Source organism: Eptatretus burgeri, chromosome 11 (assembly GCF_056783735.1).
Source record: "Eptatretus burgeri isolate ZD-2024b chromosome 11, Ebu_testis_v1, whole genome shotgun sequence".
NCBI lineage: Eukaryota > Metazoa > Chordata > Myxini > Myxiniformes > Myxinidae > Eptatretus > Eptatretus burgeri.
Window position 1 is genome coordinate 84,427,132 of NC_140971.1, and position 64,636 is coordinate 84,491,767.

At 42.1% G+C, this 64,636-nt stretch overlaps 2 long non-coding RNA genes across 2 annotated transcripts; one reads left to right on the forward strand and one right to left on the reverse strand.

Moving 5' to 3' along the window:
* Nucleotides 1-2,872: 2,872 nt before the first annotated feature.
* LOC147017512 (uncharacterized) lies at nucleotides 2,873-46,366 on the forward strand. The gene is made up of 3 exons (XR_015049539.1): nucleotides 2,873-2,995; nucleotides 23,926-24,068; nucleotides 45,315-46,366. It is a non-coding gene; the product is annotated as an uncharacterized LOC147017512 (long non-coding RNA).
* LOC147017513 (uncharacterized) lies at nucleotides 20,963-46,479 on the reverse strand. The gene is made up of 3 exons (XR_015049538.1): nucleotides 46,360-46,479; nucleotides 23,038-23,161; nucleotides 20,963-22,594 (listed from the first exon to the last, which is right to left on the reverse strand). It is a non-coding gene; the product is annotated as an uncharacterized LOC147017513 (long non-coding RNA).
* Between the last annotated feature and the right edge of the window lie 18,157 nt (nucleotides 46,480-64,636).

Sequence of the window (64,636 nt, forward strand, 5' to 3'; positions counted from 1 at the left end):
TTTTCTCAACCTTCCTTCAAAATCCGACATTTTTCCATCGAGATCTTCCAATTTATTTCACATGGTTGGCGTTTTCTATTCAACCGATTGATTTTTCTCATTAAATTTGATTTCCCACTCATCTTTGCTTCATTTGATCTGTGCCCTGAACTGCTCCCCAAAAACTTCATTCTTTTTATTCTTTTCGTCCTTTATATGTTCTAATACCCCAATTTTAGCTTCCAAATCATCTTTCTTGTTATTCATTTTTGCATCAGTTTCATTACTTTTCCTTCTAAGCGTGCTCCGTGTGCATCGATTCTTGTTAGTTTTATCTAACTTTTGATTTGGAATTCACTCTCTAGTTTGTAATATGCCCTGCGTTGACGTCAGCCCGCCTCCTGACTCACCCACTCGGAACCTGTAGGATTGGGAGGCAAAGCAACATCAGGAGTAGGGGAGATTCTTATCTTATGCTCCTCCCTTCAAGACCCCGCCCCACTCACCTCCAAGCGCGAGTTCTGTGCCCTCTGCCATTTCATGGACTCCCGCCATCTGTCCATTGTTCTCGCATGGCCAAAGATTTGAACATTTTAATTTTAAATTTCATATGCCAGTTGTGTTTTTTGTGCTCAAATTTTAATTTTATTTTCCCTTGGGGAAATTAAATGGGTTTGTATCCCATGAAATGACAATTAAAAAGAAGATTAAAATCCGGATCCGGATACGATAATTTTTTTAAATTTTTCAAGTGCTTCTTCACCATTGAGAGACAGGGCCAAAAACAATATATAGAATGATATTTCAAAAAGTTGTGAATGAGTTATGACAAAACTTGGTGGATGTGTTCGGTAGGTGACAAGAACAAGCAGGTTAGATTTTGGTTCAGTTCCGGATCAAGATCCAGCCTATCAGTGAGATACAAAACGTAAACTGTGAAGCTTGGCAGAGGTATGTATTCCGTCGAGGTCGAATGCTGGTCTAGTTTTCCCTGTTATTGCGTTCAATATTACAGGGTCACTCAAAAACAATGACTAATTTCAAAATATATCAATTAATACTGCATACTTTCTGAAAATTCTTTATCTTTTCTCTCTTTTGAGGTTGTGACATATATGATGTTGAATTAATGTTAAATTAGCGACTGATAATGTGCCATGCAATCAAATAGTCAATTGTAATTGTGCCAATGAACACCTTTTTTTCCGGCTCTTCTTCCAGAAATCGTATTTGTTGTTTTTTTTTTTTTGGCCCACCATGTAAAACTACGATTCCCCAAGGATCGCCCAATAAAATCGAACCTGGTGGTGTTCATGCAGGAATGCAGGAAAATGGGAAATGCTTCTTATAATTATAAGGGTGTTTATTTACAAGGTACAGTGTTTGGGAAAAAGGATAGACAAGAATAAATGGTGCAGATCTGGTGGTCAAAAGACACAGATAGGAATGAAAGAAAGATGCAATCTTATCTACAGTAAAGATAAATAAGGCCTTATCCACTAATGGCACCAAAAAATACCCAATTCAATCAATGAAGGGCGAACAGGTGAGGACTTTAGGCTGGCTGGATGGGAAAATGTCTGTCTGTCTGCTTGTTTGTCTGTGAGCTGTCTGTCTGTCTGTCTGTCTGTCTGTCTGCTCCATGTGCATCGATTCAGGAATGTTCAATTTGCAAGTCAACACCAAGCTGTTTGTGGCTGTAGAATGATGAGGGTCGTGATTGGTGTGGCACTAAGAGGGCAGTCAAGGAGAGGGAAGGATCTATCAAACATTTCTTCTTCAGACAGTGATAAAAGCAAATAGAGAAAGCATGTAAGCAGGGGATAAATGGGGCCTCTGAGGAAGCCATTCAAATGAATGGGGAAAAGGGAAAAACTTTCTGTCTCAAGGTCCAAAAAGCCCAAAATAGGAGACTGATTTCCTCCCCTCCCATACAAATGAATGGAAAAAACTCTCTGACTCAAGCACCAAAAGCCCAAAATAGGAGACTCATTTTCTCCCCCTCCCGTACAAGCAAATGTAAAATTGAGACACTGATTAAAGCACTTCTTCCGTTTCATATTTTCTTTCCATTCAAAGAGCGAACCAATGAATATTTGTGCATGTTCTACTTTGGGGAATAAATTAATTTTCCTATTACATTCATCACCATCAAGTATATTCACAAAGATTACTTTGGATCTTAGTTCTTGGTTTAAATGTCTTTGTTGAGCAGAAATGAAATGATAAACTTCTCTTCATGTTCTTGTCTGACCACCTCCTGAGCCACATATCATTTTGAGATTGTAGTGGATTGTTTTTCCATTGTTCAATTGACAACCATCAAAGTTTTCAGTCCATTCAAGGATAGTAATTTTTTTTCTTTACATCCTCCAACTTATTTGTAATTAAATTTATATTTTGGTCCTACTCATGTACATTATGCCTGGTGTTGGCTTAATGGTTAAGGTAGTGGGCTTGGGATCCTCGGGTCCTGAGTTCAAATCCCGCTCAGCTGTTGAATTAACACCAGGTGGGGTTGACTCTGCCTGTCATCCTTCCGAGGTCGGCAAAATGAGTGCCAGCATGCTGGTATACTGTGTCGGAGTGGCGACCCGTCCAGGATTGTTCCCAATAGCCAAGGAGACTGCTTCGGCGGCACCAACGCTCTGCACAGAGTATGGTCCTAATGGATGGATGTACATTAAAATTATAGAGAGTCGATAAAATTGTTTTGTAGCACTGATATGTTCGCAAAATACTTTCCACACATCCTGTAAGCTGTAAAACAGTGCAGCTGAAAAACAGGAAGCTGTCTGAAACTGAAAAACAGCTGCCCCCCATTGTGTTCAAGCCCGGGAAAATTTCCAAGATTACGTAATCACACTTCCTCTAAGAGCTTTAAAAGTTACCTCTCGGTCGAAAATTTCTGTCTGATGGGTTTTTTTTTTCATTTTTTCTCATCTTGATGCAATGGTAAATGAACAGACATGGAGAATCTTTCTTCTGACGAAGAAAATAACGCTTCACAATGTTGGTAAGTGTGTGTGTGTGTGTGTGTGTGTGTGTGTGTGTGTGTGTGTGTGTGTGTGTGTGTGTGTGTGTGTTGTAAAGTCCGGTTTCCTCTGAGAATGACGGTGAAGCAATTGATTATTAATTAAATCATGATATGACAAACATATATTTTTTTCTGACAGGTTGTCCCCAATAAGAACATCATTGATCACTGATTTGGAACAGGAGGCATTTGCATATCACGATGAGTTGCAAAAAATGAATGATTTCCTTCAAGATAATCAATGGTTCAGAAGGGAATTGAATAACATTTTTGTTGGTTAGCAAGAAGTTCTATCACGCCCTACGATCCCGAATGATTCGAGTCAAGGGTGAGAAATCATCCCTCGATGTGTTTTTATGTCTTTATCTCTGCCCGTGTGTGTGTGTGTGTGTGTGTGTGTGTGTGTGTGTGTGTGCGCGCGTGCGCACGCATGTGCGTACATGTACATGTGTGTGTACATGTGTATGCATGTGTATAAATGTGTGTGTATGTATGTGTGCATATGCATGTGTGTGTGTGCACATGTGCTTGTGTGTGTGTGTGCGCACATGTGTGTGTATGTGTGTGTGCATATGAATGTGTGTCTGTGCGTATATGTGTGCATACATGTGTGTGTATATGTGTGTGTAAATGTGTGTGCATGTGTGCATACGTGTGTGTGTGTGTGTGTGTGTGTGTGTGTGTGTGTGTGTGTGTGTGTGTGTGTGTGTGTGTGTGTGTGTGTGTGTGTGTGTGTGTTGTAAAGTCCGGTTTCCTCTGAGAATGACGGTGAAGCAATTGATTATTAATTAAATCATGATATGACAAATATATTTTTTTTCTGACAGGTTGTCCCCAATAAGAACATCATTGATCACTGATTTGGAACAGGAGGCATTTGCATATCACGATGAGTTGCAAAAAATGAATGATTTCCTTCAAGATAATCAATGGTTCAGAAGGGAATTGAATAACATTTTTGTTGGTTAGCAAGAAGTTCTATCACGCCCTACGATCCCGAATGATTCGAGTCAAGGGTGAGAAATCATCCCTCGATGTGTTTTTATGTCTTTATCTCTGCCCGTGTGTGTGTGTGTGTGTGCGTGTGTGCGTGCGTGCGTGCGTGCGCACGCATGTGTGTACATGTACATGTGTGTACATGTGTATGCGTGTGTGTAAATGTGTGTGTGTGTGTGTGCACATGTGCTTGTGTGTGTGTGTGCGCACATGTGTGTGTATGTGTGTGTGCATATGAATGTGTGTCTGTGCGTATATGTGTGCATACATGTGTGTGTGTATATGTGTGTGTAAATGTGTGTGCATGTGTACATACGTGTGTGTGTGTGTGTGTGTGTGTGTGTGTGTGTGTGTGTGTGTGTGTGTGTGTGTGTGTGTGTGTGTGTGTGTGTGTGTGTGTGTGTGTGTGTGTGTGTGTGTGTGTGTGTGTGTGTATATACGTCTCTGTCTCTGTCCTTGACTCATTATTTTATTTTTATTTTTTTAAGTTCAAACACACAACTTAATCTTCTGGAGGAATCTGACACAACACTCTATCTTCGAGAGGTAAATGTTTTTAAATTATTATAGTTATTTATTTATTATTTTATTAATATCACTATATAATCATCTTTATATGCTCTAATGGGGTTCCTCTTGTTATAAACAGAATATGATGTCCGAGTTTTTTAAATCACAAGACATCTGAAGCAGACTGCTGGAAAAGATCGTCCATTCTCACAACTGAATATTTACCCAAAGAAAAATGCTTAATATTTTCAATCTTGATTAATTATATTTGCTTTGCTTTCAATTATTTAATTCTTAATTATAAAAAAGAATAATGGAAGTGCAAAGCAGGAGGGGGGGGGGTTGGGTTGGGGGGTAGGTGCGCTCCCCCAACGACCCACCACACCCCTTTCATCCCACCCCCTCCCCTCCCTGTGTGTGTGGGGAAGGATGGGATTTCAGATTTTTTTTTTCATTTCAGATTTTTATTCCTGATAAAAAAATTGGTATATCTCCCCCACATTTGTGTTTTGGGAATTCACTCTTTTGTGAGCCACACACCGAACATGTACCTTTTTGTATAATCCTATTATTTTTACTTTTAACATACGAGATATTTTTACTCTTGGTTTTCTTTTTACATTTTAGACAATAACTCATTTATTTGAGAAAAATTCCTACAGAGTGCGAAAACCTTTTTAGTTTCCAACATGCACATTTGAATCATAATTTTTAAAACATAAAGAAGCCTTAGAAATGTCTTCACTCTCTCTTCCATGTATTAAAGAAAAAAATGACGTCTTTCGTTCGTTTGTACATGAGAGGGGAGCGTTTCTTGGGTTTTTCTGTCAAGCAATAAATTCAATGGTTTTCACATATATAACACATTAGTTTCACAAATTTCCATTGAAATACTCGGGTATTTCCATCAAATGTCGCCATTTCCGTCTAGGTCACGCATTGCCATCTACCGGATGGCCGTCATTGGCTCACTTGAGGCACGTGTGAGGGGGGGGGGCACTGGGGACATTTCAAACTCGGTGCAATTGTATACAGCGCACACGCTGTAAAAATGTAAAACTTTAAATAAAGGCAATCACTGCAAGGAAAACGATGTTAATAGTCTTGACGCAAATATTTCTAATAAACTTGTCAATGCTTTGTTTTCCTCCTCGGTGCGTTGAGATTTATTTATTTTCTGTAATACCCCCAATCTTTTTCTAATCTCACTGGTTTCCATATGTTTATATTTATTTATTCTCTCTCTTTCCTCCCTCCCCTCCTTCTCTCTCTTCTCCCTTGCCTCCCTCTCTCTCTTCTCCCTTGCCTCCTTCTCTCTCTTCTCCTTTTCCTCCTCTCTCTTCTCCTTCTCCTCCTTTGTCTCAGTTTCTTCAACTCCTTCCTCATCCCTTACTATCATTGAATCACTTCCACTCCAAAGAATATCATATATATATTCATCAGGATTTCTTGTTATTCCTGTATCCAAAATAAAATTTTTTTACAACAGGAAACCAATAAAATTTCTTCTGAATTTCGAAAAGACCCTTGCGTTTTCTTAACTTTAAATTTTTTTCATTATTTAACATTTTAATTAAATCCAAAGTTGTTGGTTTATTAACATCAGTATAAAGCCAATCTTTTATTGAAAATACCTCATTCTTATGTTGTAGAACATATTTATTAAAATACCGAATACCCTTTTCTTGAAGGTATGCTTGGACACAGAAATGATAATTTTCTTTAAGCCTTCTTGCTGTCATTCATGTATTAGAAATTTATGACAAATTAATATAATGACAGGAAATACCTCCCCATCTTCCCATACTTAAACCATTTTGTATTTCCTTCCTTATTATATATAATCCTGTTCTTTGTGTTTTCATGATAGAAACTATGGCAAAGCCATTATTGATTTTACCCTTAATAAATTATTTAATTTGTCGTTTGCAAATCGTGCTTCCACAAAACTCATTCTTGGCACCAAGTGGATAATATTCTTCCTTATGAGACCGATTTAATTGTTCCAGGTCTTCCAGGTTAATTCTAAATGACCAATTACACCCTAAATCATTCATATCATACCCCCATTGTTCTATTCTCATACAAACGATACGCCCTTCTTTATAAAATTAAATTTTAATTGGAACTGTGAATTCTGTATGACCTGGAGATAAAATCAACACTTCTGTATCTTTGGAATACACAGCCGTTTTATTTAAGGATATATATTGTGATAAATCAATTAATCTCACCAAGTCATTTCCGTCAGTCGGGCTTGGATAATTTATTAATTTATAAGCATTTTTCATATTAATATTTTTTGCTATACTATATTTCTGCCATTCAGCCTGTGCCTTTGTGTAATAATTTTATAAATCCATATCCAGTTGTTGGGATACACAACAGATACAACCATCTAAAGCAACATAAGTCATTTATATTAGATTAAAAATAATGTCATCAAAAAATTTATTTTTGTTGAGTTGAAATAACACATATAGACATAATTGACCACAACACTTGGAATTTAATTCTTGGACTTTAAATGTTTGATAAACACCATTCTGAAAGAATTTTATGACTTCAACAGTTGGTGGAAGACTAAAACTATCAAAATAATATTTGTATTGACAATTAATATTTTCAAATAATATTTCTTACAATATTTGATAAGTTCTATATTTGATGTTGTATTCTTTCCAAATTCTTTAAACCACTCATCAATGCTCATTTATTTATTGGAAAGATATAATCCATTACCTGTTTAAGTTAATTTTACACCTGCTTGTGCGATAGAAGAAAGCATATCTCCAACTAACAATCTCACTTTGTCAGGCAGACCTTCAAGTTTTTCAGCAAAATCTACAATTACACAACTTCCACGAAATAATTTGTTTCTCCAATTCTTTGTTATGTCTTTCCAAATCTTTTTGAGCCTGGAGTTGAGCCTTCCTTTCGTTGGCAGTTTTCACCGCTGCTGAAATACCACCCATCAATGCGCCAGCCGCATTCAAACCAGAAAATAAAGAAATTAGAAATGGGAGAAATCCTCCATTCGTCTCTCTCTTATTGAATATATTCAATCTGTTAAATATATATTTATTCAACATTGGTTTTGACATTTTAATTTTAAGTGAGCCAGTGTCATTCAAGATTTTAACCTGTTCTCTTGTGAGCAAAACATCAATTCTTACTGCTCCTTTTCTCTGAATTGTATCAACGTTAATCAAACAAGGCTTTTAATTTTGAACACAAGATGATAGTTTATGAAGATTCATTTGATTAACATATACCCCAGTTGGCACTTTACTACTCATTTATTTATCAAAAAAATTATGTGAGACTAATCATAACACCATTATCTGTATAAATCTGTAATTCTGTTTCTTCCAAAAGCAAACAATATGTATCAGCTTCTTCACTCTCTCCTCTTTCAATGTATAGGGAAGTATCTACTTGATTATACTTTATAGTTTGCTTTTGAGCACTCAGGTCAATCGCATAGATTGTATACAGACTTTTAAATGCTGTCATATCCAAAATGGGTTCCTTATTTCCATTGCTTTCACAAACCTTTTGGTAAGACTTGTATGCTTCAGCATAATCATTTTTTCCCCAATTAATTTCCAATCTATCTCATGGATAAAATGTTCCATCTAGAGAAACACGAAGTTGTTTCACCTTCACATTATCACTCAATGCATTCTTCTTATCAGTAGCATTATCACCATCTGTTTTTTTTTTAAAGAAGCCACATATCGTGGCTTTCCTTCCAGAACACCCAAATTCCACGTGTAAGTGGTTTGGTTCAGTTTAACATGTTGACATCTTCTTTTAAGGTATGATACATTGAGTGGCTTCTTTGAGTTAAGTCTTCTATTCAACAAATCTTTTGTTTTAAGATGAGGAGTATATTCACTAATATACCAACTAATTTCATCAATGACAAATGGATTCTGAGCAGCAAAAGCATTAACCACACCAAAAAGCAATGTATTTTCATTATCATTCCTTTGCAGTTGAAATCTAATTTAAAGAACACACAGAACTTTATCATGATCACCAAATCCAAATATACCTTTAAGAGGAACTGCCACAGTAAAACCATTGTCTGCTTTTGTATCATCATTATACATTCCTTTCATTTGACTATATCCAGGGTCTGTGTTTGTTCCTGTTGACATATCAGGAATAAAACCTTCGACAGCCCCCTTTCCCATTCTATCACTAAATGAATATAGTGGAAATTTCATCATTTCAGATGTAGCAGAGACATAATCATCCGCTTCAACTTCTTGTGTTCCAATATACAAAGAAACACTATCAAACATTTTCCAGAATAAATCATTTATGAGTGTAGAGTTTGTGTTTGTCGCAGCCTTAGTGAATGTAAATTTACACAACAAGAAACTTTTGCCTAGTTTCAAATAAGTTTATAACAAACTTATTCAAATAAGTTTGTTGATTATTTATTTCAAAACTTTTTTGTTCTATTTGCATTCCAGTCTGTTCCAGTTATTGCATTTACCTTGAAGTAGTCTTCTTTCTTCGTCGAGTTTGAGATGACAATGCTATCATCCAAATCATAGATACTATCAAGTGCTTCCATACTTGTATTTATTGAGGAAAAAAGATGTTTTTTTTTTTGTTTGTTTGTTTTTTTTTGTATACCTTGGTCGAGGCTCGTATGAGAGCTAACACACAACTCACAGCAAGGAGGCATGAGACAAGAGGGGCGGGAGTGGAAGGGACAAAACAGTGGGGAACAGACACATTAGGTGAACTGTGGAAGGGAGAGGGATGGGGATGGGACGGGGAACATGGCGAAGAGAAGATGGACATTTCAGGGACTTTCAGGAAGGAAAGTAGGAGAAATGAAGGAAGTGGGCTTGGGTGGATTATCGGGGGTAGAAAAGATCGAGGATTTGGATGGGGGAAGATAAGAGGTGGTGGTGAACAGCTGTTTTGAAAGCCTGGAGGAAAGAATGGGAAAGAATAGAGTGAGGAAGTTTATTCCAAAGGCGGGAAAAAAGAGGAATGAAAGAGTGAAGATGAGCAGTGATTCGTGATTTTGGTAGTTTTACCAGAAGGGGTTGTTGGCGGACCTTGAGCGCCCTGTGGAAATGTGGTGGGGACAAATCGCAGAGAGAGCAGGGGGGCAAGGCTGGAGAGGAGTCGGTAGAAGACAGAAAGACCACCGACCAACCTGCGGTGATTGAGTGAGAGGCCCAAAGACTCAGCTTCATTGCGGGAGATGCCGATGATCTTAAATGCCTTGGTTTCGACAGCGTGAAGCCGAGAAAGGTGGGAGGCAGGAGCACCAGCCCAGAGGGGAGAGCAGTACTCCATCAGGCTACGGACAAAAGCTTTGTAAGTGGTCAGGAGCTCAAGAGGGCCGAGGAAGGACTTAGCACGACGGAGGATTCCCAGTCGGCGACTGGCTTTTGAGGCGAGGTTGGAAATGTGACTTTCCCAGGAAAGGTCATGGCAGATAGTGAGACCTAGAAGCTTGAAAGAAAAGACTTCTTCCAGAGGATTGTTGAGAAAGTGGATGGGGGTTTTGTAAACGGTCCTTTCGAAGAGACATAGTGAGAGTGTGAGATTTGTCTGGATTGAAAGACATGTTCCACGTGTTGGACCAGTTTGTGATTTTATCCAGATCTGCAGTGAGTGAAGAAGCTGCTGCTTGCCGGTCTGAGGGATGACAGATGGTACGGCAGAGGGTGGAGTCGTCGGCAAAGAGAAATAGAGGATTTTCCAGAGAGTCCGAGAGATCATTGATGAAAACCAGAAAAAGAACAGGGCCCAGAACGCTACCTTGAGGAACTCCAGCCTGCACAGGAAGAGGGGATGAAAGAACTCCATTTAGGGCCACACGTTGACTGCGACAGGAGAGGAAGTCTGCGAGCCATGAGTGGAGATGGCCTTGAATACCATGGGAAGAGAGTTTGGTGAGTAGGGCAGGGTGCCAGACCGTGTCAAAAGCACGTGATATGTCCAGGGATACGGCTCGGATTTCCTGTCTGGCATTGAGGACCTCCATCCATTGATGGGAGAGCAGAAGCAGCATATCCAGGGTAGAGTGACCTGGTCTGAAACCAAATTGATGATTGGAAATCAAGCCATTGGAGAAGAGGAAGGATTTCATATCTGAGGCGATGATGGATTCCATCACCTTGCTGATGATTGGGAGAAGGCTGATTGGTCTGTAGTTATAGGGATCTGTTTTTGCACCTTTTTATGCAGGGCAGTGATGTTAGCAGATTTCCAAGCAGATGGCAGATGACCTTGGGCAAATGAGAGGGTGAATAGAACAGAGAGAGGGTGAGCAAGAGCAGAAGAGCAGGCTTTGAGGACACGTGGGCTGATGCCGTCTGGACCGGTTGCAGAATCTGACTCGAGGTTTGAAAGCAAGCTCTCCACCTTGTCAGGAGAAAAGGATACAGAGTCCAGGGACAGTTGGGTGCGACTGGGTAAAGTGGGTAGAGATAGTGATGGGTTTAGGACACAAGATTTAGCTGCAAACACCGAGTTTAGACATTCAGCTTTATCACGTGTGGAATCAGCAGTGCGGCCATTTGAGGTAAGGGAGGGGATGGAGGGGGAACATACACCAGAAACAGATTTGATTAAACGCCACCAGGATTTTGAGGAGGGAGAGAGGTTTGAGAGTTCAGACTTGAGATGAGAAAGATGTTGTTTTCTGGCTCTCCTGAGGGTAGATACACACTTGTTCCGAGCTTTGTGGAAAGAACTGAGATTGCCCTCAGTTGGGTTTGCTTTCCATGAGGCAAAGGCAAGTTGTTTCAGGACAACTGCCTCGCCACAAGCTTCAGTAAACCAAGGGCGGGAGGAAGGGTAAGACAACTGAACACGAGAGGGGATAAATCTGTGCATGAGGGAGAGCAAGTTTCTTTGAAAGAATTCCCAGGATGAGTTGATGTTTGAGAAAGTAGTGATAGGAGACCAGTCTGTAAGTTTGATGGCTGCTCGGAGACCCTGCCAGTCGGCTTGAGTGAAATGCCAGACTCGACGGCGGTGAGGTGGTTCTCTGATAACAGCCAGAGAGATGTCCACTTTAACAAGGACGTGGTCAGAAGAACCAATTGGAGCGAAGGAAGAGCAGCAGATATTGTCAGGGAAATTTGTCAAAATCAGATCCAGAAGAGATGGAGTACCATTGGTTGAGATCCGGGTCGGGAAGTTGACCGATTGAGTCAGTCCCAATGAGTCGCAGAAAGCTTTTGCTGAGGTGCCATGGCAGGTGAGAGAGGTACCCACACCTAGCCAACTGGCGTGATGACAATTGAAGTCACCACATAAGAGGAAGAGAGAGTTTGGATGAGAAGATAGAAGATGGTCCATGTTTTCGGATAGTGAGATGTAGATGGAGTCATCACTGTTCGGTGGACGGTACAGTACACATATAAACATGAGGTGGGAGTGGAGGGGAAGCCGAAGCCAGAGGTATTCCTGGGGGTGTGGGGGAGTGAGAGCAGTGCATGGAGAGTGAGGAATAGAGTCTTTGATGAAGAGAGCAACACCTCCACCAGGACGAGGCTCAGGTCTGTCATACCGTAAGAGGGAGTAGCCAGGGAGAGATACTTGGGAGTCAGACATGTCTTGGGAGAGGAAAGTTTCTGTTAGGCAGATAATGTCTGGTTTGTCAGTGGCAACCTGTATGGAAAGATCTGAAAGGTTTGAGCGAAGGCCCCGGATATTTGAGGTCCACACTTTTGAAACCCTGACCCAAGTATTTGAATTCTTTTCTGTCGTTCTTGGGGAGACAACTGAGTTTTGCCTTTCTTAATTTATTTTATTGCTTGTAATTTATGAGATTCCTTTTGGGCATCTTTTACACTCTTTATAGCAGCCGCTACATTTCCCACAGCAGAAGCAGTTCAACCAATTAGGTCTTTATGTTTCAGAATAGTTGAACCTTTACCCATTAGAGTATCAATTATCCCATCGCCTTTTTTTCTAAATTGATGTCCGACACCCCTTTGTCTCTTAGGTTTATAGTATCCTCGACCAAGATACATACCTTCATCCTTGTAGTATGGGGAAAGGAACATCCCATCCCTTGTAATTATTTTATATTTTCCCAACTCATGTTTCCTCACAATAACCATCGTATTTATTTATTGGAAAACTTCACGTTGGTGAATTATGATGGATATAATTTCTCCATTAAAATAAATCATGCGATTATCTTGGTCAGTTATCCTAAAATTTACTCTGTATATGGTTTTTCCAAACCAGATTTTTGGGTTTCATATTGAATTTATAACCAATTGGGGTTGAGTATGCACTGAATGAAAATATTGTATTTGTTGTTATTCCATCATTATAAGCGCCATCAATCAATTCACAATGAATTAATACCGAATTTATGCCTGAGGATATTTGAATGACATTATCACTGTAAAACGTCCCATTAGTTTCAATCTTTTTTGAGGTGAAACCCAATAACTCTCGAAGTGAATTATCAATTGTGAAATCAACCTTGTAGTTATTTTTAAGTTTAATCGTTCATTTTGAAGTATGTTTTTGAATATCTGTAACAATATTTTTTGGTTCATCACCCTGTTCTTTCATAAGAAGAGCAATTTTGGAAGATATTTGAGAAATCTCATTTTCTCCGGGTGAAACTGTTATCATTTTGTATCCACTTCCCGGATTATAACTAAACTTGTCATTTATCTCGGTAATATTAGAGAAGGTATTATAAGTTTCCATGGACAATAAAGACCTCATATTCTTTTGTTGTGTCAAGTTGTAGTGGGTATGGGAATGAAGATGTCTGGTCGCTTGTTGTGAAATTAAAACTAAGGATTGTGCTTCTCATCTTATTTAATATGAGATAAAATGTCTTTGTATTGACATTTATTAATTATTCTCATGTTCATCAACTGGTCTAAAATGGTTGATGCTTCATTGAAACAATTATTTCCAGCCTTCTTACTACCTAACAGCAATAACAGTCTATTACCTAATTGTGATGGGTCATTTGGAAGAAAAGTAACACCTGAACCAAGGATACTTAAAGCGTGAATAATGTGTTTCTCCTTCTCATTCTTCCTACTTTTACCAGATCGACTAACCCTATAATTTAGAGAGTCCAGCAGATCAATATATACTCTATCATAATTGTTTTTCATATCCAATGGTTTATCAAAATACTTTGATTCATCCCTCACAGTTGAATCTTGTCTTCCATCTTTTGTGAGAAGAAACATTAATCTGGGGGTAAATTTAACAGGGAGTTGAGCAGAACTCAAGAACCTTAATTCATCATTAAATATCAATACCTTTTCTTGAACAAGATGAAATATTGCTGGTTGTTCTGTTGGAATGAGTCCTGCTATGGTTTTTTAATCTGCTGAATATTCATTGTTTTGAAGAGCATGTACAAAATAATCAGGGGGTTGATTAATCTCTTCCATTTGTTGAAATAATCCTTCATCATCATATTCTAATTCTCCTATATGCTCTAATTCTTCCTCCATCATTTGACTGAAATATTTTAACATTTTAAGTTTTTTTGGAGTATATTCTATTGTGGGAACTGTGGAAGCATCTATAATTTTTTCGTGGGAAGTTTGTAAAAGTGGTTTCAAAAATTTCTCTTATTTTCTTTCAAATGCTTCTTCACCCATTAGTTTCTGTCTGCATTTCTTCTTTTTGTCTTCCTGTTGTTTGACAACTTTTGAAACCAACTCTTGATGCTCCTTTAATCTTCTTGCTCTTTCTTTCGCATCCATTTATTTATTGGAAAATATCATTCACTGAATTATACAGGTCAACAGGGAAATTTTCCTTTTCTTCATCATTAAAGTAGATGTGTTCAAATAAATCCTTTTCTTTAAATATTTGATCAAATTCTTTATTAACATTAATACGAGTTGTAATTTCTTCTTCACTAATACTTGTATCTCTGCTTTTCATACTTTGCGTTGAGTTTCTTCATCAACATCAAAACCGAATGATAAAATCTTAACCCCATTACCACTCAGATGTTTCATAATTTGTCGCATTTCTTCTGGATTAATATCTAATATCCTAAGACCACCAGATTTTAGTTTCTTTAACTCACTCTTACAATGTGAATATTTTGTTGCACCAAGATAAACCTCCTCAAATATTTGGCATTCATTCCTCAAGCGCATATGTTCATCTACTAAAATATAGTAATAAGCTTCACCTTCTACTTCTCCAGGTCTTATTGCTCTTGTTGTTGATACAATAAAAATTACATGGTGCTTTTTAAGCAAATTAAAAATATTCTCATTTGTACTGTGCAAGAACCTTGATTTATGAAAGTTTTTTCCAGAAGCAGATTTACCCACAATATTTATAATAATAGTTGTCATTTATATATGTAATTGTTTATAACATAAAAAATATATCCCTTTATATCTCATCTTGTGTCACAACAATATATTGATATTTTTCAGTCATGTGCTTCATATAATCCCCAAATTCCTTTTTACGACATAACGTAGAACAATTGTCTCTCCAAAAATTGTTTATTTCTATTGAATTTAACTTGAATAAAATAAAAGTATTAGCATTGTTTCTTCTTCAGCGACGAGGAAGTTGAAAGTATGATTGGCTAAGATAAATACAATTACAAGAAGAATGTCTCCCTCTTGTGTAGTAGCTATCCATTACTGTTTGGTTTCTCTCATTAACACAATCATCAAAGATAATGAGGTTCTTTTTTGATTTATCCAAATCTTGGGGAGAAGGTATGCCATCCGTATTATCACTAAGAATACAAGTTATCGGCTTTGATTTCTTTTTATATCTCTGTGTATCACAAAATAATTGTATTATATCTTTAATGTTGTCATCATTTAGTTTGTTTTGAAATTTAAATAAACAAATTATATCTTCTTTTTGAAGATCAGCATTAAAACCTTGTAAGAGTCATTGATACTCAGGTTGAAAACTTGACTTTGTAAAAAATATTAAATTATCATAATATAAAAAGTTTGGGAGTAAGGAGCATCTTTAAAAGTAAGCAGGTTTTTCCACATCTGCTGAAACCAACTATGAGACATCTTAATGAATTTGGGAGATTTTTCTGGTTGTTAAATGTTATCTTATTTTCCCAAATGGGTAAAAAATCATTCATTTCTATATTTGAAAACAGGTTATTTAAGTTATTATTGGCTTTTTTAGAAACTCTATATTTTATCCTAAGTTCGGGTTTAATTTGAAGATAATCCATTATTTTGTTTATACAATATCTTGTGTTGATATTTCACTGAAAATGGCAATCGTGAATAATATAAAACAACAATCCTTTGAACATTTCTTGAATACATTCACTTTCTTCAATTGTAAGGAAAGATGTGTTATCACCCTCATACTTCACATTCATTTCTCTAATCAATCTTGTAAAGTAATTCATTTTTGGTGTAAATCTCAAAGAATTATATTCCTTTTTATGTTTTTTATTACCATTAATTTGAAGATAATCACAGAATATACATTGTTTATAGGCTTTTGACTCTGTGTTTAATCCCACTCTATCACATGCAGGACAATTCCCAATTTGTCATATGGAGAATCAGGGAATTCAAGGGGCTCAATATCTAGTATACTATTCATATTTATAAAGTAAAATTTTACTTCAAATCAAATTATTCTTCGGATTCATATTCGGTACTTTCATTGGTGCTTTCACAATCATCTGTAAAACTACTTTCATAACTATCGTTTCAACAAAAACTCTCGGTATCATAATTGTCATTTGAACACAAACTCTCGGTATCATAACTGTCATCACTCTCATAATCTTCAAAATCTTCAGTTGAATAATGACTCATATTTAATTAGGAGAAAAAAACATTACCATCTATATCTATATACTTTTTTCATTAACAGATTCAACTTCTACATTTTTTATATTAAAGGTAATTTTATAATGATCCTGAACTACTATTGAACGAAATGTCATTTCACCTGATATTTTAACATCCTTTATTTCATTAGGATTTACATCTTTAGGGTTGTTGAAAAAAATACAATTTTCTCCTTGCATATTACAGATCGTCTTATCTTTTCTTTCTGAAGCTTCATCCATAAGGTTTTTCTTTTTTGATACTTTTTCTTCTTTCATTGCTTTTTCTAGTTTTGAATATATTGCCAGAAGGAGAGGAGAAACCTTTGTTCGAGCTACTTTCATTGATGTTCTTCCTGATATACTAAAAGCCCTTCCACTGAAGGAAATTGAAGAACTCATATTATTCACCATAATTGTTTTATCCAATAGTTATTATATTTATCTTTATTCAATTTTACATCCTCGACATATTTCTCAGTATCTTTTACAAATGAAGCGATTTATTGAAACTTGTCTTTTGTGTCTTGATACATTGTATTTATTAAGTGAAAAAAGTTGGAGGATAAAATGGTTTTAAGCACAGATTCAACTGAAAATTAAATGAAAATTTCATCAAGAAAATGTTATTTTAAGCAAAGTTTAGTTTTATAAATATGGTGAATATAATGTACTGCGATGTTTGTAATCATGAATATAAATGTTATATAAGAAACACCTTCAATTAAACAAACACACATTCAATCTTTTTAGACAAATATCTCCACTTCACCAAGAAACAAAACATTGCGATACATGTGATAATGATATTCTTTAAAAAAAAATTATAATAAACACCTTCAATCACGCAAACACAAAAAAATGAAGAAAAGGAAGGTGCCACTAAATTCTCCATTGAAAACACTGATGGGGCATTTAAAGGACATATAAAAATTATATTGTTTCGCTTTCAAGACCCTGGACCATCTTCAATCATGGAAGCTGTTGATGTGGTTAAACAAAGTATTGAGACTATAATTAAAAACACATTCAGTGAAATGAAAACTTGTAAGTTTTATATGGGAGTAAAATTGAATATGGTAAGACAAGGTGATGAAACTACTTCCTATATGAGGACAAACCCTCACTTTATCTCATCATTTCAAGATTTTGTAAGATGTGATGTTTACAATGAACTCCAGAGACAAGAACAAGATGTTGATAACACTGTAGTAGGTAGTGGATTTGCTATTATAAAAATAATCTTTTTAGATATACACATCTTAAAAGCAGATCCTCTTCAAGCTTCTTCTTATATTGATTTACCAGAAGAGATAAAACTTAAGAAAGTGGATGATAATATTCAAAACAAAGATAATAAATGTTTTCTATGGCCTGTTCTTGCTCACCTACATCCTCCACAATGGAATCCTGGAAGGGTTGAACATTATAAGAAATACGAGAATACATTACATGTTAAAGATTTTAAGTTTCCGATGTCATTGAGAGATATTCCTAAATTTGAGAAAATTAATAATCTATCTGTTAAAGTATATGGATTAACGGATACAAACAAAATTCAGAAATTAAAAATTTCAAACAACTATAAAAATGATGAAACACACATTGACCTTCTCTACTTTACTTCAAAGGAAAAATCACATTATGCTTTCATCAAAAATTTATCAAGATTAACCAAATCACAATTATATAAGAGAAAATGTAAAACGTATCCTTGAAAGAGATGTCTCAACTCCTTTCACACAAAAGAACGATTAAATCAACATTCGAAATATTGTAGTAATCATAAATCAACTATAATCAATTTACCAAAAGCAGGTTCAAACATATCATTCAAAGATTTTAACAAATCTATAAAACATCCATTTGTGATATATTCTGATTTTGAAAGTATCCTTGAAAAGATAGATACTGTTTCTCCAAATACAAATAAATCGTACACAAATAAATATCAAAAACATACTCCTTGTGGTTTCTGTTATTATATCAAAGTCATCTGTTGGTGATTAATACAAAATCATCTGTTGGTGATTAATAGAAAGACCACCGACCAACCTGCGGTGATTGAGTGAGAGGCCCAAAGACTCAGCTTCATCGCGGGAGATGCCGATGATCCTAAATGCCCTGGTTTCGACAGCGTGAAGCCGAGAAAGGTGGGAGACAGGCGCACCAGCCCAGAGGGGAGAGCAGTACTCCATCAGGCTCCGGACAAATGCTTTGTAAGTGGTCAGGAGCTCAAGAGGGCCGAGGAAGGACTTTGCACGACGGAGGATTCCCAGTCGGCGACTGGCTTTTGAGGCGAGGTTAGAATTGAAGAGGAATTGAAGGAAATTGAATTGAAGGAATTGAAGGAAAAATTGCTGTCTTATTATATTGCTTTCTTCAAAGCATATCTCTTATTGAAGAGATATGCGACAGCAAATAACAAATATCTTCCTCATTATAATAAGAATGAGGACAACTCTTACCCGATGTATTATGATGCTAACAATTTGTATGGGTGGGCTATGACTCAATCTTTACCTTATGGAAAACTTAAATGGGTTAAAGAAAAACATTATGAAAAAGTTTTGCAAGACATTGTTGTCTCCTCTCAAAAATAATTGGATGAAGCTGAAGGTGGATACTATTTTGAGGTTGATTTAAAATATCCAGAAGAACTTGATCACAAACATAAAGACCTACCTTATGCCCCTGATAAAGAAAGTCCAAGAAAAGAATGGTTTAAGTGATTACCAACAGTCATTCAATATAAAAGGTAAATCTCCAGAAAAAAACTACTTACTACATTAAATGACAAAGAAAGTTATGTTTTGCATCAAAGGAACTTGAGATAATATTCATCTGCTTGGTTGAGAGCGAGTAAAATTCATCGGATTTTGAAATTTAAACAAAGTCATTGGTTGAAGAAATATATTGATTTGAATACAAAAAGGATAACAGAAGCAAAAACAGATTTTGAGAAGGACTTTTATAAATTAATGAATAATGCTGTATTTGGAAAGACTGGAAAATGTAAGGAATCGACAAAACAACACTTGCTACATCTTGGAAACTTGCTACAGGCTTCAAAGTTAATTAATAGACCAAGTTTTGAACGAGCAGAGGTGTTTTCAGAGAACTTTTGTGCTATTCATTTGATAAAAGAGAGTATTGAAATGGATAAACCTATTTATATAGGAACATCAATTCTTGACTTGTCAAAGTCGTTAATGTATGACTTACTATAATAATTTTAAATCAAAGTACAAGGATAATGTGTCATTGATATATATATATATATATATGGATACAGATAGTTTTATATTAGAAATTAAGACAAGTGATGTATTTGAGGATATGATTGATAATATTGATATATATGATACAAGTAAATTATAAGTCAGGTGATGTGTTGTTTTCATCAAAGAATAAAAAGGTTATTGGTAAGTTTAAAGATGAATTGGGTGGGAAGGTCATGAGTGAATTTATAGGATTGAGATCAAAGTCTTATGCTTTTATGTATATTGATAATAATAACATTGAAAGGTGTAATAAGAAGCTAAAGGGAATAAAGAAAAATATAATCAAGGAAACAATAAACTCTAAACATTATTACAAATGTTTAATCTTAAAGAAGGAAGAGTACAGAAAAATTAATACAATAAGAAGTTATAAACATAAATTATATACAGAAGAGATAAATAAGAAAGCATTCGGAGCTTTTGATGATAAAAGATATATTTTACAGAATGGAATCAATAGTCTCCCTTATGGTTATAAAGTATGTGTTAAGATATTGGGTTGGGAATTTTAACAGCCTACCGCCATCTTCTTACCGATTTATAAATGATAGAACCAAGCAATGACCAAACCAAAGAGTGGAGATGTAATCAGCCTTGGTATTTAAATGGAAAACATAAAGAATGTGAGAAATATCAAGTAAGTCTTATTGAAGAAATAACCGTGGTAAAAGTATATAAAACAAATAAGCGGATAAATCTAATTACAAATAAGTTGGAGGATGTAAAGAAAAAAATATATCCTTGAATGGACTGAAAACTTTGATGGTTGTCAATTGAACAATGGAAAAACAATCTACTACAATCTCAAAATGATATGTGGCTCAGGAGGTGGTCAGACAAGAACATGAAGAGAAGTTTATCATTTCATTTCTGCTCAACAAAGACATTTAAACCAAGAACTAAGTTCCAAAGTAATCTTTGTGAATATACTTGATGGTGATGAATGTAATAGGAAAATTAATTTATTCCCCAAAGTAGAACATGGACGAATATTCATTGATTCGCTCTTTGAATGGAATGAAAATATGAAAGGAAAGAAGTGCTTTATTCAGTCAGTCTCAATTTTACATTTGCTTGTATGGGAGGGGGAGAAAATGAGTCTCCTATTTTGAGCTTTTGGGGCTTGAGTCAGTCTCAATTTTACATTTGCTTGTATGGGAGGGGGAGAAAATGAGTCTCCTATTTTGGGCTTTTGGGGCTTGAGTCAGAGAGTTTTTTTCCATTCATTTGTATGGGAGGGGAGGAAATCAGTCTCCTATTTTGGGCTTTTTGGACCTTGAGACAGAAAGTTTTTCCCTTTTCCCCATTCATTTGAATGGCTGCCTCAGAAGCCCCATTTATCCTTGACTCATGTATGCATGCACGACAGTTTTTACCATCCTTCTCGAGACACCCACAGCTGGTCTAACTTTGGCCACTCCATAGGACCGGGCAACACCCTCCCCAGCATCTGCTCCGCCCTATCTGGGACTTCCCTGCAGCACACAAGGCCACTTATCCCAAGGTCCTTTGCGATCCATCAGCAGAACTGCGATTCCTGTTTTGAACATTTTGAAAATGTTCATAAAGTCATGAAAACTGCAGTATAGCCATATTTTCAGCCTTTGTTGCTACAAGTCCTCATATGGCCTCACCCGTACACAAGGTCTGACATTATACAACATTACTCTCCGCTGTTCTAAGTTTACGATCACCGCTTTCATAGAACCAGATGACTTACTTTTGACAAATATCCTGTTACAAAGGGGATCTAAGCGACATGATTCACATGGTCCATACTAAACTGTTAATGTGACCTATCTATGGATTTCACCTCCAACCCCCCCCCCTCCCCACACCCTCCCCCCTTACCATCCACATTACACAACTTATATTATGTGCTAGTAATATGCACCGAAAATAAAGGAAATATGCAGGAAACAGTTTGTGAGTTTTTGTATGTTAAATAATCATAAATTATTGGAGTAATCAACACCAGTTACATGAATACGAATTACAAGTAAGCACAATAAAAGTTGTGAATTGCTGAATATGTGAAATTAGTTTTCATCATGAACTTGTTCCCTTGTTTGAAAGTCTATGAGTGAATTCTGAATGACACCAAGGAAGTAACTTTCAACAGGACAGCGTGTGAAGATCCAAACTTCGTGTGAAGAAGGGCACTGTGTGATGAAGAAAAGAGCAGAAAATCTGAAGATCTCCTAAAATGGTATGAGGTACATTTTGCAACGCCTGAAAGAAACTGGCTTGGTACAAGACAGGAAAAGGCCAGGAGGACCCAGAAGAACCTCCCTAAAGCAAGACAAGCATTTGAAGTTGCTCAGATTATGTGATTGAAGAAAATCAAGTCAGCAGCTGACGAATGAAATGAGAGCAGGCCTGATCATTAACATCTCATCCAGCACTGTGTGCAGAAGGCTGATTGCAGCAGGTTTCTCTGGCAGAGTTACAGCAAAGAAACTAGTGCTGAAACCACAGATTTGAAAAGACTTCGATTTGCAAGTCAACACCAAGATTGTGTAACTGAACAATGGAATCAGGTACTCTAGTCTGACAAATTGAAGTTTTAACTTCTTGGATCTAAGAGACGCCACTTCAGATGCCAAAAACCTGGAGAACGATCTGGCACACAATGTTTGCAGCCTACTGTTAAACACGAGGGAAGCTCAGTGACTGTTTGGGTTGTATCTCAGCTTTTGGTGGAGGAAAACTTGTTAAAATCAATGGGACGCAAACAAAAGAGATGTACAAGCAGATACTGCAGCACTGCACAGCACCCAGTAGAAATCATTTAATCCGAGAAGGATTCATTTCCAACAAGATAATGATCCAATACACACTTCCAATATAGTAAAACAGTATTCGGAGAACAATGTGACAGATGATGTGCTCCAAGTGTTGGAATGGCCACCGCAAGTTCCGGACATGAGTCTGAACAAGGCCATACGGGATTACCTGGAAACAGAGAGGAAGAGGAACTCCACTAGCCTTAGAGAACTGTGGAATGTACTACATACAGGTGCTTCAGTCATATACATGAGGCATGGGTAAAAGAGTGATGGCACTCAAGGAGTATTAACTGGAACTATAAAATGACACTGTTATTGTTACTTGCTGAAACAGTTTGTTTCAAGTGCATTTATAAAGGCTATTAATTTACAATTATTAACACATATGAGTGTTACCACCAATAAATTGAGCAATTTACCAGTCTGGGAGGTCGGTGGTTCAAACTGCGGCAGAGTCATAGCAAAGACTTTTGTGCATGCTGCTTCCTTGCTTATATATGCAAAGGTTGGCCAAGCAGACTTTTCTCACAACACATTTACGACATTAATTGGAAGTTATGAACTGGTATGGAGGGATTGTCGAACTCTGTGGCCCACACGCCGACATACCCTCCGTGTTTTGTGCAGTCGTGTCTGTGCATATTTCACAGATGATCTTGTCCCAAACAATGCCTGATGGTGAATGCGAAGTTGACATTCCTCATCTGTTTAGTATTCCGGAATGGTGCAAACGCTGTAACAAAGCAGGGCATTATTGATTTATTTTTCACAGCTGAGTGGGTTCTTTCAAAACTATATGAAAAAAGAGACAGGCATAAATCCACTCACAATCAGATACTTTGCATTATGCATGCTTCAATGGTAATGAAACCATCTGAAATTTAATACACACAGAGTAATTAATCAAAAAGGTTCCTTTTTTTCTTCTTCTGTTTTTTACTATTCTGTGTTCTATTTGTCTGGCAGAAAGGTTATCTGAGATTGGGAAATGACAGTCTGCTTTGCAGCTGAAAAGAAAACTTGTTTCCTAAAAGCTGCTGTGTGCATTGAATTGTTTGTTTACAGACACACAAGGAAAGCACATAATCTGCACAAACTTTCCTTACTCAGTTTGGAAATATCTACCTCTTGAAATCCATAAATCACACACAAAAACACTCAGACGCACGCACGCGTGCACACACAGGCACACACACAAACACACACACACACTGGTTATTTTTCCTCTGATGCAAATTTGAAACAACCAAGTGCAATAATGTTTGTTTCCTGAATATTAGCAACCGTACATCAAAAAATTCATTAGGAATTGAAGCCAGGCCATAACGAGTTGATTAAAATTCCATAACAGCCAAACCCTAAATTTAGTGCAGAGCTACTTTAATAAATCAAAGCAAAAGAAATGTCGTAAATCAAGTTTGTTTTTACACACGTCCTGAGTGTTATGTGTCAAGTAATCTCGATGAACCCTCTCCTTGTGTGCGTGTCCACCTGCAGTTACTTTGTGTTCGTCCCCAAGAGAACACTCCCTCCTCCCTGAAGTCAGTCACTCCTCTTGCAGGACGAGGAGGATTTTATTTTCCCTGCACTTCAGTCACTTGCTTCAAGAATGCAGAGATTTACTCCCACGAGTGTGCAAGGTTCCAACAGTGTGAAGGCTATTTCACAATGTTGCAATGCGACTTATTTATGCCAGCATGAAAACAAATTAACAAGACTTTTCAAAGTGTTTACTCTCAAATGGAATGCTGATGTATTTATTGTCGCCCTATGGGATATAGTGTGTGTGTATGTGTGTGTGTGTGTGTGTGTGTGTGTGTGTGTGTGTGTGTGTGTGTTTTTGTGTCATATGTCATTATATATATATATATATATATATATATATATATATATATATATTTATATCTATATATATTTGTATTTCTTTATTTATATGTACATATAAATATATATATATATATATATATATATGTATATTTATATTTAAATATATGTATATATGTACATACATATGCATCCCCTCTGAATCTGGAAGGTCAGTGGTTCAAACCTCTTTTGAGTCATATGAAAGACTTGAAAAATGGTACAAGCTGCTTCCTTCCTTGAAACTCAGCATTTAAAAGGATAGAGCATGGAAAAAAAAATGCGAGGAAGCAATGGCAAACCGCCCAGTATAACCCTTGCCAAGAAACTACTTCAGCAGCAACAATGCCATGTGAACAGTATGGTACATCAACATCAACAACTTGGGATATATAGGCATATATATATATATATATATATATATATATATATATATATATATATATATATATATATATATATATGTCATTACATATATGTATATATTGTTATGGCTGTGGAAATTCGCATTACACTATAAAGGGCCCTCAGGTGAGATATCTCTAAGTACATGCGTAGTTAGCCCAAACCCGTGGTATAGAGGGAATTTATATGATCCATCCGGGCTGCGACGCTTTGATTTATCCATTTTTCTGTTCTATCTTATATTTCAAACAAACAGCATCTCAACAACCATGCCATCCCCACCACAGCGCCAACCACACCACAAAGATGCCACCTCCACCACCGACGCGACCACATCATCGCTTCTACAACCATTCGCAAACACCACCACCTTCGCCTTTACCTTCATAACTTCATCCCACATCATCGCTTCTACGGCCATTCCCAAACACCACCAGTCAACACCAAACGTCGTGTTCCCGGAGCCGTTCGGCCATGGAGGCCGAACGCTTCGATCCGCGGATCAGGAATGCTTCACGCCCACTTCTCCTCCGTCCAATGGGCAAGCGCGAGGTGGCTTGGCCCCGCCTCCAGGCGCGTGTAGGTGAATTCCATCTATGTCCGTCTATGCAAATTTTAGGATGAAGGGAGGTTCACGCCCATTTTTGCCCGACCAATGGCTGACCGGGGGGCGGTGTGGCCCTGCTTCCAATCGCGTTCTGATCCAGGAATTTGCATATCGGCGCCTCTTGAGAGCTATAAAGATGCGAGCGGAAGGCGACTCGGCGAGTTGGTTGTGAGAGAAGCGAGAAGCGTGGAGCGTGGAGCGTGGAGCGTGGAGCATGGAGCGTTGAGTGTTGGGGAGCGGAGTTGAAAGTGGAGCTGGAAGAAGTGGAGTGTGCGCGGTGGAGCTGCAGGCGGCGGGTCGGGGAAAGGGAGCTCGGGTCCGAGGAAAGGAGGGCGGCGGTCAGCGACGAGGTTGCGTTGTGGGGGATCGCTTGTCTCGTCGCGGGACCCAAGCCAGCCAGCCACTCCCCTCCCCCAGGGCATCAACAATTTCTCCTTCCCCCGCGCTGAGATAGTGCAAAGGGGGCCCCGTTCCTCCCCCACCCCAAACGTGGTGCCAACGAGCACGCCAGGGGCACGGAGTTGGGGCACAGCGGCGCAGACATTTTGCGGCTTGCCCGCCAACACGTCACGAGGACGCGGGTAAGACCTCCCCGGTCTCGCGGACCTGGCCGCTCCTCGAGGTCCCGCGCACATTTGGCCTACGGGTCTCTCTGCCTCATTGTCGGTGAGGGTGGCTTCCTTCTTTTGCTTTTGTGTAAATGTGTGTTGGCGCCGTCTGTGAAGTAAAACTGTAAGTGTTGCCATGTGTACGCGTTAGGTCGGTGTCAACTGTTTTCTTCTTGCCTTTGCTTTTTGTGTATTCTGTATGGCTGTATATACGTGCTTTCCGTGTGTCGCGTAATAAAATGCTTTCTTGTTGAACTGTGCCAGTTTCGCTTCGTCTTTTCTCTATTTGAATCTCCATCTTGCATCACGTAAGGGGTTCGGAGTGGGTTCAACATCCCGGTAATTAATCTGAACCGTCCAGGTCGACGATAACACCGCTCGGTTATCCCGATAGTATGGAACGGGCCGCCCAAGCGGCTCGTGTTCCGGAGTCGACCTGAGGCGAGGTACGATCGCCCGGTTAACCATCTGCATGGGTACTTAGGTAGGTCGAGTTTGGCGAACAACCCTACCCTACGTGGGTGGCCGATTGGCACGATTGTGGTGAGGTCGAAAGGCCCACCCATGACTAGCTCCCGGTGTTGTTCCGAGAGGGTCACGACAGAATTGTCCGTCCAGTGGGCGACGTGCCGCGATTCAAGTTACGTGGCCGTTCGCACGCCGACGGGCATGAATTCGCAACACTGGTGTCCGGGAGTAGGAAACAAACTCTCCCGTCTCCAACTAAATTCACGAGAATCGGTTCAGGGGTGAGAGGAGCGACCCCCGATTCCCACCAAATTACGAGCGATCTAAATTAATCTCTTACGAGAAATAAGATGGAGTTTCAAGGCGAGCGGGTGCCGGGGGTGGAAATAAATGTGGTCATGTAGAATCCATGGTCCAGGATGGAGACCCCGAGCAGGAAATGTTTGAAATGCAGGAACAATTTCCCCCCCAACCGAACCCAGAACCCGAAATAGGCGCGGCAGCGGCCGCGGTGTATGACACCTCCCCTCCTTCTCTCTGCCAAAACCCCCTGATCCTGGCCGAATCGGCTCAGCCGAGCGCACCCGACATGGCCCAGCTATTCGCCATTCTCGCAGGAATCAGTGGGGATATGCAAGGAATGAAAAACGAAATAAACAACGAAATAAAAGGCATGAACGAAAAAATGGATACAAACACAAATAAAATAAAAAACGGAATGAAAGAAACGCGGGTTAAGTTGCAGCAAATAGGCCGAAGCCTGCAGGCAGGCACGGAGAGAATGTTGGCAATAACAGGGGAGCTCAAAATGGCGGTGCCACGTGTGGGAGCGAACGAGCTGGAGGGGAGTGCAACGGCTGTCAGGCCCGCAATGGAGGTGGGTGAGGGAAAAATAATTTGGGGGACGTGTTGGGCGAGAAGTGTGGAGGTGACGGAAAAAGTGACGGTGACCGAGAGGGAAAAACTAAATGGGGTGACCGAAACGTGTGAGACGAGACACGAGGTGATGACAGAAAGAAGAAAAGAAATAATAGTTGAGACAAGGGAGATAACAAGGGAAGAGACGGAAATAATAGAGACGCGGGAGATGGGAACGATAGATGGAAGACTACACAATCCAGACGGGGTTAAAGACGCACACACACACACACACGGAGTTAGTGGAGGACGATGAGGGTGAGCTTGCGGAGCGTGTAGGGACCCGGTGCGAGCAGCTGGATGGCCTCCTCCAGGAACGAGGGGAGGGAGTATGCTCCCTTGAGGCGAAACACGACCAGGCGGGTCCGATCGTGCCGAGCGAGGGTGAAGGGGCGAGTGCTGTGGACGGGTGCACGGAGAGCTTGGGGGGTATTGAGGCCCCGGAACCCCTTGTGGTGGCACTAATCCCCAGTGCGGTGGTCCCGGTGTGTGTGGTGTCGAGGTGTGTGTTTACAAGTGTGGCGAAATGCGTGCTGCGACGCACGCATAGCGCGGATGCAAGGGCGTGTGTGAGAGTGACCGGGTGGGTGACAAAGACCCCGTGTGTGGATGAGACCCCAGGTGTGAGTGTGCCCCCGTGTGTGGAAGTGACCCCGTGTGTGTGGTGAGGTGGCAAGTGTGCCGGAGTGAGTGCCTCCCAGCACTCCGGGTGTGAGTGAAAGCCCGTGTATGAGTGAGACACCGCGCGTGAGTGTCACCGCGTGTGTGAGTGGTATGGTCCGTGTGAGAGAGTGGGGAACCCCTCGAAGCGCGAGGCTTGGTTTTTTTTTAATGCGCACGGTGACGTCATGGCTGCACGTGTGGTTGAAATCCGGCAGGAGGGGTTGAATCCCTGCCGGATGGTGCCGTCCGGAGGAACGAGGTACACGTGCAGCTGCCATGACGTCACGGGCAGGCACAAAGTGCGCAGGTTGCGAGTTGCCGCGCTGGTCAGGTCAGGTCAGGTATGGGAGCATGTGCCAGGACAGCACGTCGCTGCGTCCATTTTCCGCCGGTACTCCAGGGGCCTCCGTCTGGCCATCCCCCAGGCAGATGCCAGGCCCATCCCCATCTCCTTGAGATGATGGTCAACCTGTTGCAACCATGAGGCACGTGGTCGACCCACAGGCCTCCTCCACTCATGAGACTCCCTCGCTGAGAGAATCTGGTGAGCAGGATCAGAGTCAGGAAAACGAGCCACATGTCCATACAGCCGCAACTGACGCTCACGGACTATGCAGGTAACAAATCTCATCCGAGTCTCTCTCAGCAACCGCTCGTTGGACACAAAATCCGACCAGCGATAGCCAAGGATTCTCCGAAGAGACCTGGTACCAAAGGAATTAAGTCTCCGTCTCAGATCCTTGGTCAGAGTCCAAGTCTCGCACCCATAGAGCAAGACTGGAAGTACCAAGGACCTGAAGACTCGGACTTTCGTCCTCCCGCACAGGTACCGGCAGCGCCACACCCCATGATCCAGTGAATCCATGACTCCCCAGGCCCGACCCAGACGTCTATTGACCTCTGACTCGCAGCCAGCAGAGACATGAATATCACTGCCAAGGTAAGTGAATCTCTCCACGACCTCAACATCCTCACCACAAACAGACACAGACAGGACAGCAGCATCCAAGATGTCACCGAAAGCCTGGATCTTAGTTTTGACCCAAGAAACCCGTAATCCCAACGGCTCCGACTCCTCATTCAGCACCCCGAGGGCCCCCAAGAGGATGTCTAAAGTCTCCGCAAAGATGACTGCATCATCTGCAAAGTCAAGGTCCGAGATCTTAACATTCCCAAATGACGCACCGCAACTTGATCTCTCCGACATCCTCCCTAGAATCCAGTCCATACAAGTGCTGAAAAGTGTGGGGGCAAGTACACATCCCTGACGAACTCCAGTAACAACTGGAAATAAGTCAGAGATGGTACCACCACACTTCACAGCACTCTCAGTACCAGAGTAGAGTTCAGACATCAGATCGATCAGTTTTGGTGGCACCCCACGAAGACCAAGAATCCTCCAGAGGACATCCCGATTCACTGAATCGAACGCTTTACAGAGATCAACATAGGCTGCAAGCAGCCCCTGCCGAAACTCTCGTCTGCGTTCGGTGAGGACACGAAGTGCAAGGATACGGTCAATCGTTGACCTCTTTGGTGTAAAGCCTGACTGCTCTGGATGCTGGTGCTCAAGCAGATGGTGGCGAACCCAATCGAGAATTATCCGAGCAAAGACCTTGCCCGGCACTGAGAGCAGCGTCACCCCTCGGTAGTTGTTGCAGTCTTGGCGATCACCCTTCCCTTTCCAGAGAGGGACAACAAGGCCCCTCTTCCAGTCAGTTGGGATGATGCCTGTGTTCCAGGCAGAGCACAAAACTGCATGCAACGACACGAGTGCAGCATTTCCACCAGCCTTGAGAAGTTCGGCATGGATGCCACAGATCCCTGGAGCTTTGCCCCGTTTCAACTGGTTCACCGCAGCCCGTGTTTCCACAAGCGTAGGTGGACCACAGTTGATTCGAGGGTCAGCAACAGGGATTGTAACACCCTTGACGTCCAACTCGACAGTTGGGGGATCAGCCTGGTACAACCGCTCAAAGTAACCGGCCCAGCGGGCCTTCACTTCATACTCCTCTGTCAAGAGCCTACCACTCTCTGCTCGAACTGTAGTGCTCCGAGGGATGGGCTTGGATGAACGTAATGCGCGAATTCCTCTGTAAGCGGGACGAGAATCACCTGTCCACAGGTGATGCTCTACCCCCTCACAGATTCCTCGCACATAGGCCTCCTTGTCCACCCTCAGTGCACGTACAGTTTTACGCCTCAGCTCCCTGAACAGCTCAGCTCTGCCATTCAGCCTGGCCCTGCGACTCTGGTCTATGGTATCCAGTGTCCCTTGAGAGACAAAATTCTTCTTTGCCCTGCGGTGAGCTCCAAGGCATCCACCGGCAACATCAAGGACGGTGGTCTTGAAGGCGCTCCACAACTCTTCAGGACCCCCCAAAGCACCCAGACCCCCCAAGTGTCCACTCAGCCTGTTCGCAAACTCCTCAGCTACTCTCTCATCCCTGAGCTTGGCAACATCCAGCCTCGGCTGGGATGGTACCATTCTCCAGGATTTAAGGTGCAGCTTTAGAGTTGCTACAACAAGCCTGTGGTCAGTATTGAGGAACTGAGCACTCCGGTAGACCCTGCAGTTCTGGATCATCCTCCAACGACCGTCAATGAGGACATGGTCAATCTCCTTTGCCACACCGCCAGCGTTGGAATACCAAGTCCAGCGATGAGCTTGTGGGCGCTGAAACCATGAACCAGCCACCCTAAGTCCATGACTTCTTGCAAAGTCAAGGAACTTAGTGCTATTCTGGATCATAGTTCCTGACCCATGGGGGCAAACACACACCTCATAACCGTCCCTATCAGTTCCAGTCGATGCATTGAAATCCCCCAAGACTAGAAGTGTATCTCGTCTGGGGCACTGATCAACCACAGACTCGAGTGTGGCGTAGAATGCATCCTTCACGGTGAGATCACTCGCCTCAGTCGGAGCATAAACAGAGACCAGGGAAATGACACCTAAGGAGTGACGAATCCTTAATCTCATAATACGCTCGTTGACCGGTGTTACCTCAATTATCATTGGGGTCAGCTTATTGGACACAGCTACAGCAACTCCTTGGGTATGGTAACCATCAGAGCAACCAGACCAATAGTAGGTGTAACCACCCACCATTATCTTGCCGCAATCCGGTCTCCGAACCTCAGAGAGAGCTGCAATCCCGATGTCCAAACGCTTGAGCTCAGATGATAACAGAGACAGGTGATCATCCTCTCTTAGGGATAGGACATTCCAGGCACCCACCCGAAGGGACCGCCTCAGGTTAACCCAAGGAGACTGCCGTCTGGTGGACGACACCTCAGCACCACTCCGACACACTCTCCCGCAATCTGACCCAGGGATGTTATCCCGTGGTTTCCCTCCTATCAAAGATTGGGGGTCCCGAAGGCTTTGCCCCAATCCCGTCATCCGGTGAGCTGCCCTGCGAAGGGAAGCTGCACAGGAGGTACTCCCACGGAGTGGGTTTTTGAGAGAGAGCTTTTTTTTGAGAGAGCTCTCCCACGGAGAGCGCTGGTGCTGCGCATTTAAAAAAAATAAATAGCAAGCCTCGCTTTCGGGAGAACAGGATTCCCGGGCATGGGGTGGAAGACCCCTGCCCGGGCACAGGAGAACACTAGTTAGGGGGAAGGGTTAGCTTTGCGAGATCGGCTCCATGGGGCAGGGGTAAGTCCTCATGGGGCCCGTGGAATGGATTAGGTAGAGGGTTTTAGTTGAGATTTAGGAGGGGAAATGAGTTTAGGATTTGGGGACAGTGACAGACTTTGGATGTGTAGAGGGGACGTAGCTTAGCTACGTAGCTTAAATGGAACGTGCTGTAGTGTAAGGGACGACGTGGGAGCACGAGCTAGTTAGGGGAAGTAGTCAGAAGGATGGCTGAGTTCAGCGGTGTGAGTTGAAGAGTGGAAAGTGTACATGAAGAGTGAGTGAGGCCAGCGGGTCTGAGTGTATGGAGTGAATGTGGAATGCATGGTGCGATGAGTGATTGGGGGGGAGGAGTGACTCCCACCCAAGGGACCCCGGGGTCAGTGTGGAGTGAGTTAGCTGGGTTAGTTAAATTGACAAAATGGAGGTCGTTTTGTTGTTGGTGGGAATGTAGACTCGATACCCGTTTGGAGGGGTGCAGGAGCCCTGTTGACGGGCTGGGAGCGTGGCTGCGAAAGGGGAGTATCGCTGAGTGGGTACCCCGGGCACCAGGCTAGTCGGCCGCGGTAGGCCAAGGGCCCATGGAGGGCTGGGATAGTGTAGTGGGCATGGGTGCGCCCACATGATGCGGGGGCCCGGGGCGCCATTAGCCGCGTGGGCAGTGTTGTGGGCACGGGTGACCCTCGGAAAGGGGCCCGGAAAGCCAGCCTGCCACGTGAGCGTTTCAGGGGAGTCGCCAGGGAGGGCACTCCCCAGTGTTTAGGGAGCTGGTAGGCTCGGAGGCAGTGTTGAGCCCGGGGGTGCCATAGCTGGAGAATCGGCAGAGGGTAGTTCCTGACAAGGGAGCCACACTGCCCAGCCACGAAATTGTGCGGGGCCACGAGTGTTAGGAAAGACAGGAGAGGAAGAAGGGGATGAAGAATCCTCGTGATCCTGGATAAGTGAACTTCTTGGATAAATGACCTTCCTGGATAAGTGACCTTCCTGGATTAGCGACCTTCCTGGATAAGCGACCTTCCTGGATAAGTGAACTTCCTGGATAAGTGACCTTCCTGGATCAGCGAACTTCCTGGATAAGCGACCTTCCTGGATAAGCGACCTTCCTGGATAAGTGACCTTCCTGGATAAGTGACCTTCCTGGATAAGCGAACTTCCTGGATAAGCGAACTTCCTGGATAAGCGAACTTCCTGGATAAGCGAACTTCCTGGATAAGCGAACTTCCTGGATAAGCGACCTTCCTGGATAAGAGACCCTCCGCATGATCGAGAGCTTGAGAGGCACAATAAAAACTGCAGGGCAAGGCCCGGAATTTGCGAGGACACCAACACAGGTGACGGGAATCTGGGTTGTTAGAACCGATAGCTCAAGCGAGAGGTGCTTCTTGAAAGCCCCGGGGTAGTTTAAGAGTTAATGGTTCGGGTAGATTAGGAAGTGTACCCCTCCGCACCATCCATCCCTTCGCTCTCGTTGTGGGCCGCTGGACCCACTTTGGGTTAGATCGCTGAACTCCGAGGAGGCCATCCTGAGGCTTGAGTTGGGCCTCGACACAGGACGCTAGCTCTCCCTTATTCCCCTCCGGGAAGGGAACGTAGGGGTGCGGAGTAGGCTCGGGGACGATAGGTTAGCCGAACAAAGACAGTAAAGGGGGTTAGGGGACGAAATTATAGTGGGGAAGTAAGGATAAAAATAAAAACAACAAAAAAATTAATTGGGGCTAAATTGATTTTTACAAATTAAGGGAGTGGGTAGGTACAGTGACAGGCAAAGGCGATAGTTGGGAGGGAGACATTTAGGTAGGTCCGAGCCCGCCTTCCGAGTGGCCAGTATCACCACACTCCCTCCACCAACCTCCACTAAAAGGCAAAGGCTGGCCAACTTCATCGGCTGTTGTTTTGCTGCGAGGCCTGTACCGGCCGGATCGTCTGCAGCTGTTTTTGCTTCAAGGCCTGTGCCGGCCAGCTCATCTGCCGGCTGTGTTTACTACAGTAGCCTTGCCTGTCCACCTTTGCCACGCCAACTGCCCACGTTCACCAGCCCCCGTTCTGTTTTGATTTTCCCCCACCCCTTGTTCAATGCCATGTGCACCAGGATCACCACGCAAGTTTGCAAGAACTGCCCTGTTGGCAGCTACAACACGGCCCTGCAGTGGCGGCCCGTGCACCGGATGACTTTTGTTTTTCTCCCTGCAGAGTCCATTGATCCTGGGCCATGATTAGTGTAGAATTTGCAAGTAAGATGTACTGTAAATATGAGTGCGCCCCCGGCATGTATGTCTCACGCCGGCAATTTTATTTAAGTCGTCTGAATGAGTGTGTTTGTCAGTTAGTTACTCAGCCCTCAGGTTATTTATTTTGGGGAGACGAATAACATGAATGTCGCACTCAGGGATCCGTAGGTAAAATGTACTAGGGGAGAACTACACATGATGGCACACGAAAATTTGACGACTCGGGACGAGTCTGTAAAAAGGGGAGGGGGTAGTGTTACGGCTGTGGAAATTCGCATTACACCATAAAGGGCTCTCAGGTGAGATATCTCTGTAAGTACATGTGTAGTTAGCCCAAACCTGTTGTATAGAGGGAATTTATATGATCCATCCGGGCTGCGACGCTTTGAGTTTGCCATTTTTCTGTTATATCTTTTATTTCAAACAAACAGCATCTCAACAACCACACCATCCCCACCACAGCGCCAACCACACTACAACGATGCCACCTCCACCACCTACGCTACCACATCATCGCTTCTACAACCATTCGCAAACACCACCACCTTCGCCTTTACCTTCACAACTTCATCCCACATCATCGCTTCTACGGCCATTCCCAAACACCACCAGTTAACACCAAACGTTGTGTTCCCAGAGCCGTTCGGCCATGGAGGCCGAACACGTCGTTCCGTGGATCAGGAATGCTTCACGCCCACTTCTCCTCCGTCCAATGGGCAAGCGCGAGGTGGCTTGGCCCCCCCTCCAGGCGCGTCGGTGAATTTCGTCGATGTCTGTCTATGCAAATTTTATGATCAGGGGAGGTTCACGGCCATTTTTGCTTGACCAATGGCTGGCCAGGGGGGCGGTGTGGCCCTGCCTCCAATCGCGTTCTGATCCGGGAATTTGCATATCGGCGCCTCCTGAGAGCTATAAAGATGCGAGCGGAAGGCGACTTGGCGAGTCGGTTGTGAGAGAAGCGAGAAGCATAGAGCGTTGAGCGTTGGGGAGCGGAGTTGAGACTTGAGCTGGAAGAAGTGGAGTGCGCGCGGTGGAGCTGCAGGCGGCGCGTCGGGGTAAGGGAGCTCGGGTCCGAGGCAAGAAGGACGGCGGTATGCGACGAGGTTGCGGTGTGGGGGATCGCTCGTCTCGTCGCGGGACCCAAGCCAGCCAGCCACTCCTCTCCCCCAGGGCATCAACAATTTCCCCTTCCCCCATGCTGAGATAGTGCAAAGGGGGGCCCCGTTCCTCCCCCACCCCAAACGTGGTGCCAACGAGCACTCCAGGGGCACGGAGTCGGGGCACAGCGGCGTGGACATTTTGCGGATTGCCTGCCAATGCGTCACGAGGACGCGGGTAAGACCTCCCCGGTCTCGCGGACCTGGCCACTCCTCGAGGTCCCACGCACATTTGGCCTACGGGCCTGTCTGCCTCTTTGTATGAGAGGGTGGCTTCATTCTTTTGCTTTTGTGTAAATGTGTGTTGGCGCCGTCTGTGAAGTAAAACTGTAAGTGTTGCCGTGTGTACGCGTTAGGTCGGTGTCAACTGTTTTCTTCTTGCCTTTGCTGTTTGTGTAGTCTGTATGGCTGTCTATACGTGCTTTCCATGTGTCGCATAATAAAATGCTTGCTTGTTGAACTGTGCCCGTTTCGCTTCGTCTTTTCTCTATTTGAATCTCCATCTTGCATCACGTAAGGGGTTCGTAGTGGGTTCAACATCCCGGTAATTAATCTGAACCGTCCAGGTCGATGATAACACCGCTCGGTTATCCCGATAGTACGGAACGGGCCGCCCAAGCGGCTCGTGTCCGGAGTCGACCTGTGGCGAGGTACGATAGCCCGGTTAACCATCCACGTGGGTACTTAGGTAGGTCGAGTTTGGCGAACAACCCTACCCTACACGGGTGGCTGATTGTTATGATTGTGGTGAGGTCAAAAGGCCCACCCGTGACTAGCTCCTGGCGTTGTTCCGAGAGGGTCACGACAGAATTGTCCGTCCGGTGGGCGACGTGCCGCGATTCGAGTTACGTGGCCGTTCGCACGCTGGCGGGTGCGAAATCGCAACAATATATATCATTACATATATATGTATATATACGGTATATATTTTTCATTATATATGTATATATATATATCATTATATCATTGTATATATATATAATTATATCATTGTATATATATATATATATATATATATATATATATATATATATATATATATATATATATATATATATATATATATATATATATATATATATAATGTTCAGTCTTAACAAAGCAGTTTCTTGGCAAGACAAGAAACATTCATATAAACAATGTATATCTAATATATAAAGCTCTTTCTTACCAATGACTGACTGACTGACTGACTGACTGATATTATGGATCGGTACCTTCTGGGTAACGTCAAAAGCTAAAATTTTGCGTGCCGATGGACATCGAAGCTGGTACACCAGAAAATTCACAGAATCATCAGCCAACATCCATGAATGAAAATATCAATAAATGAAAAAAGAAATGAAAAAAATGCAGGTGAATGACTCGAGATAATGGGGAAGCACGGTAATTTTGTGTGCCAATCGACATCGATGCCAATACACGAGGAAAAAAAAATTACAGTACCTTCGGAAAGCATCCGTAAATGAAAATATAAATAAGTGAAAAAAAATGAATAAAACCAAATGCAGATAAGCGACCCGAGACAATGGGGAAGCATGGTTTGTATGCTTACACAATGTGTAAGCACACACTGCTAGTATATGAATATATACATATATATATTTTTTATTTATTTATTTATTTATGTATATATACATATATGTATATATATACACACACACACACACACACACACACACACACACACACACACACACACACACACACACACACACACACACACACACACACACACACACACACACACACACACGGCAAGAACATTTTTTGTATATCTTTTTGAGGAATGGTATGTTTTGTTTTAAATGTATTCTATGCAAAGATAGAAATCGTCAAAAGTCAATTCTAGTAATAAAACTCCTTTATAATGGTAAACCTGAACAAAGCGTGGATGCTAAAAGCATGCAGATGTAGATTGCAACATGACCTTTGTGTACAAAGCATCATTGCGGCTCTGCCAATTCAATATCTCCATCCACTCACATTAAATGGGTAGCGAGATTGTGGGAGAGAAGGGGGAGGGGGTGTTGCATTTCACCCAGGTGATTTACTGTAAATGTAGATATGAGCAAGCTCTGTGGTTTTGGGCTGAGATCCACCGAGAGAGAATGAGTTTCAGCTGCCTGTCATTAATCATATTAAGCATAAGGGCTTTGGCACCTGTGGTACGCATTGCCATGCCGCCTGCAGCTTTCCTGCATTTTTCTGTGTACCCCGCTGGTAGGAAATTTCATCACATCAGCCCGGCTGATCTAATATCGCAGATGCGTATAATATCTGTCAATCTGGGCTATGTTTTAAAACTGTCAGACTTTATTTCAATAAATGCTAGACCATTTTCAAAGCCTTCATCTTTATGCACGCTCCTTGATTTACACTCGCCATCACTTTTTAGGATGCCTTTTAAATATTAATGAATTATCCTGCCCGTGTTTCATTATGTATTTAAAGTGAAGTATGTACTGCTGAAAGCTGGATTCTGGACCGTTGTAGTTGGCTGCTTGGATGTCCCAGCGTTGTTGATCTGATTCAGAAAAAGAGGGTGGAACAAACATCTCCACACGTTATATACCATCCAAAAGGGGCAGTGTACCATGCTTGATCATATGGATACATTTCTATAGATTCCCATTTAGAAAAGCGCTATTAAAAAGATGCCTTAAGCATAAACAATATATTTGATACGGGAGATGGATATAGCAGAAAGGATACGAGGGAATGTGGGGTTAAAAGGTAAATTGTGGACTATAAACGGAGATAAGAAGCATGTATTGTGCAGACGAGGAGAGGAAAGAGATCAAAAGTTCCCTCTTTTTTGCATATTTAACAAATAAGCAATCCCTTAGAGGCTTAATTACTATAAATATATAAGCTTGAGCAAAGAAATGCTTGTAGTTGGTGGACACCATGAAATTTAAGTGTCATAACTGCAAAAAAAACTTTGTTTGAAGATTTTTTTTTAAAGCAGGAGTCACAATAAAACTTGAAAGAGGAAGAAAGGTTTGAAAGAGTAATCGTGATGTAATAGAAAGAAGACATAAATATTAGGTGAGGAAAGACAAATATATTGTCTAGCCCATTATACATTAGCATAATGAGTGGCTATACCAACGAGAAAGAAGAGTAGAAGACAACAGTAGAGAAGAGAAGACGAGGGGAAAGACCATGGAAGTATTGTGATACTCCTCGCTCCTTACCACCCTCCCTCCACCCTCCCATCTTGTACCTTGCCACGCTCTGATTGTTCAATGAACATGGCATGAACATCCCAGCACGCGATCCCAAATCATGAGTGTTTTGACCAGCCTCGGTGACAGAATGGTTGGAGCATAAGCTCTGAGTCTGCAAAGTCAGCAGTTCGAACCCTGGCTGCGTCATACCAACTAAGAATTAAAAAATGGAATGTGCTGGTTCCTTGGTTGATGCCCAGCATTTAAAAAGGATAGAGCATAGACAAACAACCACAGGTTGGTTATAATAGTGCATATTTTGAAGGGCCCAATGGCCTCCTCCTGGGTTAAAGTTCCTTGGAAGGGAACCCATGTTATTATTATCATTATTATTACCCCACGCATGTGAAGAGAAAAGCGAGGTTAAGCAATTGGTTCACTTCTATCTGTTCTTCTGTCTACGAACGTCAGTTTATGATGGAGGAACAACTCGATTTCAATTGAATGTTATATTTTGAACATGAATCAAAACATGAATCTGCAGTTTAGCAGAACTTTGGCTTTGGATTTGGCAAATTGTATGAAATGTCGTCCCGATCGCACATGTGCACAGAGGAGTGATTTTTTTTTCTCTGTCTGCCTATCAGGCAATCATAAAAAAAACTAAAGATCATTCTGAACAGGAAACTTACTGTTTTTTAAGGATGTTACAAAGGACACAAACAAAAGGCACGAATAACTAATGTAACTTGTGAAATAAGGTGGTGTAAAAGACAATGCATCAATGACGGTAAACTTCCGAAAAGAAGATTTTTTTTTTCTACAAACTTTAAAATCTCTATTTTATTTCAATCGATTTATAGACTTGAACAATGCAGAATACAAATCGGCTTATTGACACTTTCAAAAATATTCCTTTTAGCAGGAATTGGATGAACTCATGGCATTTTACGTCATCTCGACCAATCAAATTTGTCGCTCGCAGATCCTCCCCACACCGTTTTGTTTTCTCAAGACTGCGCAGGGTAATGTATTTTATAAACTCTCAAGTTATATTACTGTTATTAGTAGCAGAGTATCCACCCAATTGGCGATCTTATTCCAAGCATGCAACACATTCTTCTGACACATCCCTTTATTTAGGCGGTGTATAAGCAACAGAGACCGCTGCCTCAATCGCTCCAGAATAGTTTTTTTTAAATAACCCGGGTTAGCTACATGAAGCAAAAATATGCATACTGCTTATGTGCATGTATTATATATCGTGGTTGTAGAGCTCGGATAATTCCAATTGCACCCTCCCTCCCCCAAATGAAGAAAATACCAAGATGGGTGAAATTTTTTTAATACCGATAATTGCACAGGCACAACTTCAGGGTGTCTTCATTAATCGATGAATGTTTCAGCTTCCTCGATCAAATCCTCTCGGAGGAGTATATGAAACATACATCATACATGACATACACGAGAAGCACTTGCTCCCGAAGGGAGCGGCCAAGGGGGTTTGTGTTATTATGCTTACTAAAACGTGTAATTCAAAATACTTCTCCAAAATATCTGTCGCTGCGTAATTCAAAACACCTCACTGCACCGTATAGCATGGGGACAGGAATACTGTGCTGTAAATGGTGGACACTTGCAATACCCTTTCCCACCTGGAGTGGCGCTACACAATACACATTTACGTGGAGAATTAAAAAAAACCCCCGATGTACAAATTGGGGTCATGCTGATCCTTTGTCGCAAGTCTGGATGTAATTAGCCCAGAAGTGTAGGAAGAGTAGCGTGACAACAAACGCATATACACACACACACACACACACACACACACACACACACACACACACACACACACACACACACACACACACCGGTCCGTGAATTATAATCAGGATTATTATTGTTATTATTATTGGTTCACGAGCGCCAGCCAGCGTGACCACTATATTCGTTATGTCTGTGTGTCTGTTGTTTGTCTGTTAGGTGGTCGCTAGACTACCGTTATTCTCAGGTTTTCCGTCTGTCTGTATGTATGTAATGGACAGCTCTGGACGCCAGAGGAGTCAACCGATTTTGATGAAACTTGACTGGTAGGTTCATACCAGGATCTAGTTGTATGCTTTTGAGCACGGTTGCTATTAACGCCACCGTTGCCTAGCAACAGGACTTTGAAATTTTTGAAAAAATCCGATAAATATTTTGATATATATTTTTTTCGAAAATCAAAAATCGGCTTCCGCGCTTTTATGCGCACTGTAGTGCCCCTCTTTGTCTTTGTCAACCTCTTTGTCAAAAATTTCAGCCCGATCCATCAAAAACTGTATGACTAGTATGCAATTATATAGCGACCACCCATGTCACCAACCGGCTTGTCTGTGTGTCTGTCTGTCCAGAACATAACTCCGTGGACTTTGATCAGATCTTGATGAAACTCGGTTATGTGTTCGATATCAATGTCTAGTTGTGTTTTCCTGGATGAGGGGGTGCTCCGCTCCCATTGTGGGTGGAGCCACTCCCAAAAAATAGCCATTTTTAGGGGGTAGCCGGATTAAAAATCTATCTTCTTCTCGTGAGTTGACTGAATGGAATGGGTTCTTCGGTATTTGAATAGCAAAATGAATTATCTAAAACTTTTCGTTGTCCGATTTTTCATTTTCGTCCCAAGGTCAAGGTCACAAGGTCAAAAACTTAGAAAATTGCGAATTTTGACATAAAAATCATATGACCGCCCAAACTTTGAGAGCGAGGATGACAATATTTTAATGCATAATCTTGAGTTCATTCCCCACCTAAAGTCTTGAAACCATTTTCTTGAACACCTTGCCCGTGGCGTCCCCTTCAAGTTTATTTTTACACTGATTTCATCAAAGTATGGATATATAATCCAAGGAGTGTGAAATGCCATATAGCCTATATGACGTTATATTGTTCCTGGAATGTTCCAGAGGAAGTTTTGCACCAAAGGTCATAATCCTTGACCTTTGACTTTAAAGGCCACAAAGGTCAAATTTTCAAAGTTGTGGGAATCGAACCGGGTTTTCGACCTTCTTCGACGAACTAACTCCAATAAGCTATAGCACGTATCCTGTTTCCTTATTTTAATGTCCACAACATTGTCTTGTGACCTTTAAAGGTTATACAAAGGTCAAATTTTGAAAGTTGTTGAACGAAACCGGGTTTTCGACATTTTGCAGCTTATAACCCATCACCCGTACCACATCATGTTGATCATTTTTATAACTTGGTCAAAAATTATCACATTGTCTCATCCTTGACTTCTGAAACAATCTACATCGTCAAATACCGCTCGTGAACCATCGTCGTCTCCAGACTTGTTAGTATTATTTTGCATGCGTGTGGACGGATTCATATTTGTGATAAACGGCATATCATGTCCCTGGGCGAAAGGAGTTACTTGCGTTGAGTCCACGAGACAGACTTCCACAAAGCCAACAGCGACCTAATCATCCATCACGAGCATCGTGTCGTGTCCTGACACTTGTGTAAAACGTGAGCGAACCGTGACCCAGGACTGATTTTACACAAACGGCGCATTAAAGATGGCCAGCGCACATCAACCTGTACACAGGAATCAAGTTACCGATATATGGCCCAGTGTGACCACTCCTCATTTTCATAAATGCCAAGGTGAGCCAATGAAAAAAGCCAAGAATTCACAAGGTTTCGGAAAAGTGCTGATAATAGAAAACCTATACACCAAGAAAACCTCTAGAAAATCAAGACGCCAAGGTGAACAACGAAGAGCCAAGATCTTGTGAAAAAGCCAAGGAGTGGTCACACTGGCCATATAATTGGTAGAAATTGGTATGGCCGTATAATTGGTAGAAAAAGTGAATGTTTAATTTTCGTTGTCAAACCTCACTCGTTGAACAAACCCATCTGTCATCCAACCCAAGAAACGCTGCAATCGTTCGTGCATATAATATTAGGGTTTTGACGCGTGTCCATAATGCGCACACCGTGCATGTACGATTACCAAAGGCAAGCATTATTTGCGAGCCATGAAAGCGGCGTATCACCGTCATACAGTGCACGGTAATATAACTTTTAGTGTAATATTAAGCAAGCAACGCCCGCAATGATTTGCGTGACTGTACATATAGACTTAATGGAAAAATCATGATGAACTGCTGATGGAAAGCACGATATGGTTTTTCTCTGCGCATGCATTTTAATGTTCGCACAACACGCACAATTTAGCAGTGGGTGAAATTATGGATTACACTTGGGTTGTTTTTTACTCTTGTTGTTTTGCTGTTACACACACACACACACACACACACACACACACACACACACACACACACACACATATATATATATATATATATATATATATATATATATATATATATATATATATATATATATATATATATATATATATATATATATATATATATAATCTTTTTTGGAGAAGTTCGTGTCCCCAAGCCATTGTGACTCGCCGCACGAGCGCGCATTTGTTTACTGCTTCCAATTGACCTGTCTTGCCTTGACGGAGATCTGGTTATAAAATTGTAACCTTCATTGATCATTCAAGCCATGTAGCCTTAATGATCTAGAACGATTGGCTGAGCCTCAGCCTTGCGCAGATGGAAGTTTATTATGTCGGGTCTTCGAACGAGAAAAATGCAAATTGATGAGAGAGAGAGAGAGAAACACGTGTGTGGGGATGCTTGGAGAGGCTGTAGCTCGGTGTGGGATAGGGGAGACGAACACCTGGTGAACAACATCACTAAGTTGCTGATAATTTGACTAATATTGGCACAATACGGAATACCTGAGACCTGATGGATTGTGTGTGCGTGTGTGTCTGTGTAATATATATATATATATATATATATATATATATATATATATATATATATATATATATATATATATATATATATATATATATATATATATATATATATACATACACACTCACATAAATATATACATATATACTGTCGGGTTAATGTACGCTTCTCCGGAGACCACTTATGCAAATTTTTCCGAACAGCCTCAGAATATCAAGCAAACACAAAGCAGCTTTTCAAATTAGAAAGGCATTCTATTTCTTCCTTTTGATCAAATGAGTTTTAATGAATATTTCATTGGTGCAAACAGCCATGTGTTTTGCATGTGTCCTCGCTATGGCATGCAGCCTTTGAATCAAGCTTTGGAGGGGGGGGGAGTGGGGGAAAGCATCTGCTTTTAAGTCATAATATATTTGTTTGATTTGGGGGTGAAACCTTAAAACTGAAGTTTAAGCGTTGATGTTCATAACATGCACAGGAGCTTGTAAGAAGATGGACGTATTGAATGCACGAGTGTCGTTTGAGTGTGCATTGCAAGATGTGAGCTGTTAATGCGCGATTCTCGGATTTGAGTTGTTCTTAGTGGAATATCAAGGTTGCCAACCCCCAGAAGGATTCAAAACGATGAAAACTACTTATCAAAGCGAATAATCAACCCAAATGTGTTCGCTGCTTATGTTCAAGCACATCACAGACCTCAAACCGTGAGGTCTCGTGGGTGTGCAAGTATCCCTTACACCTGGGAAGGCACAAATGGACCCATAATAACAGCCAAAACCCTTCTTCCTTACTAGTTTACACGTGGGTATAGTCTGGTCTAATATAAACTCACAAGATTTCCCAAAACCTCCATGATATCCTCTCCATCATCCACCTTTTGGATGGGGGGAGAGCATGATTTACTAACACGGCCTACTCCTCAGGGTATAAAATGGCCTCGCCTAAAATACACCTTGGTGTAAACTAGTTGGGGAAAAGGGTTTTGGCTTTTACACCAGCTGTTGCAGTGGGTCGCACTGAGGGTGATAGGAGGAAGAGGATTCGGAGGAGGAAAGAGTTAACAACCTTCAGACGAAGTAGGGGCAATTACCTTGCACCAAAGACCAGGCGCAAGCACGTTTTTGCTTGATCACAGATCCCCGGAGGGGCTCTGCAGCATTACTGTCATAAATATGTAATGGCAACTCTGGATGCACGGGCAGAGGCAAACAATGTGTGCCAGAATCCCAGGAACAGCAGTATGCGGATCATAAATTACAAACACAAGTGACAGCTGGAAGAAGGGGGAAATCATTTCCGATTGGAACAGCACGTGTCTGAAAGATCCCCGTTACATTGGGCATCCTCTTCAAGCACGATGGTCATGATCCCAGATTTACCACGATAATGTGGGTCACCAATTTCTGATTTCAGAGCTCAAGGTTATAGCAGGAAATGTTCTCCCCACCCTTGCAATTCAACTAAAGTACAGCTCGCTCATTGTAACGTGCAGTGAAATAACAGCAAATGTACATTAAGTGATTTCCCCTTCGTTCTCAAATAATACAAGTAAGTTCCCGCACATGGCTAAGTCACCGGACATGCCACAAATTTGACTGTGAACAATGAATGCAAATCTTCTTTGTTGCTTAATTGTTATGGTTATGATCTCCCCGGTACGATGCCATCGATGGCTACCAAACAAATGATTGGCAATACATTTTGTTCTCGTCTGTTGTTTATGATATATGCTGCGAACCTAAAATTTAAAAACCTTTTGAGTGTCCCCATTCAACTCCCTCCCCCTCCCCACTTCCTCACCTCCTTTTGCTCAGTCATTTCACTTAGTTCATTGATCTGCCGTCACCCCACGATCCATCTCACCTTTCATTTTATCTTATCGATTGAACAGGTGCAAGATATCAAGAAGAGCTGGGTTTATATATATATATATATATATATATATATATATATATATATATATATATATATATATATATATATATATATATATATATATATATATATATATATATATATATATATATATATATATATATATATATATATATATATATATATATACACAATGTCAAGGCTCATGTAAGAGCTAAGAACTAATGTTGATTTACCTTCCTTTGCACTGATCCTAACATATTTTGTTTTACAGCGATGAATGAAGTATTCTTTTTTTTAAGTATGATGACTGCATCAGGTATCATGGATGATCTTAAAATATTCCACACTTTACCTGTCACAAAGACCATTATGATGACCATTCAATTCAGTGAGCAAACGTGTTTAATACTGATTCGCGTTGAAGTTTTCACTTTCTCACCTCCCTGTTTCAGCACGCAGAGCAAATACCAGTGAGCGGTGTCGTACATAGGACGCACTCCTTTGGATCACTGCGGATATAGAGATTCCACTCCACGTTTTTTGAGCTTCTTGTGAAATTTTCATGTTTTGTGCAAGATTTGTTTTATTACTGAGCATGTTTGCACTCATCAAAGCAATCCCTTCAAGGCTATTTTTTGAAAGGGGGGGGGGGGCAAGTTTCACCAGACTGTGTTTGATATATTGTTATAGAATGTTTCACTCCAGAAGGTGGAGTGGAAAACGTTATTTGTGATTTATTATGAGTTGCATTTTTTTTGAATATCTCAGTCGTCACTCACGGAAGAACGAAATAATAATATAAAGGCAGATCTACACATTATTTCGAGCTCGCAGGGGCTATCCAGCGCTGCCCGGCTGGGTCATGAACTTTTCCCGGCAATGGTTCTGGGACGTGTTGGACATTGAAAAGCTGTGGAATTATTGGCCTCATGGTGGTTACCTTTTGCCTGCGGGCCAGCGGCAGCACTGCCTGACCCCACATCCCAATATACACTTTATAGTAGCCTTTGGTGGCCTCAAATGGACGCCAAGGCCAACGTGTGAAAACTTAAAACCTTGCCCAGATTCTGAAGTCACATACACCCAAAATTTGGGGTCTCTAGGAGCTGCGGTTCAACCCGTGAAAGAATAACGTACAAACACGCAAACAAACACACAAGCACCTGATAATATTTCTAAGATATGGTTCCAGTGTGATGCTACTCGATTCCATGTAGGATTTTGGTCCAGCTAGGATGGAGTGGTGGTAAACGTTTGTGTTAGGACGCTGTCTGAATTGAAGTGGAAATTGAAGTCTGTGTGGTTCCCCTCAATGACGCCACTCTTCTGGTTCTTGGTGGTAACAGTCTTGGGGATAATAGTATTAGTTGTTTAAGAAAGGTGGTAAACTGCAACCATATTACACAAAGCAACCACTCATTGTTGAGATGAGGCACAAATGGCCTTGAGGTGGTACTGAGCTGATTCTGAAAGCAGTTATTCCAACACACTCCTTACCTGAGCCTTATCCCTGATGGGGAGGTATTGTGGGGGGTCAGGAAGTGAGCCACTTGTTGCAGAGTGTCCCAGCCTCTGTTCTCCTCTTGTAATTATGACGTTGATGTGGCTGGCCAGGTTGAGTTGCTCCTCGATGTTAATGCCCACGATATTGACACTGAAGGAAACGGTTCATGGGGGATGATAGTACATCTGGCTGGGATGTATATTTAATTGGTTCAAACCTAGTGAGAGAGCAAATAAAAAACACACAAATATAAAATGAATAACACAAAACGAACCAATGCAGAAGTGTATGGAGAGTTTTAACGATTCGCCTGGGAGGGCATGGTCTTCATAATAATACGAAGAGTGCTAAGAACAATAATAATCTTGCATAGTACAGTATATATTACAACAGTGTGTGTATTTCTCCGCTTGCTTGCAAATTCCTCCAACAATTTTTGACAAACCTCGAGGAAAAGGTATGTGCATTGGATCCATAATTTGTGTTGCATCGCAACCCCCCCCCCCCCAGAGGCGAATTATCGTAATGAAGGTTCAAGCTCCGTGCAATGTACAACCGTCGCATAGAGATAAATAAATAAATAAAAATGAGGTTAAATGGATGAAAGCTGTGTTATGAATTAGGGGGATATATATAATCATGTTGACCAGACACTGTGGTGTAATGGTTAGAGTGTCTGCTGTGACTGGGAGGTCGGTGGTTCAAAGTCGGTGGTTCAAACCTTGGCTGAGTCTTACTAAATTATGTACTGCTTCCTTGATTGACACTCATTGTTTAAAAGGATAGAGCATGGACAAGCAATGCTGGGAAGGCAATGGTAAACTACCTAGTATAACCCTTACCAAGAAACTGCTTTGGCAGCCTTGACACTCTGTAAAGAGTATGGTACATCAAAATCACAAAAAGGGATGTTGACGTGCACTTCCAGGCTGTGGCTTTCAATGCTCTGAGAGTGGGACTCTTTTCAATTTGGACTCAGATGGCAGGTTGGGTCAAACAGAAAACCCATTCTCTTAATATCCCAAAATGGTTTAATGTAGAGCTGACTGCGCTGCAGAAGTGAAGAAGAATGGCACTCGGTAGAGCACATCCCTCCCCGCCAGGCTGAACGGTGGAGGCCGGATCTGGATCCAGACCTGAACCAAAATTAAATCGGCTTGTTCTTGTTACATACCCAACTCATCCACAATTTTTTGAAATATCATGCTATATATATATATATATATATATATATATATATATATATATATATATATATATATATATATATATATATATATATATATATATATATATATATATATATATATATATATAAATATATCATTTTCAGCCTCATCTCTCAATGGTGAAGAATCACTTATGAAAATTCAATAATTCTCATACCAGATACGGATGCAGATCTTCACCAAATTCGAACCAGTTTTCCTTGTCACATACCCAACCTGTCCACCAAAATTAGTCCGATTTGGTGGTGGAGGTAAGGAGGTAACAAGCAGCATCTCCTTGATTGTTAAACAAAACAAAAAAACAGTTTACTAAAGGCAGACAAAAACTGAAACAAAATGACGCAAAGAGCAATTACAATCACAACTTACAATGCTGTAAGTCAGGAGTGGTTGAAGCATAAGGGGAAGAAATGAAACCACATCAGTGTGGAAGGATCAATAACTGGACAAGTCAGGCTTGTTAGATGAGTGAAGAGAGTGAGCACAAGGATCGAACGCCGGGAAGAGCAGGTTGGAGGAATATGACTGCTCTTCAAGCCACCATGGTGAATGATGAGCCTTCGGCACAGTGGAAGCACCCTGGAGGTTTCAAAAGCACGCAGAATGGCACACCGAACTCAGGTAGAAGAGCTCTGAAAGTGTTCAAGGATCATGAACCACTGCAGTGTTGTTTCCATCTGGAATAAACAGTGAAAATGAGTCCCCGAGGATGCCGGAGCATGCAGGTTGGCCCGATGAATCCAGGCAAGAGAGCCTTCGGAGTGGCGACAGCATGTACACCAGCATAGTCTAACTGGAGACTCATGAAAAGGGACAGAAACGTAGTTGAACCAAAACAACCACTTTGTGGCTTGTGCAGGATCAAGCATGTGCTGCCATGCCCAAAACTGCCAGTTGAACCAAATACTCTCCTCTTGACCATCTTCTCTGTCTCAGTTGTACTGATGCATGTCATTCATTGCTCAATACTTACTCTCTGAACGTAGCCGAATATTTTTTAACTTGTGCTCTTGCCAAACCTTTCTAACCCAGCTGCCATTCTTCCCGTATATCTGCAACTCAACTACCAACTGTTGCCAGCACATCCTTTAGTTTTAATTGTCTGTCTCTGTACTCCATCCCCATTCTTTCATTGCAGCAACCTAACATTTCAATGAACCGACTCAAGCCAGTCATAGGAGCGTTCACTGGTTCATCCCACCAGAGTCTTGAAATTAGCACAGGTTGAGGGAAATAGTGAACAACTAGAAGGACACTTGGTAGAGCACATACCTCCACCCTTGTGATGCCTGATCCACGAGAACACATCTGGCCCAATACATTTTTGAAATATAATGCTATACATCTATCTCTCGCTTTTGAGCCCTATCTCTTGATGGTGAAGAATCACTTGAAAAATTATCAGATCCGAATCCGGATCTTCACCGAAAATTTCATCAATTCTTCCTTGTCACACATCCAACATAGCCATCAAGTTTCATCCGGATCAGTCCACAACTTTTTGAGATATCCTGTTCACAAACAGACAGAAAGGGGTGAAAACATAACCTCCACCTTCGGTGGTGGAGGTAATAACTCATAAGAGATTCCAAAATACAGTGTTACCTGCTGACCGTATAGCATTACCCTGCACTGCCCAATTATCTAAAATTTATCTTGCTCATAGGATTAGCATAACAAAAGTAACACAATGTCATTTAACTAACTAGAGACTAAAAAATAAAAATCACCATTTTTCATGTCCGTATCATGAGTATATGGTTTAGTGTTTTTCGATTTGAAAATTTAGTCCAGAGAACTGACATCGTGTGTTTGTTGGATAAGATCATAGTATACTTGTTTTATCTTACCCTTGCTGTCTTTCATCTGTATATTGTCACACATTTGACAGAAGGTACTTGAGATTTAAATGCTGGAACCATCATTCATTTTAGGGGAAGGCTCAATTACAAGCTCGTTAATGTGAGACACCTGGTGCCTGTGACCAACCTCTGAACATTCCACTTTCATGAGATATGTATAAGTAAGGGATGCATTGTATAACGGTTCATGAGGTTTGGGAGAGCAATCAGAGGTGGCGCACCACACCTTTGAGGACAGGTTACAAGTTAGACCTTCTAAGTGGTTTATCATGGCTGGGCTGCCATGGGTAAGCATTTTTGCTATACAGAGCTAATGCAGCAACATGGAGAGGGTAGTTTTTTTGAGTTGGAGAGGATCTGCAGGAGGGAGAAAACTACAATGCCACATACACCGCAGACTGACCTTGTGAATGTGCTCCAGGATTTAGCGCCGAGCATTGTCACCTGTTATGTGCAGCCCCATGCTGAGAAAACACAGCGTCAGGTGTATTGGTGGTGTTTTGGTATAAAAGGGTCTAGGCTCATGGAGGAGCTGGGAAACAAAGGGCAGCAGATTAACAAACTATCAAAGTGTATGTGAGTGGACTTACACAAGAAGGAAAGGAGGACAAACACAAAGATGAGTAGCAATGGCCCAGAAAGAAACAGAATTGGAAAAAAAAATCACAAGAGATTATGCATGTCAATGGGTGAGTGCGTTTAAAAGACTGACGTGAAGAGGAAAAGACAACTGATAACAGAGAGATGATCCCACAATTGGGAGAATAAGGGAGTGAATGAAGACAGGTGGGCAACCAAGCTGGACTTTGGGAAGGTGAACAGAGTTTCTCGAGGAATGCTGGGGTGGCGTGCAAGGTGGCAGTGGCTCAAACGCACAGTAAAGCGTAGTCTGGCTGCAGAGGCTCTGGCGAATTATGGAAAATCTGAGACAAAATACCAAAATATCATCTCTCTCACCCTTCATTGATCCAACATAATATACCTATGATACTTCATTCAGCAAACATTCCCTCAATCCATGTTACATGTCTGTGTCCTCTGTTTTAGCCAAAACCTGATTGTGCAGAGTTAAAACTTTTTTTTTTTACATAAAATGTCTGCAATCTGTTTTTGCCATGCTGATTTACTTGCTCGAGAATCCACCAAAATGACCAACTATTTATCAATAACATTGTATATAGTTGCTTAGAGCTTGCTTATAGTTGGATAATTTTGCATGTTAATGGTTACATTTTCCTGATGTTGGCTTAATGGCTCGAGTGGTGGGCTTGGGATCCTAAAGTCCTGAGTTCAAATCCTGCTTAGCTGTTGAATTAATACCAGGTGGGGTTGACTCAGCCTGTCATCCTTCCGAGGTCGGCAAAATGAGTGCCAGCTTGCTGGTATCCTGTGTCGGAGTGGCGACCCGTCAAGGATTGTGTCCAAGAGCCAAGGAGACTGCTTAGGCAGCACCAACACTCTGCACATAGTATGGTCCCAGTGGATGGATGGATATTTTGTGCAAGTCATTTAAAGTTCCGAAACATAAAAGAAGTGTAAAACCAGGGGACTGTGGGTTGATTGGTTGTGTGTAGTGGGTTGCTCATCACTATATACTTAGGTATTGTTGCAATATTTAAGGAAACAGAGATAGACAATGTGGTTCTGAACATTTTCATGCAGTTTCACTTTATCGTAATGAAACTAAATGATTTCGATTAATCACAATGATGGCAAAAAGAAAATGAAAGATCATTCACATCCAGGAAAAGTTGTTAGTCTGGTGAACAATATGTCAGGTTAAGTTATTGCATCGAGGCAGTGCAAATATTGAAAAACAAATCGGATTGTATCTGGTTTTTGCTCTCGAGGTATCTCAGAGGTCGTGAACCCACCTTTCAGATGTCTAGTTTGGGTACGAATTACAACCCGGCTATAAATGTCACCCTGGTGCTGAATAGCAGGTAGGATGTTGCATCAATCAGGGCACTGTCCGTGAGGTTGGATGTTAAGCGATCGCGATCGCTGGTGGATGTTACAAATCCCAAGGTATCTTCACAAAGAGTAGGCAATTGAATAAACGGTAAAGAGTAGATGCCATTTTGTCTGGAAACCATTGTGTGCTCACACATAGGTCAAGTTCCAAATTCCTGCCCTTACTACCACTGGCAAGGCAATGGCAAATCATCCAAGTGTATTACTTGTCATTCGACTAATTCGGCATCAACAGCGTGCTGGAAAAGGGTATACGGACTCAATGCTCACGTATCACGATACAGAGAGAATAATAGGTTACAGATGGCTGGGGTCAAATTCACCGGCAGATAATGCTTTACTGCAGCTTGTTTAAATGAGCCGATGTGTTACTATTTGTATCACTCTGTACGCATCAGGCTTCATGTTTTCGGGTTTCATAAAGACTGTTTGTTCTGACACTGAATATGAAGATCAATGTCTCCTTTGTCTTCTTCCCACACTTCTCACATGCTGCACTTTTGTTCCTAATTTCCAAGTGTAATTCAGTTTTTCCCTTTGTTTTATTCTATCAATATTTCCTTGCAGGGAGCACAATCTACCTAATATTGAAGCGCATAAGTAGGATGCAACACATTCGTAATAGGGGTGGAACAGCCTCTCCTGTTTGCAATTATTATTGCACTTTCTTGTAATGACAATTTGAGTGGAAATTATGGATATGAAAGTATACAGAGGTTCAAAGGTCATGATTACTTTGTCATTGCACTGTGCTTGCAATTTTCATTCTAATAGAGCAAGGACATTGGAAAGAGCGTAATGGAGGTTAGTTCAGTGTAGAAGGGGTTGGTTGGATCAGTTACGTGCTTTGCAGGCTGCTATGCTGAGGTGTTACCAAGCTTCGCACGAGAAAAACACTTTGGTGGCAAGTGACCCATGGAATGGGGATCACAGTTCTGCACTGCAATATTCTATCACAAAAGTTAAGTTTATGTTCAATGACTTTAACTCTTGTGGTGATACAAGTCGTGTGCTCCCATCTTACACTTTCTCGGGCAAATAGAATACTAGTCCAGGATGTTTACTCGAAGCACAAGAATTATTTCATGTAATGTCTCCGTATTAACTGCATATCGATACGTGGAAATCTCTACGTTCCATCTGCAACAAGAAAGGGTTGTACACACTTCCCTTGAGGTGTTGCTATACTGGGTATTTATGGGATAATCTCCTCATTAATGATGGATAAGAATATGAAAGACATCAATTTCTGCAAAGCCTCGAGACTTTGCAAATAGAGTAAATTCCATATTTGTATCCATACTGGTTTAACCACACCCAAAGTCATTATGACAGTTACGAACTAGAGCAGTGTTCGGGTTACTTCAATTTAAATTGAATAATGATTTTAACGATCATTTAAAAAATTCCAGAAGTTTAGCGTTATTGAAGCAGTCTCATACATCACCCTTACAGTGCCTATAGAAAGTGTACACCCCCTTTCAAATTTTTCACCTTTTGTTGTCTAAAAGCCTGGGATTCAACTGCATTAAACCAGACTTTTCCCACCTTTATCTACACATCATAACCCCAACTTGCAAGTGAAAAACAAATTCTATAAATTTCCGAATATTAATTAAAAATACAAAACTAGAATATCTTGGTTGGATCAGTTTGAAATGAGTTAATACTTGGTGGAAGAACCTTTGACAGTAATTACAGCTGTGAGTCTGTTGGGATAGGTCCTACCAACTATTTGCAAACCTTGATTGGGCAATATTTTTACATTCTTTTGTACAAAACTGTTCAAGCTCAGTCAAGTTGCGTACGGGAGTGTTGATGGAGAGCAATCTTCAAGTTATGCAGCAAATTTTCGATTGGATTGATGTCAGGGCTCTGACTGGGCCACTCAAGGACATTTATCTTTTTGTTCCTCAGCCACTCCAGTGTAGTTTTGGCTGCGTGCTTCGGGTCATTGTCATGCTGACAGGTGAACTTCTGTCCTAATTTCAGCTTTCTTGCAGAGGGCAGCAGGTTTTCCTCCATAATTTTCCTGTATTTGCTCAATCCATTTTCTCTTATATTCTGACAAGTACCCCAGTCCCTGCTGATGAGACACATCCCCATCACATGATGCTGCCATCACTATGCTTTACAGTAGAGATGGTGTTCTTTGGGTAATGTGCTGTGCTGGGTTTGCACCAAATGTAAGGTTTTGTATTTAGGTCAAAAAGTTCCATCTTGGTTTTGTCAGACCACAAAACTTTTTGCCATATGGCTTCAGAATCTCCGGAGTGGTTTTTTGCATACCTCAAACAGGACTCATGGTGGGCTTTTTTGAGTAATGGCTTCCTTCTTGCCACCCTACTTTACAGGCGAGACTTGTGGCGTGCTTGGGATATTGTTGTCACATGCATACAATGACCAGTCTTTGTCATAAAGGCATGTAGCTCTTACAACGTTGCCATTGGCCTCTCTAATAAGTCTCCTCCTTGTTTGGTCACCCAGTTTTGAGGGATGGCCTGTTCTAGACAGGGTCTTGGTGGTTCCACATGCCTTCCACTTCTTAATGATTGTCTTGACTGTGCTCCAAGGGATATTCAAGGCCTTTGAAATATTTATACCCATAACCTGATCTGTGCCTTTCTCCAACTTTATCCTGGAGGTCTTTTCAAAAATCCTTGGTTCTCATGGTTGAGTCTTTGCTGTGAAATGCAACACCCAACAGAAGAAACCTCCAGAAACACCTGATTCTATTCTGAAATAATCAGAATCACTATAACTTAACACAGGTGGAAGCCAATTAACTTGGTTTGTGATTTTGAAGGTGATTGGTTCCACCTGAGCTAATTTACAATTGCTATTATAAGGGGGGTGGACACTTATCCACACAAGATATTCTAGTTTTGCATTTTTGAATTAATTTTATGAAATATGTAGAATTTGTTTTTCGCTTGGAAGTTGTGGGTTACGATGTGGAAAAAGTCTGATTTATTACAATTAAATTCCAGGCTATAAGGAAACAAAAAGTGAAAAAATTAAAAGTGGGTGCAGACTTTCTACAAGCACCGTATACAGCACTTTATTTCAAATGTCCAACTACTGCTAAGTGCAATGATTTTGAAAGTGCAAATAAGGCAATTTGTGTTCTGCAGTCTTCAAGTATACAATTCAATTTAAATAAAATAAAGATTGTAAAAATCGGATAAATTTATTAATTCTGGAATTTAGCGCCATTGATACAGTGTCTATTACAGCACCCTATGAAACGCGTTACATTAATTATCTGTACCTGTTGTTTGTGTCCTTTATGACATCTTTTAAACAGTAAGTTTCCTATTTGAAATGATTTTCAATTTTGTTTGACTGCCAGACAGAGTAAAAATATTATCTCACTCCTCTCTGCGCAAGTGCGACCGGGACAAATTCAGATCCAAATTAATTTTAAACGGCAGGTTTGTTTTCCAATTCATGCTCCGATTTGTGTTAAAAAATATAACATTCAATTCAAATAACTTGCTCCTCGATCATAAACTGACGTTTGCAGACAGACGGACAGAGGAACATGAAGCAATTGCTTAACCCCACTTTTCGCTTCATGTGCATGGGAAAATTAAAACTCTGTTCCTGATTGTGAATTACAATGGTATGCCATCATTGATGTCACTACACGTGAAAAATGCACCGCCCGGACACGTCCAGAGACAAATACCGCCCGGACATGTCCGGAACTAAGCTGTCGGGAGATAAACACCGCCCAGACACATCTGGAGACAAACACCACCCAGACACGCCCAGAGACAAACACCACCCAGACACGTCCAGAGACAAACACTGTCCGGACAGGTCTGGAGAGAAACAAACACTTTCCAGAGATAAACAATACCTGGACACGTCTGGAGAAAAACTCCATCCAGACACGTCTGGATACAAACAACGCCCAGACATGTCTGGAGACAAACACCGTCCAGACATAAACACCACCGAGACATGTCCAGAGAGAGTGGGGGGGGGGGAGAGAGAGAGAGAGTTAGAGAGAGATGTGTGTGTGTGTGTGTGTGTGTGTGTGTGTGTGTGTGTGTGTGTGTGTGTGTGTGTGTGTGTGTGTGTGTGTGTGTGTGCTGCTCTATATTTGGATGGAGTGGAGCGAGGATGGGACAAACAAACAGAGAGAGTGAGAGAGAGAGAGGTGGGGGGGGGTGAAGGGAGTTAGCAGGGAGAAAATGTTATACTTTATGAACAACACGCGCGCGCGCACACACACACACACACACACACACACACACACACACACACACACACACACACACACACACACACACACACACACACACAGCATTAGTGCTTGGCTGATATTGGAAATTCTTCAGGTATCGGCAGAATGGAGGTCAGTGTGATTACCGACTATAGTCCATACCGTTTACGACCCAAAAACCTTGAGTAGCTTTCACCCTTGTTTTGGGGGAATTTCAATGAACAAATTATAAAAACAACGTTGCATTATAGATGTTTCAGGGAAATGTGCATAAATATGAATCTTTATAAAGAGCTGCCAATCGTCATGTGATAGCTGGAATAAAAATTGGCTCTGTAATTTAGAAAACATGTTCTTATGGAAAATGGCTTGGAAATTGGATGTTATCAAATAAATTTTGCTTTGGAACTCACAATGAGAAACCATATAACCTTTGTAAATCATGTACCGCAACCTTGAAGCAACTGCCGACTCTACATCCGGATCGGGACACAAACTGCAGTGCTATCAACTGCAGGGCACATGGCAAGTGGCTTAAGCACTCATGTAAGCTCTCCAATTATATGGTTCACAAGGAATGGCTGGTCAGGCTGTGGCTGCATACCATATAGGACCCCTTTAACTTTAAAGCCTATCTTCACAGTGGCCGCAGCAGTTAAGGAAATTAAATGAATTTGTTCAAATAATGACTTTATCCATAAAAGAGTTGATGTTTAACAGAGAACAACCCTGGAGACATCGCAAAGTTCAATCGCCCGTGAAATAAACATTAGAGATAATCAGTCACGTTGCTTGCTCATCTGTGCCAGAGTCACGTGGTACATCGTTTCATGTAACTTTATTTTAAAACATCCGTTTTTCACCAGATTTGCTACAATTCCCTGCAGAGCACTTCACGAAACCTCCGAAAATATAGATACACATCTGTCAGACGCAATGGATAAGCCCTCCCTTTGGGGGACAGGGCGCGATGTCAAGCAGTGAATGCATTAAATCATATAGCTAAATGAAGCTAGTTAATTTTGACACATTCCTTAGTCTTTTGTTCACTCAATATAATTCTCCAAGCAGTAGAAAAAGATATGTTTAATGCTTTGGAAATTTCATATTTTCTTGTGTATATATGGAGAAGGAGGAACAATAGCCTTGCTTGCTTAAAGTCGATAGGTATATCACCTTAGTTATAAGACTCGATATTTCTTCAAATTATCAGATTTCACAACAGATTTCAATACTTGTTTAGGATATTTCAATGATATACTTTAATTACTCCGTGGGAGTAGATCGTGAAAAATCGTATCATGTAATGCATGAAATCATTTAGATTTTTTTCGATTTTTTGACCACTTTAAAGGGCCTTGCTATGCCGTTGCTAGGGCCTGGGGTCCCATATTCGAAAGCACACGATTCCCAGAAATATTGGTCCTACCTACCAAATTTCATTGGAATCGGTTGAGTGGTTTAGCCCCAAGGCTTGACCAAAGTTTCGCGGACAGACAGACAGATGGAAATGTCCAGAATAAGGGTGCTCTAAGAGCAGCCAATAGGTGTGTGTGTGTGTGTGTGTGTGTGTGTGTGTGTGTGTGTGTGTGTGTGTGTGTGTGTGTGTGTGTGTGTGTGTGTGTGTGTGTGTGTGTGTGTGTGTGTGTGTGTGTGTGTGTGTGTGTGTGTGTGTGTGTGTATATATGTATATATTGTTGCGGATCCGGGGTGGTGGGATTCTCACCCAGTCCTTGGCGCCACCCTCACCACCACTGTCTCCAGGGTTTACAATGCCGGCCAGCTCAGCACAGGCCTCGGGTCACGCGCCTTCAATCGCGATACCAATGTAACCCTTGTACCTTGCCAGTTGGGGAAATAGACCCCCTGGTTACAGACTGGTTGTCAGATGCCGAGCATTTTCTGCCAGTCTGTAAATATTTTGGTTTTATATGCCAATCGAACGGATCGTTCCTCGACGCGACACGAATTAATCCATAGCGGCAACTTCATACGAATTAACCAGATTTATTGGGGAACATCGGGGATCACAACACAAGCAAAATTCACGACAATGTTTTAATTAACAAACCTCAACCCATTCTTAACTGGGGAACCACGATCTACAGGTTTCGAGGGGATCGCTACCGAAATATGCCTTATACAACACATGCAGACAAAGACAAACAGCATGCGTGCAAGATAAGACGGAGTACTTGGTGAGGTTTCATGGACGAGAGGACAGTGTCAAGAAGCACGAATGTCGCTCGTAACAAGCGGGTGTCCACGGATTCGAACTCCCAGCTCGAACCATGCCGCGTGGCAAGATGGCGCTTGTCCGTTTGTTGCAGACCTCATGCACACGGTCTCCGCACGCTCTGACCTCGCGTAGGGTCGATGATGGGCCTCAGCTGATCTCTCTCACGGTCCACCATACAAATCCCCGCCTGGCCCGTTCACCAGACAAGGCCCAAATCGAGGTCCGAGCTCCACAGGCGGATCGACAACATGTCGATCCGTGAGGTGAGTACGGACGGAGGCTCCACGGCCAGACGCAGGCCGAGTCTGTCGATAACCTCCCCACACGAGTCGACCGTCGACTCCACGTGCAGGCAGCCTCTCAAAGCCGACTGCCGTCCCTCTCACGGCAGAATCCTCGAGGTGCAGGCAGCCTCTCAAAAGCCCACTGCCGTTTCTCAAAACTCAATTCCTTCGTTCCTCTCTCGTTTCGCTTGCTTCGAAGCCCTGCCCATCCAGCAGATCGTGACTCGACACTCGTGGTTTCTCTGTTGCCTTCCCTGCCTTTCTTTCAGCTCGTTCCTCACGAAAAACAGACACAGCTGGCCCGTGTACAGCCGACTGGCGCCACTACTGCGCTCACCGTTTCACCACAGTTTCTTTTCGTTCGCTCCTTCGACGCACCAGCCCGCCTCTCTCGGCGAAAACTGACAAACTCCTCCCCCTTTGCGTCACTTCCTCCCTCTATCCACACCCTCTCTCCAGGCCCCACCCCCTCAGCCGGCTAGGAGGGGCCTATCCCGGGATGGGGAAGGAACAAGAGGGATCTCTTGTTTCACAACCACTGTACGAACACAAAAACAATCTCTTACACCTCCCGACACACATATAACGTCCCTTATACCACACAACCAAGCTAAACAGTCATTTAATGGGGGATCTGAGCTAATCCTAAATTTAGTAGTCCCATAAGGGCCATTTCCGTAACACTACCCCCACCTTTCTCCCGAGCCTCCATCTGGGGCAGCCCACGGCAATAGCCCTGTCTAACGTACAGCACAGATCTCCCATTTACTCTAACCCACAACATGGGAAGCACTTAACTCCAAAAATCAAAGTGTCACAGTAAGATTGGCATGTCCCTATCCTTGTGTGTCGGGTCACCAATCTAACAAACAAATTCACACTCTATGCACACTACTTAACATTCTAATTATGGATTTGAATGGGAGGGCATTCAATTTTACTTTTAACACCAATATTGGCATAGGAGCAGAACATTCAAAGGTTCAAAGTTCTTTCACGTGTTCACTCCTTCATGCCCCCTCTCGGCAGTATTGTCCATTCACCTCTGAGGGTTTCCTCACTTCGTGGCCTTATTGGCCTCTCAGCAGGTGAGTTCAGTCAGCCCAGTGGCCTAATCTCACAAAGAGTTCTTCGGCTCACTGAGCCCACAAAATGGCATGAATCTTCGGCCGCAACGGCCCACAGAATGGCATGAATCTTCGGCCGCAACGGCCCACAAAAGCACTTTGGCCTCAATGGCCCACAAAATGCTTCGGCCCATATGGCCTACTCACAAGCAGCAGCAGGCAACAAGCCCTGCATTGGACAGCAGGTGACACAACAATGGTGGCACAGTGATATCGATGGTAAAAAAATGCAGTTTGGAGGTGTTCTTGAGGACGCAAACGGGTGTGATGACCTCAGACCAGGTGAGATGGAGTGTACCCTTAACCTTCCTTGCCTGACTTGTTTTGGTTAAGTTCTCCCTTTTTTTTTTTCTTTCTCTCTTTTTTTTTTCTTCTTTTACCGACAGGACGGTGTGTTTCTTACTCAACTGTTATCTTCGCGGACGCGTGCTCATGACATACTGGTGGCCTCTCTGGCACTTGGAGAGGGTGACCTAACCTGGACCTTGTTAACAAATTCTCCCATCAACACTACTTGTACCAGGTGTCACACATGAATGGTGCGGAGGAGAGTCCATCGAACCTAACCATGTACTTTAATTCTAGACAATGCAACAAACCCTGCAATGGCTAGAATGATCCTAATGACCCATTTTTCCTGACCTGGCACACTGCTCCATTATATTAAACCTGGGCAAGGCCCTTCTTTGTCTTTTTCCATTTGGTGGTGCCAGGCATAACTCGCTGGCTGGGGAGTGTAACTACTACTAGGCCTCTTTGCCTGCTTCCAATCGGGGGTGGAGGACACCCAGCGACCTCGGGGTTCACCTGAGCGTGCTTCTGGCACTCCCAACAAAGGGGTGGCTCTCTCTAGCCCCCATACTGTGCCGTCACAGCACCCATACTGTGCTCTCATAGCACCTACACTGTGCACTCATAGCACCCATACTGAGGTCTCATAGCACCCATACTGTGCTTTCCTGGCACTGAACCCTACGGTGCTCTCCTGGCACCTCTGACAGCCTTCACCTGCCAGGAACCCCCAAAGCCCTGCTGCCCTGTTTCCCGACTCAACAACCTCCCATACCATGTCACACTACCAACCAGTATCCCCATACCTGAGCCTGCACCTACCCCTCGCAGTCTGCCTGCACAATGGAACAGCAGCCAGAATCCATGTCAAATCCTCTAAGGCCCCCGAACCTACACCAACCTGGTTCAGAGACTCCTACCAACAGGGTACGTTGTTCGCACTCACTCTCCTCATCTGCACAATCACGCCATTCACCCAAACACTTTAGTCATTCATTCCAGAGTGCCGCACACCCCGTCCACAACACCATTCAACACCTTTCACGTTTATGTGAAAACAAAAACACACCAGTCCCTCGGATATCACTTGGTCATCAAATTTAACCAGTACACTTTTCCATCAAACCCCAATTAATTTGTCACTACGTCCGTCATCCGCTGGCCTCCTCCATACTGCCCTTATCATTTATTTCCAACAATTTAAACCAGACATCAAAATCTCTTCACCAGTCCCATGAAACCTCTGCATGGTTCCAACCAGGCATTTCAATCCTCCCTCAAACAAGCCACTCTTTGTCATCCATTTGTTTCAGGTGTGTCTAACGCTCTGCCTGTAATGTCTCCATCACATTTTTTTAATAATCACCCAAATCCACTCGTGCCACTCTTATGCCTTCTGTCATCTCTCAATCTTGCAATCACTTTCGGTACAATTTCCAATCAAAATTTTCACATCCCCATATGGCCTGCTTTTTATCTCATTGGAAAGGGAGTGAGGGAATGAATCCCTCATTACCCATTACATGACCCTGCTGCCTTTCCACCACGGCTCAAAGGGGTCACGTCTCAATTGGGGTTGTGGTCCACCCCCTCCTTTTCTGCAGGGTTCGTGGAAGTCAGGCAAACCCCAATCGGTGGAACGGCCTCCCCCTCTTCTCCAGGGTTCACGGAAATCAGGTAAACCCCAATCGGTGGAATGGCCTCCCCCTCCTCTCCAGGGTTCACGGAGATCAGGTAAACCCCAATAGGTGGGATGGCCTCCCCCTCTTCTCCAGGGTTCACGGAAATCAGGTAAACCCCAATCAGGGAAGTGGCCTCCCCCTCTTCTCCATAACTCCCTGAAGACAGATAAACCCCACTCAGCTAGCCAAACTACTCGTGTGCTCAGAAAGTTCTGAAGACCAAGTGATACACGCCAGTGCTGCCTGCTACTCATCTGCGCTCTACCCCAAAGTTCCTGTGAGGCTGATAGAGAAATTAAAATCCAATTTCTAAATTGGATTTCTAAAATCCAATCGAAAACTGCTCCTGGATGCAGCACCTCCAACTCTGTAAGAACCCATGCGGAGCTGTCCATTATGGTTTCCGTCCCCTGGCTCCAGTTCTGTCCAGGTGGCATTTCTATTTTCCCTTGCACCTCAAACCTATTTCCTATGTCACCACTCATTCCATGCTCAGGACTCCCACACACAGCAGGCTACACACATTCCAAGGTTATGTGTTGACATTCCACACCTTCAACCTTGCCTGTGTACTGACAAACTGACTCGCACTCCAGGGTTACATTCTTGACCGCCAGGTGAGTACCCACACACACTTCGGCCTCGGCGGCACATACCGGTACCGTAGTCTGGACTGTGGGCTCACGGCATTCGTTCACAGGCACTCCACACACACATCCAGGGGTCATGCATACGTGCACCCCCTCGGACAGAGTCTCTTCATTAACATAAAATTCAATTTCTACCTTAAGCTCATCTTCCGCACCATGTATGCATGTACCCACGTACTTCTTCGTTCCAGAGTCACCTCTGTCCGGTCGCTTCTCTCCAGCAGGTTGCTCATCATCGGTTCGCGACACTCCTTCGGGGCTGTCAGCTCCACATGCTGGACCTGCTCAAAATGTATCTCAATCGTCAACAACCCCGCATGCTCCCTCAATGTCTCAATCACAAGGGTTTGCTCTAATTGTGGTGTCATCCGACGAGTGATGTCAATCAAGTTCTGCACCACTAACATTACTCCCTGTGGTGATGTCACACATCCCACATTATTGTGCTGTTCTACTTCCTGGCTCCATTTTCCTTCCCATTTGAGTCGTTCTTCCTCCCTGAGCCTTTTTATTTGTTCGTTATCTTTCCGGAGTTTTTCCATCTCCGCATACTCCAACTTTGCTCTCTCCTTTAGCTGGTCAACCTCAAATTCGTTTTCTTTTTGTTTTCTATCCCACCGTTTCTCATGTTGTTCACTCTCCAATCTCATAGTTTCCTTCATTTTGTTGATTTCCTTTTCCTGTTTCATTCCTTGTTCTTTTTGTTTCTTATCCCACTGTCTCTTGTTCTTCATTCTCCAATCTCGCCGCTTCCTTCAATTTGTTGATTTCCCTTCCTTGCTCTCTCCTTCAGCTGGTCAACCTCAAATTCATGTTCTTTTTGTTTTCTATCCCACTGTCTCTCTTGTTCTTCCTTCTCCAATCTCATTGTTTCTTTTACTTGGTTGATTTCCTTTTCCTGTCTCATTCATTGTTCCTTCACTACTCTTTCTTGCATCTCATTCTTTAATCTGGCCTTGGCTTCTAACTGTTCGATCTGCACAGTGTGGTTCCTTAACGTTTCATTCTCCGTTCTCTTTCTTTCCTCTCTTAACATCCTCAGCTCGTTTTGTAATCCCCTCTCTCTGTTTTGGTGTTTCCGTAACTCAGAAGCTTTTTCCCATAATTCCTCTCTCATTTCATCCATTCTCTTGCTCATCTCCACACCTCTTTCGCATGCTTCCTTCCTCAATTCGTCCTTTTTTTTTTACTGTATTCCTTTAGGTGTTCCTGATATTTCTGTTCTCTTTTTATCTCCTGTTCCAGGCTCTCCCTTATCTGATTGCCTGATCTTACCTCTTCCTTCAGTAGTTCCAATTCCAAATCGTGTTCCCGTTTTTCCTTTTCTCGCTTTGTTTTTTTTCCCATTTTTCCTTTTCCAGCTTTGTATTTTCCCGATTTTCCTTTTCCAGCTTTGTTTTTTTTTCTGTTTTTCCTTTTCCAGCTTTTTTCTTTTCCCGTTTTTCCTTTTCCAGCTTTGTTTTTTTTTCATTTTTCCTTTCCAAGCTTTGTTTTCCATTCTTCTTCCAAGTTCTTCCTATCCTGAGAATTACTAATTTGCTCTTCCTCTATTCTTTTGTTCAGTTTACTCTTCTCTTGTTTCAACTTATGGGTACTCCCCTCTACTTTCCTCATTTCTCCCTGTAGTTCTTTAAACTGTCTTGACTTTTCCAACAATTCTTCCTTTGCTCCATGTATTTCTCTCCTCTTTTTATCTTCTGTTCGAGGCTCTTATCTGATTGCCTGATCTTACCTCTTCCTTCAGTTGCTTCAATTCCAAATCGTGTTTCCGTTTTTCCTCTTCCAGCTTTGTTTCCCATTGTTCCTCCAAGTTCTTCCTATCGAGGGAGTTAATGATTTGTTCCTCCTCTTTTCTTTTATTCCGTTCGCTCTTCTCCTGTTCCAACACAATGGTAAGCCACTCTACGTTATTCTTTTCTCCACGTAGTCCCTCGACTGTGTTGGCTAAGTCCTTTTCCAGCTCCCGAATTCGTTCCTGTGCATCGGCCAATTGTTGTGACTCCCTGTGCACACAATCCTCCTGAACCTCGTCTGCACGCCGCCATGCCTCATCCAATTCAATGGCAAACGAATGCACTTCCTCTATACAGTCATCACCACTCCTCCACCGCTCCAAGGTCTCCGACAATTGTGTCTGAAGCTTGCCAATGTATGCGCCGGCGTCCTGATTCATCTGGCCCGGCGTATACCGTGTCCACGTAGCCTGAACCGGTGGGCGGGAGCATTCCTTCGTGCCTTGCGGCTCATTGCGCTAAAATTAGCCCACTCCCGCTTCATGTCGCGCCGATATGTAGCCGCGCCGCCATTTTGCGACTCCATTTTCTTTATAATTTGCAAGTTTTTCCTCCGATCCGCTCAATCATAAAATCAAATCAAATTTGGACCTTTTTTGTTTGATTTTGTTTTTTGTAACCAATGTCTGGAGTGCAAAATGCACCACTGGTACAAGTATCCCACTCCTGACACCAAACTGTTAACGGTTCGGAGACGGAGGGATTCGAGCGGTGGCGGGATTCGAGCTGTCAGCAATCACAGTCCTCAGCAGTTTTTTTTTTTTTACGAATCGGGCGGGTCTATTGGCGTGACATGAATCATTTCAATGGGGCACATCGGGGATCACAACACAAGCAAAATTCACGACAATGTTTTAATTAACAAACCTCAACCCGTTCTTAACGAGGGAACCATGGACTACAGG